This window comes from Onychomys torridus, chromosome 10 (assembly GCF_903995425.1).
Source record: "Onychomys torridus chromosome 10, mOncTor1.1, whole genome shotgun sequence".
Taxonomy (NCBI): domain Eukaryota; kingdom Metazoa; phylum Chordata; class Mammalia; order Rodentia; family Cricetidae; genus Onychomys; species Onychomys torridus.
Genome location: NC_050452.1, coordinates 41,280,652 through 41,352,740, shown reverse-complemented (window position 1 = coordinate 41,352,740; position 72,089 = coordinate 41,280,652). Strand labels below are relative to the sequence as shown.

Sequence of the window (72,089 nt, the reverse complement as noted above, 5' to 3'; positions counted from 1 at the left end):
CCATATAGCAGAGTGCTAAAGCAACCAATAAAAATGGGCAGTCCAGTGAATCAGCCTCTCAGAATGCCTCTGTTACAGTTTCATCAGAGTTCTGCATCCAGAACAACTTTAAGCCTATTGGCTGAGATGGCCAGTCTCATAGACTACTCTAGTCAGGATTGCAGATAAGCCTTGTACTTTCCCATTGCACAGAGACTGGACAGTAAATATTTTAACTGGTTTTCCAAGGACTTGGCCATTATCTCAATTTCTTAAGTTCCCTAATGATGCCCTTGTCCACAGACAATAGAAAGCAGTCTAAAGGATACAATACCCACATTCCCAAGAAGTGGAGTGAGTGTTTTTTGGTCATTGGTGTGGTATGAATGTTTGTCATTGTTCAGGAATATAGGATAAAAAGACAATTATTAATCTCAAATATTTTCATTGGTATGGAGATTGGTACACTGATACAAATTTAAAGTTGTTTTTGTTATACTATATGTATTTTTCTACTCTTGTTTGGGGGTATTATTCAGCTCATTTAAAAATTTAATATATAATTTAAAATGCAGGTTAGTAGTCACCTATAACATTCAAACTTGTAGTCATATTAGTTATGTTTTCAAGTTAAAACATATACATTTTTAGATAGACAGATGGTCTTTAAACACTTCAAAGACCTATAGACTGTCATTTAAAATATTTTGTTAACATAGGGCTTTTCATGACATCAGGATATATCTGCTTCTGGCAGCACCAATCTAATTCATAGAAGGATGATAGGCTTTGAAGAACCTCCATGTGGAGTTTTCTTCCATTGTAGCAAAGATAGCCATTTAGACAAGAAACTGTCCTTGTCTCAACTGCCCACACTATTCTGTCCAAATTGGACATACAGAATACATAGGAAAGTGACTGCTGAACTTCACCCAAACAAGGAGAGATGGTCCTTCAAAATCCCTGCTTAACAGCAAAGTATGCCTGATATTCTAGGCCTGTAGTCTTAAGATGGATGCCCCAGCTCTGCAGAGGAACCTTGGGTGAGTGTTCCAGGCAGCCAGATGCCTATCAATTCTATAGTTTTGGAAGTGGCTTGTAGTGCACTTCCTGTTTACTCAGGTAATATTTTATCTTTTCGGGGTGTTGAAGACTAGATAGTGTAGCTATACTTAGTTATGATGAAAAGCAAATTAAGTACAAAACTTTGAACTCACCAGGATAGGATAAATAATGGAGTATTTTCTTTGAATTTGCCAAATATACATTGACTGGACATTGTGAATGTATTCCTCAATTTACAACTGTTCTTGTTGTATATAGCTTCACTATGTTAAAGTCAAAACCTCTTTTTTTATTTAGGCTTAAAAGAGGAAATCTTATGGAATATTATTTTAAATGGGCAATTATGTGTTACATTTGTTTATGCTGTGGAATATTACTTGAATTGTGTAAAAGTGTGCTACTTTTGTTTATGCTGATTTGTTTAATTGTGTAAAGATGTGTTGTATTTGTTTCACCTTGCCTGCCTAAGGTGCCTGATTGGTCCAATAAAGAGCTGAACAGCCAATAGCTAGGCAGGAAAAGGATAGGCGGGGCTGGCAGGCAGAGAATAAATAGGAGGAGAAATCTAGGCTTAAGGAGAATGAGAGAAGAAGAAGAGAATGCCAGGGGTAAGAAGTCAGACAGCTGCTGATGTCTAGACATGGGAGGCAGTGAAAATAAGATATGCAAAAGAAATGTAAAAAGCCTCAAGGCAAACGGCAGATAAAAGAGAACAGGTTAATTTAAGTTAAAAGAGGTAGGCGAAATGAGCCTAAGCTATACCGGCATTCAAAAGAAGTTTCCATGTTATGATTTGGGAGCAGGTTGGTGGCCCAAAAGAAGAAGCCTGGTACAAGAGAATGGGTGGGAAATGAATTTTGTGGCATCTTAGGCTTGTTTTATATTTGAAAATCTGCTTTTCCTTTTTTGTGCTTTTCTTTGGATTTTCACTTTTTCTGACTTCTGGTAAAGTTTATTTTAGATTTAAGGTTTTTTATCTTTATTTAGATAGTTTTGGTTTGTAATTTTGCATGCTTATTTTTTCTTTCTTTCTTTTTAATTGAAAATAGATTCTTCTCTCATACAATACATCCAAGTCATATTTCCCCTCACTTTCCTCCTCCTAGTTCCTTCTAACCTCCCCTCTCCCCTAAAGTCACTCCCTGTCTGTCTCTCTTCAGAAAAGAACAGGCCTCCAAGAGACAATAACGAAACATGTAAAACAAAATACAATAAAACAAGGCAAAAGCCCTCATATCAGGGCTGGATAAGAAAAGCCAACAGGAGCAAAAAAGTCCCAAGAGCAGGCAGAAGTGTTAAAGACACACCTGCTTCCATAGTTAGGAGTCCCACTAAAACACCAAGCTAAGAGCCACAACATATACTCAAAGGACCTGGTGCCAATCCATGCAGGCTGCATGCATGCTGCTTCAGTTTCTGTGAACCCATATGAGCCCTGCTTAGTTGACACGTGGGACATGTTCTCCTGTAGTCCTTGATACTCTCTGGCTCCTACAATCTTTCTTTCCCATCATCTGTGAGATTCCTGGTCTCTGAAGGGAGGGATTCCATGGAGTCCTCCAATTTAGACTCTCTTCACATAATGTCTGGAGATATATATCTTTACCTGCTCCCATCTTATGCATGATGAACCCTGCCTAATGACTGGACAATGTACTAATGAGAATATCAGAATATCATTAGGAAATATTTCATTGATTTTTTTTTTTTGGCCTGTCATGTTTGGTTCTACCCTAGGTCTCTGGGCTATCCAGTCTCTGATTCCTGGCCATCCAAGCCAGTGTAAAGCTTGTGCTCCCATTCTTGGTTTGGGTCTTAAATTAAATCAAATATTGGTTGCCCACTCCCAGAAGTTTTGTGCCACCACTGTCCCAGCATATCTTGCAGGAAGGACAGATTGAAGGTGGAGGGTTTTGTGACTGGGTTGGTGTCCAGTTTCTCTTTGAATAGCCTGTAGGTACCTTCCCACACCAAAGAGACCAGAATGGAGGGGTAAAGGCTCTATTTTGACACCTGCTCGACCTCTCCACATTCAATGAGCTGTATTGACGTTGTCCTAGGCAATAGGACTCTGCTTTCCATTTGCAGAGAGCAAGCCTCTGTCCTATCATCAGCCTGAACTGTTTGAGGATCTCCATGGGAACCCCTCAGCCAGCAAATCAACTGAATACAACGCATTCCTATCACTGGGAGCCTTGCCTGAAAACAAGAGATGGACAGTTCAGATTTCATATTGCCCCTTACTTGCTTAGATTACCCTCATAAATTCCAGGAACTTTCACCTGCACTAGGTTTCCACTTCCAGCAGTATCTCCCCATACTCTCTTACTCTATTCCACATCCCCACACCTGATCCCTCTTGCCCATTCCCACTTGCCCCCAGTGCATCAGCAAAATCTATTTTATTCCCCTTTCACAGAAAATCTAAGTGGCCCCCTCTTTATCTTTTCTGGGTCTATGATTATAACTCAGCTATCATTTATTTTATGGCTAATAACCAGTTATAAGTGAATACATACCATGTTTGTCTTTCTGCATCTGGGTTATCTCAGTGTGATTTTTTTCTAACTTTGTCCATTTACTTGCAAATTTCATGGTGTCATTTTTAAACAGCTGATTAATACACACACACACACACACACACACACACACACACATATATATATATATATATATATATATATATATATATATTTTTTTTTTTTTTTTTTTTTTTGATTGAGCACATCTAGGTTGTTTCCATTTTAGGCTATTAAGAATAAAGCTGCTATAAACATAGTTGAGCAAGTGTTCTTGAGGTATGATTGAGCATCCTTTGGATATATGTCCGAGAGTGTTATAGCTGGGTTTTGGGGTAGGTCGATTTGCAAATCTGAGAAATCTCCATATTGATTCCCAAAGTGACTCTACAAGTTTGCACTCCCACCAGCAATGGAGGAGTGTCCCCCTTGCTCCACGTCCTTACTAGCATGAACCATCACTTGTGCTTTTGATCTTAGCCATTCTGACAGGCGTAAGATGAAATCTCAGAGTTGTTTTGATCTGTGTTTCCCTTATGGTTGAGGAGGTTGAACATTTCTTTAAGCGTTTCTCAGCCTTTTGAGATTCCTCTATTGAGAATTTTCAGTTTAGATCAGCACCACATTTTTAAATTCAATTATTTGGTTTGTTAGTGTCTAGTTTATGGAAGTTTTATATGTACATATATATATATATATTGGATATTGATCCTGTATCAGAAGTGAAGTTGGTAAAAATCTTTTCCCATTTTGTAGGCTGATGCTTTGTCCAAATGACCATGTGCTTTACCTGGTAGAAGCTTTTCCAATTTCTAATCTTAGTGTCTGTGCTAAGGGTGTTCAGTTTAGAAGGTCAACTTCTGTTCCAATGCATAAAAGGTTATTCCCCATTTTCTCTTCTATCAGGTTCAGTGTATTTGGTTTTATGTTTTAGGTATTTGGTTCACTTGGACATGAGTTTTATGTAGGATGATAAATACGGATCTATTTGCATTCATCTACGTGCAAATATCCAGCTTGAGCAGCACAATTTGTTGCAGACGTATTCTTAGTACTTACATCTGGCTTCTTTATCAAAATCTACAGAAATGTGGATTTATGTCTAGATATTCACTTTGATTCCATTAATCAGTGAATCTGTTTTTGTATTTTTTTTTATTCTTTTCATCTTGGTCTTTGTAATGATTGCTGCTATTTTCAATTAACACAATGTTGCTGACTTCTGTCTCTCTTGACCACTGCACAAATTTTTGTTTTGCAAATGTGATTGGAGACATGTTTCTGAACGTTAAGTCAAGGGTAATTGTATAAACAGACAAATAACCTACAGAGGAGCAGCACATCTATGACACATGCTACAAGGAGCTCCAAGTGAGCCTTGATTATTTAGACCTGTTCAGATCTGCAATGCACTCTTGAAACAGTTTGGCTAATTCCAAGAACATCTCAAATGTGCTATCTCAAGCCTATTAATGTTGCCCATTGGTATCACACTCAGTTTTTTTTCTATGTCATAAATATATATGTTTGTACTTTCTGTTCAATAATTCTCTCTTCTTTTTTTCTGTGTCAGCATTAATTAAGCTCAGCTATCAAGTTCTTCATTTATTAACATTTTCACATTCCTTATTTAATATCTCTCTCTCTCCATCTCTCTCTTTCTCTCTCTCTCTCTCTCTCTCTCTCTCTCTTTCTGTGTGTGTGTGTGTGTGTGTGTGTGTGTGTGTGTGTGTGTGTGTGTGTTGTGTGTTTGTGTGTATAGTGGGTACATGCCACAGCATGTATGTGGAGATTAGAGGACAATGTTATCTCCATCCATCAGGTTTGGCAGCTTCTGTTATCAGAACACAGCTAACTTAAATACATGTTGTTTCTTTTTCTTAAATCTTTCTGGCTATCCTAGTAGTTTTAAATTCCACATTTAAAAATATATATTAATTGTAGATAAAATTGTAGTTGGAGTTTTCCTGCCTGGCCCAGTCAGGAGAAATCTCTCTTAACCGCCAGTCCCACAGTTGCTCAGACCCAACCAAGAAAGCACACAGAAACTTACATTGTTTAGAAACTGTATGGCTGTGGCAGGCTTCTTGTTATCTACTTCTTCTATCTTAAATTAACCCATTTCTGTTAGTCTATACTTTGCCACATGGCTTGTGGCTTACCAGTGTCTTTACATGTTGCTTCTCATGGCGGCAGCTGGCGGTGTCTCTCCCCAGCCTTCTACTTCCCAGAATTCTCCTCTCTCTTGTCCCGCCTATACTTCCTGCCTGGCCACTGGCCAATCAGAACTTTATTTACACAGAGCGATATCCACAGCATAAAATAGAATTTATTATGACTTTTCTTTATAGATTAATGAATTAAATCTATGTCCCCATGCATTACTGGCAGGAGCTCTGCCTGAGTTGTATTTTGTGCTCTGTAATGACTTTTTAATCAGATTTTTGTCTTAGTGCTGGGAAGTTTATGAACATTCCCAGTTTCACTTTTCTCTCTTCTTCTGAGTCAGGCCAGAATTACTGAAAAGTCAATAAATGCTTTGTCCCACTAAGCTCAGGACATTTTTTTTTCTGCAATCTGGTGACTCAAGTCTCAGTTTTCTTTGATCTAGTCTCTGCTATGTTGTTACTGTTTAAATTTTGTAATTCATGTACCACTGGCAGGTGCTGATTTTATGGAATGTACATGAATTATAGCTTGTAAAAGGTCCTAGCAGTATTGGGTGGCCCATATCTGCAATCTCAGCACCCAGAAGGTTATGGCAGGAAGATGGAGAGTTTGTGTGGCCTGGGCTATTTGAAGACTTTCTGTCTCTTCAAGAATGCAAATTAAGGTGGAGATATGGAAGTAGAATTCTTCATAAAGCATTGTTAGATAATTCCTAGGAAGGGAAGAAGAGCTTTAAAATATTTTAACAAATTGAAGCTAGAAAAAAATTGTTTTGCTTTTGGGGAAAAAAAAAAACAAGTTGTAAACATAAATACTCATAAAGTGTTCTGCAATCCAGTTCAGTAAAACAGATTGATTTTTATCTGTAAATTGTTATTGACTGTGAAAAGCAGCCGGTTTCTGTTGCTGGAAATGAGAGCACAGAGCATCAGGCTGAATAAACGTGTTGCCTGGTAAGCTTGCAGGGTGCTAAATTACATTCAATTGGTGAGTAGTTTAATGATTTTTTTCTCCCCTAAGATGTGAACAATTGAATGTGTCTCAAATGGTCTGTTTTACTGAGTCAAATTTGTAGGCAGAAAGCTTACAAGCCTCACAAAAAGAGAAGAGAAGTCATAAAAGTGATGAGGCGAAGCAGATATTCAAATGGCAAAAATGATCTAATTTATCTGTGAACGTTTTGCTGAAATTAATTCTTAAATGATTGATCATATTCTGTGACAGCAACTGCACCTTCCTCTATGCATGAGTTAGAGTCATTCATTATAAGAATTATAAACATGATCAATTACTTGGCTCCTTGACAAGTCAATTCACACACACACAAACATAATTCCTCGTGTCATTCCTGAAGCATATACCCCCAAACAGAACACACACCAGAATTGCTATGCATGACTCAGATAATACATTTTAATATGAATCATGAGGAGTTCTCATTCACCCTTTGATTTTTAATGTCAATTAGCTGTGAGGACATGAAAATGTACAGATTTCAGAGCAGTAAGGTAGAAACACATAACAGCATTTACTGATCAAAGTTGACTAAATATGTAATACATCCATCATTGGGTAAGTGTTGAGAGTACACAGTCAACAATACAACACTCAACTTTGCTCTCAGGAATATTGTTCAGTTGGGATAACAGATAGATACGCCAGGAAATTGGTATCATGTGATGAATATATACATATTCACACTGAGATCGGGCCTATCACTTGGTAGGTGAATTGTCTTCACTACAATACATACACAAATCTTAAACAATATTTTGTAATAGTTATGTCTGTGGTTTTAGATAGTAAAACAAGATAATTCATGAGAACAAATGTATTAAATTTTATTTTAAAAAGATATTTGAAAAATATCAGAAGAGAGGCATTTAAAACAAATTATGGCTTTCAACGAGGCTTCTCTGTGAGTCAGTGCTATGCCATAACAATCCAGTGAATATGAATGAGATGGTGGGTTGCTCAAGGCAGAAGAAAGAGCTAGCATAATATGTGCTTGTGATTTATACTGTGATTTTCCCCCCTAGGAATAGGGCTGAGCATGAGGCCCTCATTGGAATTTTTGGAAGCATAGATGGATCCAAACCCCTCCCCCCTTTTTTAACAGAAGCAAAACTCATGAATATCAGAGCTTCACATCTGGCTTCTGCCCTCTTGGGTGTGCTTTCAAATCCACAGATCTCTACTGGCACTGGATCTCTTCAACTCTTGAGTCAGGAGAGGGACAGCAGTTTATTTGCAAATTATTTGTGTCATTCAGGTAAGGATCTGGTTCTGATTCACCCTTGTAGAGAGCAGATTACTCTCACGTGTTGCAGCTTGTGCTGTGTGTTTGTGTCACTTACTTTCCCCATCTGCCTGGTGAAGTAACTTTAGACCTACTCCAGGCACAGAAGCAAGCACTTCCTTGGATGTCACTGTGCTTCCTAAGTGTTCTCTGAGGCTCCAACCATCTATTTGTCTAGTGCTCCCTAAGCAATATTGTCTACAATGTGGAAGGCACTCATGTAATACATGCTTTACTTTATAATGCCTGTACTTGTCCTTCCACCAGGATAGGATATTAAGAAGAAATTTGAATTTTGTTTTAAATCAGCAATCTTATCTGGTAATTATAAGAGACGGGGTATCTAAAAAAGGGTGAATGAGACAGTATCAGAATATTTAGACTTTTTAGAGATGTATTTTTCACATAAGTTACATGTCTAAGGCTCTATTTTGTAAAATTTGTATTTTCTACTTGTGAAAGTGGATTAGAATGGGTATATCTAAGGAAAAAATGAGGAAATTACATTATGATAAATTCCTAGTGAATGTTAGAAATTTATAAACAAGTAGTAAGAAGAGGGGAAAAATGGAGCAAAATCAAAAACAGATCTTAAACATTTGATAATACTTTTAATCTTCTTTTCATTAGTCAGCGCACTATGTGTGGACTTCCAAACAGAAGCCATGCCTCTATTTGAACAAGCTACTATCAAATCTTTAACATTTGGTCAACTTGACTATATCGTGAATCTATTCAAAGGCAAGCCATTCCAGTGAGTGGGTTTCTTGACTAGATTTTTTAATGTGGGAAGACCCAGACTAAATATGAGTACTGCACTCTGGTGGTATCCCAGATGAAAAATGAATGGAAACCTTTCTTTTGCATGCTTTCTTTACTTTCAGTGGCAAATTCACCAACCCTCTTGCTGAAGTTGTTTCATTCATTCACTGATAGTAGGACACAGCTTTTGACGTCAAATATGAAATGAAAACCAGTGATTCTCTAGGACTCCTCCAGGTCTTCAGCAACAGATAGGACTACTGAGACATCCAACATCATGGACTAAAAATCTGCCAGGAGCATAGTCTTATTGAGCTAACTGTTACTGGATTACATAAACCTTATCATGTAATTCAAGCTAATAAATCCCTTTCTGAAATGTATTGATGCTATACGTCTGACCTCTGAAAAATCATGACTGATACACACTCCAAAATATATTAGGGATTTATAAAATAAAAAGTATGATAGAAGGAAATTTTGAGAGTGTTATGAAATAATTGTAAGTATTTTTCATAAAACTTGTTGAATGCAAGTGTGTGTGTGTGTGTGTGTGTGTGTGTGTGTGTGTGTGTGTGTGTTGAATGAATTGAATGAAACTTGGTTAGAAATGTTTATAATTTTGTAGGAACCTGTGGGTACCCAACTATGAATGGCATCTTAAGAAATTGTTCAAAATCTTTACTTTAGATATATGAAGTGAATCTCAGTGAAATAGTAAGAAATTAAAAAGAGATACATCAGAATGAATATTACTACTTTAGTGATGTGATCAAGGCAGATGCCAGCTATTTTCAGTTTCCTACTAATAATTACTTAGTATGAAAAGGCTCTCCCTGCTAACTTGTAGCCATGGCATGTTCCTTGTACTTGGGAGAAATTACAGCTCTTAAATATTTGCTATTTTCAAGACATGTATCCTCTTTCAAAGTATTTTGTCAGTTATTTTATAATTCTGTCCACTGTATTTTACTCCTGTTCACCCTCACACCTCTTCCCATGTCCAGTCTCCTCCCTCTCCCCTTTATCCCTCCAACCTTGAATTCCCTTCTTTTTCTCTTCATTGACTCTAGTTTGTGTAATCCTACTACTTCTGGATGTTGGGCCTGCTCTGCAGTGTAGACAACCTACCAGGGGTTATATCATTAAAGAAATCTGACTTCTTTCTCCCAGCACTCATCAAACGCCAATAGATCCTTCGCTAGTGGTGAGATTTTGTATTTCAATTCCATTATACAATAATGTTATTATTTCTAGATTCATATATTACATAAATAAAGTTAGAATCATGTATTTCTATTCCCATGAGAGTTGGTATTCTTATCTTACTGCCTTTGCTATGGTGAAAAGTAACTGTTTCAATTTAACTAACAGTGACTACTATATCTTTAAAAGTTGATGTATTGTTGTATATATTTAAATATTTTTTCTTGCAGTTAACTAATCAGGTAAATATTATCACAGTTACAAAAGTTAATACGTGTTATACCTGACTTAACTATAGGTGCTATTAGGCATGGCAGACAACATCTTAAACTGTGCCTTGTGCTAAACATACCTGGCCTCCTGAGTCCATGTTTCAGCTTCTCATGCTCTGTGTCCTGAAGTGGAAGGTTGTTATGGTTGGTTGTACTACACTTTGCAACCACAGTATTCTCTTGCTCTCTGTGTCACATGAAAAGATGAGACCTTCAGGAGCTTTGGCAGTGTTTTGGGTGCTATGTGAGGAATGGTACTTACTACCTTCCTTTCCTCCTATGTCACAGTGGGTTAGGAATAGTCTACCATCAAAAGCTATAAAGCATAAGGTGTATTTTCTCCATTATTATTTATATCTCTTTTTCTGATTTGGATTTGCAATGGCTTTCCTAATACTGGATTATCCTAAATTGATTTCCCAATTCTCTACCCACAGCTTCTTAAGCAACCTTTGAATATTCTTTCTTCAAATCATCCAGTCTGAGTGTGCTATCTTGTAATATAGAAAATTTCCTTTTTCCCTTAAACTTAACAGACGTCAGAATTTGAGAGAGAAATCATATTTTATTAAGAAATGATGAACTTTATTGTTACTCACTCATTAATATTCAGTTCATTGACCAAATTATTCAGAAAGCACTATAAGAGACATTGGTGATGAACTGACAAAAAAGAAAAAAAGTATGCTAGGTTCTTCTGCAGTGGGAAATGTATGTTCAGCTGAACAGGCAGATATAAAGCAACTTCCTAACTTACTAGAACATTAGTTGCTCAAATGATTTTGTTGTAATTGCTAAGTAATTGTAAACACCTATAAAATAAAGCTTGACAAGTTACTGGGAAGGAAGATAGTGGGAACCTTTGTGGCTGTTACTTTACTATTAAGCCTTCAAAATAAAGTCTATAGGACATTTACTTATTTAAGTAAAAATAAAGCATAAGAGAAGAAGAAAGTATAAAAGTAGAAGAATTTATCTCCATTTATTCTGGTGAATTGAGTGAAAGTCTAGTGTTTTCAAAGCATGAAAAGAGGGCAGTGACTAGAGGATGAGTTCACATTACAGTAGTATAGGTCTTTTGATCCAGGGTAGCCTGTTTTGACAGATAGATATGCCATGATGTGGATTTGAGATACCATCTAAAGAAAATGAAAACAACTGATGCTCAGATCATAACCGTCTATAAACCACATGCTGACAGTTACATGGGAAGATTTTTAGTGAATGGCAATGAGTAAGTTAGGGATGATTGTTTGGAATCCTGTATCTGTACACCAGAGATGAAACAAGCTTATATATCATAAAAAGAAGTGACTGGGTACATCATTGGTTTAATAATGGTCTGCACAAAATTAATGGGAAAATTCAAAAGTAAACAAGCCATAAATTTGAAATTTATGCTTCTCTGAGCAGTGCAATTAAAATCTTATTTTGTCTTGCTTAGTCCCACCATGAAGTTGAACCATTCCTTTGGCCAGAACATCCAGGATGTAGAACTCTCTACCCATTACTCTTTTAATAGCCATCTTGGTCACCAGGTGAACTGATTTGGTTTGACATCAACTGTGTCCCATATAACTTATTTCACTTTTAAAATGTCTTTAACAAATAAGAGAATTTATTTGAAAAGAAGAAAATTCTGATTTAGTAATGCAAAGAAAACGTGTTAAGATTGCTAAGTTTTACAGGTAGAAAAAATCTTGAAATTATTGAAGAAAGGAGCTAAGATCTATGCTAGCTTTTCTCATATTTCATTATTCATGCTTTGTGGTGGTATTGTGTTCCCCAAAATATTGCACACCCTAATAAACTTATCTGGGGTCAGAGACAGAACAGCCACAATATTAAACATAGAGGATAGGCAGTGGTAGCACACGCCTTTAATTCTATCATTCCAGAGGCAGACATCCCTCTGGATCTCTGGAGTTCAAGGCCACATTGGAAACAGCCAGACGTGGTGACACATGCCTTTAATCCCAAGAAGTGAGCCTTTAATTCCAGGAAGTGATGGCGAAAGCAGAAAGGTATACAAGGCGTGAGGACCAGAAACTAGAAGCATTTGGCTGGTTAAGCTTTTAGGCTTTTGAGCAGCAGTTTAGATGAGACCCATTCGGATGAGGACTCAGAGGCTTCCAGTCTGAGGAAACAGGATCAGCTGAGGAACTGGTGAGGTGAGGAAGCTGTGGCTTGTTCTGCTTCTCTGATCTTCTAGCATTCACCCCAAAACCTGGCTCAGGTTTGATTTTATTAATAAGACCTGTTAAGATTACTGCTTCAATGCTTAATAAATTAAAGGTTATGATAATTATGCACACATAGTAAAAACTTCAAACTATTACTGGGAATCTTGGGATATATACCCTGTTGATAAGTAATACCTGTTGTGATTATAATCCATATTCTATTAATTTTAAACCAGATTTTGTTTTACCTTAGTGATTATAGCCAACACTCACTGTCTTTGTTACTTTTCTATTGATGTGGTAAAATACCATGATGAAGGAAACTTGTAAGAAAAAGTGTTTAATTAGGCTTTTGATCTCAGAGGGTTAGAGTCCATGATGGCTGAATGAAGAACAGCTGAGAGGTCACATACTGAGCCAGAATCATGAGGTGCAGAGAGAGACAGAAAGTCTGAGAATGGCAAAAGTCTTGAAACTCCAAAAAGACCACATCACTTAATCTTTCTCAAATAGTTCTACCATCAGGGGACAAAGTATTCAAATGTATGAGTCCATGAGATCAATTCTCATTTGAGCTACCACAGTTATTATGAAAATATGTAGGTAAATATAGTGAACATTTTAAAGATTGTCTGCCTTCCTGCCATGTCTGATTTTAGAGGTGGTCCTACGTAGAAATTCTTAGGAGAATTGCATACATCAACTTTAGATATTGTAACAAAAATTATATGTCCTAGAATTTCCATGGCACATCACCATCACTGCAGCAAATCTCTGCTTAGCATTATATGTGTGTGTGTGTGTGTGGTTTTATATGTGAAATATCTCAAATATGCAAGTGGTAATATAAAATATCTTATTAAAATACCTAGAATTTTGTATTTGCTTATTTGCTTCTTTGATCCTCTAAGTATGTATCCTCAGTATGTTTTTAAATTTTGTTTCATATTAATCTATGCTGGGTTGTGTAACAAGTTCATTAATTGTATAGTATCTTGAGAACCTGTTATATAGATATAATATACTGATCATTTCTTCTGTAAATGGAAATAAGGATTTATCACCTTAGAAAAAACACATTCCCTTTCTGAACAATTTCTAGCTTTATGATTTTGAGTTTTTCTCTCATAGCTACTATATAGTTTTCAATTTATTGGAGTAACTTTAAAATATTCCTATGAAGTTTAATTAGACTTGGGTAATCTGTTTAATTATATACATATCTCTATAACATCAATATTTGTAATTTTATCTTAATGTTGAGGAAGATGAGTGTCCAGAACACCATGGGGAAATAGAGTTTTATGCTAATTATTGTCACAGTAATATATTAGGATTACTTGCAGGCAGTAATTAATTTTTCTCTGTTCTACTTGCACCAATTTTGATTATGTCCTCTCCAGCAATATAAAGTTAGTTGTTTGTTCAAATAACCATGTCCTCATATCACAAACAAAGAAACTGAATATGCTCTGCTAGGTTTATCTTCTTTGACTTGGGCTGATTGGGCAGGAGATTTCAGTGCCAGATTTGAGTGAATTCTGCCCCTTCAAGTAGAAGCCCGTCAAGCCCAAAATGCATTTTATCCCATTAAATACAGAGAAAGAAAAAAAAAGATAGAGACAGTTAGGACCTGGGTAGAGCAAAGGGAGAGTGGGAGGGCAAGAGAAGGAGAGGGGATAGGAGGATATATATGCTTTATATTTATATACTTATTTATGCTAATTTTCAGAAAAGGGCTTATGTCAGAATAAACACACACACATTTGACCCCACCAATATATACAGAAACTCCAGTCACCTTTACTGAATACTGAATCTTTATACTTATAGAAATTTTGTCAATAGAAAAATTGTATGAATATTCATTTGCAGGAAAAAAGTTCTTCTGTTTTGTGAGATTGGTTGAGCAATCCAGTCATGATTGTGATTAATGTATGTTCATTACACAAAGATTTTTTTAAATATGGGACAAACCAAGGATTTAATCTGTAGTTTGTCCTTACTGTATGACCAATTATATATTTTTCACCCGTGTTAACATTAAAATGGAATGAAGTATAAACATGAAAAGAAGATGACTTCTAAGAAGATGTCATGATTCATAGTCATTCTGGTTTTATTCTCAGTATAAAATGATGTGTAGCTCTGGGCCTCCTCTCATGGGATATATTCCTCTTGTATTTTGTTATTTTTATATTTCAAGAGTCCATATCTTGTTATCAATAAATAGTGTTCTGAGATTCTAATACAGGTCTTGTTATTTGCTAATGTGTTGATCTGAGTTCTTACATACATTTTGGTCTTTAGGGAGATACAAGTATTCATCTCTCTTGTGCAGTACAATTGCTTCTCTTAGAATGGGCATGAGACACCAAATTTAAGAAAACAAACAAGCATACAAAACTCCACAAGCCATGCATGGCAGTTGTATTTCTCATGTGCTCCATTAACTCTCCAGAGGACTCTCCAGGACTTTCTTCCATATATTGTCCACATTCCAGGAACAGAAATTCCAGTCTTTGGGCTTTTATCTTGCAGAGTACAGCAACAGGTCCTGGTTCTCTTCTTGTCCTGTCTCATCAGAGTCAAACTTTTTGCAGTTTTAAGGTCCCACCAGATTGTCCAATCAGAACAAACCCTTTATTCCAAACAGAGCTGTTTTCCGAAAACTGAGATCAGCACTTTGAGTGCTATGGAAGTGCCATATGAGCTCTGACCTCCTCTACCCTCCCACAGTTCAGGAACTTTAGCTGTGCCAAGCCTGTAGATATTGGTCAGCTCTCATACATCGTGTAGAGACCATCAAGGAACAAAGAAAGTTCAGGTTGGAAAAAATAACACTCCTTAGAGATAAGAGTCTCCACTTTGGAAGCAAAGTCTGGAAAAAGTAGGCATATTTTTTATATTTAAATCCTCAGAAAAGCTTTTGATTTTTGGAAAACTTAGCAAATACTTGGTGTCTGAGTCAGATTCATTACCAGTTTGCACACAGAACCTTATTTTTACTGCAGCTGACTTAGATAATCAAAGCCACTTAGGAGCTTAGGAGATATCTCTGTTAGTATAATATTAGCTATTCAAGCATAAAGATGTGAATTTGATTCTCTAAACCTATATCTGGAATTCAAGCATGGTAGCATGCACTTGTAAGTCCAGTGCTAGGAAAGCAAAGACAGGGTGATCCCTGAAGCTCACTGTCCAGCCATTCTAAAGAGAGAATCTGATAAATACCACTAGAGTTTTCCCTCTGGTTACACAACACACACACACACACACACACACACACACACACACACACACACAGAGACAGACACAGAGACAGAGAGAGACAGTCACAGAGACAGAGACAGAGAGGGGGAAGAAAGAAAGAAGAGAGAGAGAGAGAGAGAGAGAGAGAGAGAGAGAGAGAGAGCGAGCTACCTCTGATTTCAGATACTGAAATGCCTCCTCACTAATGACCTAGATGAGAGAGAGGAGGGTTATAATGTTGGGGGGTGGGAGGGAGTTTTCCCATTCCAGGAAGCCATTCTTTGTTTTATGCTGAATTTCCCTGGGCCAGAAGAGTGTTCAAAAAGCTAAGTAATGCCTTAGTTTAGCAGGTAGACAGGTAGACCAGTGTTGCTGTTGGCCACTATGCCCCTGATTTTCAACTCATGCCTAGGCTCAACTCTTTTTAGGAATTCATACTCTGAGTAGAGTGTAAGCCTTGCCTTTAATGACTTTTGAGCTTTCCAGGGGTAGAAATACCCTAACTCATCTTAATATTGTGGAAGCTGGGGATGGGAATGTGAGAAGGTATGGAACCATGAAAGGTTGTTGCTTGGTTTCAGAGATCTGGGAATTAGAAACCAGACAGGTGATTGTCAGAAAAGGGGAGTTTCACCTTTCAACTAAATAGAGGGCCTCTATAGTTGAGAACACCTAGGATAAGACAAACGTTAATTTTTGCTCTTCAGGAAGTGTTCCTGCATCCCTGATCTCCAGAGACGCCTCCATTTGCCAGTGTCCCCCTTTTCTTTCTTGAAGTGATTCTTCAAATTTTTACTTGAAAATATACATAGACTTCCTACTGAAGTCCCTTCAAGGCATCCAGTATGCCTTAGGCTATAGTCTTGGTCTTGGGGACTGTGTTAATTGCTAATCCTGTACTGTAGCTAAAATACTCTGATAAAATAAACTAAAGCAAGAAATGGTTAATTTTGGCTCAAAATTTGAGATCACAGTCCATTATCATGGGGAGGTCAGGACACCAATGGCTGTGGACATCTCTGCTTAGGTTGCATATGGAGGTGAATGCTAGTGCTCATTTTCATGTATCCCTTTCAATGACTTAAACATTTTACTTATGTCACCTGTTCCCTATTGTGTTGCCTTTTGCTTTTTGCTGTTTTTAGTCAGGGCTTTCTATTGGACTGTGAAATGGACAGACTGGTCTTTTCTTCCCCATCTATTCTTCTGTCACCATGAATTTGCAAGTAACCTAAAATGGACAGCAGGAGGGAAAATGTGAGAGGTACAAAAAGTGAAACAAACATAAAGAAGAACAAATACATTATAAAAAAATATTCTGTCTTTAGTCTCATGGGCCCTCCATGCCAATCCTATTTCTATTCTCAATATTCAATGGAGGACATCATTACCCAAGTTAGGAATTCTTAATGCTTTAATTATTAGTCATTAGAAAATAATGAAGACACAGGATCCTTTTAAATTTGTTGCATTTTCAGGTTGAATGTAGCAGAGCTAAACATCCACACATAATTTAAAAAGCATGTTTGAGTCACTTCTTTATTCATACATAAATTTGAATATTCAGAGAATATTCATTTTGTGATTGGTCAACATTTTCTATTCACCAGTAAAAGTCCCCCCTCAATGATCTTGCTCACATTCTATGGAAAGGTCCTCCTGGGCTTGCCAGTGATTAAACATGCAGCCATGGTTTAGAGAGAATGATTGAGTGCATAAGGTTGTGTAATTAGAAGATATGAGTGAGATGAGGCTAAGGCAGAACATGGAGTCACCTCAATCTTCCTAAAATATACCAGCACCAAATGCACAGTCAGCTCACCTTTATGTGGATATAACATCTTTCTCATGGGGTCCTTAGAGGAAATTGTCCAGACATCTACGGACTTACTTGAAGTAAAAATGTAAATAATTGGGTACAGCAGTTAATCAAATGCAGTTGTGTAGGAATCAAATGTAAAACAGGCATAGCAAGATAATGCTGTCCATTAATAAGGTTTACATCTTACTTTATTTTGTCCTAATAACTGGGTATCAAATACAGGGCCTTACAAATATTCTAACACTGAGCTACATTCCCAGCCCCTCAAGGTATTTTTATTCTTATTGTCGCTTTTATATTTTAGTTGTTTTTTTTCTTTCAGTCAGAGACTTCCATCTGCGATTCCAGAAGAAATTGAATTTCTATGGAGTGAAATAATGAGAGCAATAGGATCAATGTCATGTTTATAAATCTCAAATGTCCTTTAAAGGCATTACTTTATCTAGTTATTTTTTGAAGACAGAACATTTGAATTTGCAGATGCTCTCTATGATTCATCACAGTCAAAGGAGTAGGTAAGGTAGTGTTTATGAAATGAAAATGAAATACAAGAAGAAGCAAGCTCCCTTGTTCTTAACAAATGAGACAGAAATTACTCTGGAAGGAAGGAAGAAGGAAGTGCTAGTTTGACTGGCTTTGGTGAAGTTTGCAAATATCATCTAGAATTGCATTTCCAAAATTCAGGTTACTGGAAACCACAGCTTCCCAACACAATACAGGATAGTGTTTACTTATTCCTATCAACATGTGACAGTCTGAGTTCTGTGGCTTACTACAACCATCCTACTCTATGATTAACATCTTCAGAGTATTGCAGCCCATGCAATTTACCGAAGGAAAGTGGGAAAGTTCAAGTATAGCTTATTATTTATTTTAATGCACAGTGCTTTTGTATTATCATTTACCAAACCTGTAAATCAACAGATAGTGACTGTCAACTGTGGTGTACCCTAATAAAGCTTACCTGGAGATCAGAGGGCAGAGTCAGCTGCTAAATTAGACACAGAGGTCAGGAAGTGATGAAACATCCTTAATCTTAGCCCTCAGGAGGCAGAGATCCTCTGGATCTTTGTGAGTTCACACTGGGAACAGAGCCAGGCGTGGTGGCATACACCTTTAATCCCAGCACTTGAGATCTCATGTCTTTGTTTAGAAAGGTCACATCCTGTTAATCCCAGGAAGTAATACAATAGGACACAGAAAGGCATATAAGACATGAGTAAACAGGAAGTCTCTCTCTTGAGGCTGAGGATTTCATAGAGGTAAGAATGTGGCTTGCTTGTTCTGTTCCTCTGATCTTTCAGCTTTCACCCTAATATCTGGCTTTTTTTAAATTAATAAAACTATTTAAGATTAATGTTACAGTAAACATTGATTCTAACTGTTCAAAGAATAGACAAGCAGAATGGCTGTTATTGGGCTGGGTAGAAAAGTGATGAGAAATCCAGCTTTCCAAGAAGAGATCTACAGGAGGGAAGTGTGATTTCTCTGCTTAATGAAATTAGAGTCATATTTAGTTCATCTATGAACATACTAGGCTTATTGTAAAGAAGCATAAACCACAGAAGTTAACATTTCTTTTAAACCATTGTGTGTGAGCTGGGGAGGCTGCTCCTTGGGTAGATTCCCTGATAAGCTACTGCCATGACCTTCATTTGGATCCCCAGAAATTCTGTAAGCCTGATATATAATGCCATTGTAAGAACACTCCTATGTGAAGATGGAAGGTAAAGATAAGAGTATATCCCATGTGTCTTGGGCATGCATGTACAGTCACTCATACACAGAAGCATGAACACACATGAAACACACACACACACATACACATACATACACACAGACATACACACACCATACACACACTCAGTTATTGCCAAATAATTTTCTCTAGTCATTCAATGCTTTTAACAACTTATCAAACAAGCAATAATTCTAAGATAATTTATACTTTTAGACTATATTATTACACTATTAATTTGATGATATTACTACTAATATGTAAATGAAATAATTCTATTTAAACATCTCAATAAATAGGTGGTACTAAAAACGTGTACATTTTAGTAATAAAATGTTCATCACTGTATGCACTGGACAGTTTCAAATACCTTCTTTCTGTAAAGCAACTTCAGTTTTAGCTTAAGTAAAAAATAGCTATTATCCATAAATTACTCTGATGTAAATAAGATTCCTATTATGCAAATAGAATGTAAACTGGCTATAGCAATGGGCCATTATGTAAAGAATAATTATTTTTACTGGTATTAGAAAGTTATTCTGTAATCACCTAAAATTACACATTATTTAGTAAATTGGATTGTTATATTTTTCTCTGTTACTACATTATTGTTCTCCTTTAAGTGAGGAATTTATATTTTATTCTGGGGTATTGATGTTTAATTGAGTAAACAATTTTATAGAATTTTACAGAATATAGAAACTTCAGCATTACTTACACTTTTCTAGATGTATTGGTTCTTACTGTCTTTTAGAAAGCTAAACGCAAATATCTTAGTGCTGCTGCTTTGTGAGCATTGCTCTTTATGTTACTCTCCTGTACATCAAATATTTTTACCTTTCATAATTAGCCATGTCTAATATCTCAGCCATTGAGAATCACTCTAGATGGACCCCACTCAGGGAAAAGGCAGGAAAACTTATGTGATTCCTTGTAAATGTCAGGAGCAGATCTATAAATATGATTTATTGGCATGGAAAAATCCTAATGATATTCCTATTTTATAACTTTTACTTGGGAATGGGTGCATGATATATTCAGATAATCTAAGAAAGTAGAACCACTGTGTGGCTGTGATTGTTATGTAGCAAATGTGTTTTTATATCACAATATTAAACATGTAGTCCTCATACTTTAAGTGTTCAATAATCAGATAATTTTGAGTAGTTTCTGTGCTTTTGTAAGATCTCCTTGAAGTCACATTAGCCTGTATAATTTGTCTGAATTGTGTTTCTCCGGTTTCTACTATTTTTGGCTTTTTAAGCCCATGCAAGTAATAAACTGAACTTGACAGGGAGCTGTGTTTAGTTCTATTTCCTGCATTTCTTGTCTGAGAAGAGATAGCACAAATAAAATACATTTTTCAGTCCTATTTACTATTAGGAATTCATCTTAAATTGATCCCACCCCTAGCTACCAAAAATTATGCCCTAATGTTTCCCTCAGTGCTGTGTGTTAACCACTCACCTTCCTCTGCTGACACTTCCAACCACAACCCCCAAACACTTGTGGTTCTAGGCTTTATAGAGTAAAGAAGCTGTAATTGACAGTCTTCATTAAAATACCAACTATATTTAGAATCACTAAGTAAACACATTTCTGGGTCAGTCTATGATGATGTTTGCAGAGAGACTTAACAGAGGAGAGAAGACCAACCTAAAATCATGGTGATACCATCCCATGGGCTGGAGATACACACAGAGCAGTAGTGGAAAAGGTTCAGAGCATCAGCCTTCCCTGTTGTCTGCCTTCTAGTGAGAAGTGAGTACCACTGGGATGCCCATCACCTTTGTTCTACCAAGATGGACCCTATTTTCCCATAATAAGGGCTGAGATAAACGTTTTGATCATTGTTACTTCTTGTCAAGTATTTATTCATAGAAACAGAAAATGTAATTAATGCTGTAGGGTTTAAACTTTCCTTGAATTTAAGTTTCAGTCCTCTGAGAGGGGCCAACAGGTGTCTCTCCCAACAGAGGGCCATTTGTCAACAGATTACATTCAGGGATGAGGGAGAGAGCATGAACAAGGTCTGAGTCAGCCCTGCAATGTCTCAACTGCAACTCCCTTGAAACTTACCCAAATATGTCCGAAGATAAAATCTCAGCCAGTTATAAGTAACACCAGTGTAACTGCTGCTTGCTTGACCAGTTATGTTTGAGATGACCTGACTGTTCCTGGAATTCCCCTAGCTGTGCTTAAAAGGAGCCTGCATACTCCTGTCAGAGGCATCGGCTTTTTGTACAGGTGAGCAACCCCAAATACATGCTGGAATACTAATAAACGCTCTTTACTCTTATATACTCTTCGAGTCTGGGGTTTTCATTCAGTGTTTCCTCTGGACTCTACAATGCAGCAACCAAAACCCATACTCACCATAGATTGTGTGACAAAATGCTGTGGATATCGCTCTGTGTAAATAAAGATCTGATTGGCCAGTGGCCAGGCAGGAAGTATAGGCGGGACAAGAGAGTAGAGAATTCTGGTAAGTAGAAGACTGGGGAGAGACACCGCCAGCCGCCGCCATGAGAAGCAACATGTAAAGACACCGGTAAGCCACGAGCCATGTGGCAAAGTATAGACTAACAGAAATGGGTTAATTTAAGATAGAAGAAGCAGATAACAAGCAGCCTGCCACAGCCATACAGTTTCTAAACAATGTAAGTTTCTGTGTGCTTTCTTGGTTGGGTCTGAGCGACTGTGGGACTGGCGGGTAAGAGAGATTTGTTCTGACTGGGTCAGGCAGGAAAACTCTAACTACAACAAAACTTTTCCTAGATAGACACAATACATGTCTACTCATTCCAGATAAGGAGACCACAACAAGCCAAAGTCCAATATCATCAAATACTAACTTGGCAAGCTAATGTATTTTATTGGGGTTACTTAGAGGAATATGGATGAGGGGTGAATTATATACAGTAGCAGAAATGACTCAATGACAGCTGCATCATCAAAATTCATCCCAGCACTGGACACAGCTCACAAAAGCTGGAAGTCTGGAGCACAATGCACAGCTTGTTGGCTGGAGGACCTCCTTTTGAAGGGACTTTGGTCAAAACATCTTCGAGGTACTGGCTAGGTCTCTGCTCTTTCCCCCTTCCATTCAGCTGGTGTGGTTTCAGAGTCTTCTTTGCAGCTTGGTTTGTCTGAGAGTGACTCTCGGCAGTTTTTATTGTTTACCCTGGCATAGAGGAGCCTGAGTGAATCTGGCCAGTTTCAGGAATTTTATGAAGTAACTTTGAGGTTTTTTTAACCTTCTGGTTTAAGGAGCTCTCCTGCAGGATGGACTGTTTTAATCCCAGAGGAAACTGATACATACACAAGACTATATTGACCGAAAACTCTAAAATAGTTGCTCTAACTTGAAAATATAGGTAAGGATTCTGAAGGGGCACTAGCCCCCACTCAATCATGTGGCTCTGGCAGGCTTTATCCTTCTCCCCATTCCTTCTGCCTTGTTAAAATCCAATATATTACTTTCCTAAAGCTGGCCACATACATTTATTTATCCAATAGCTTGGCCACTTGTGACTCCTGAGGCTGACTACCAAAGTACAGCAATTACAGAGGAAGTTCAAATGGCTGAAAGACATTTAAGGAATTGCTCAACATCCCTAATTATCCAGTAAATGCAAATCAAAATGACTCTGAGATACCACCTTACACCTGTCAGAGTGGCTGAGATCAAAAACACAGAAGACAGCTTATGCTGGAGAGGATATGGAACAAGGGGAACTCTCCTCCACTGCTGGTGGGAATGCAAGCTTGTACAGCCACTTTGGAAATCAATATGACACTTCCTTAGAAAATTGGGAGTCCATCTTCCCCAAAACCCAGCTGTAGCACTCTTGGGCATATACCCAAGGAATGTTCAATCATACCACAAGGGCATTTGCTCAGCTATGTTCATATCAGCATTGTTTGTAAGAGCCACAAATTGGAAACAACCTAGATGCCCTTCAACTGAAGAATGGATGAAGAAAATATGGTACATATACAGAATGGAGTACTACTCAGCAGAGAAAAACAATGACATCATGAGGTTTGCAGGCAAATGGATGGATCTAGAAAAAATCATCCTGAGTGAGGTAACCCAGACTCAGAAGGACAAACATGGTATGTACTCACTCATAGGAGGATACTAGATATAAAACAAAGATGACTAGACTGCTACTCACAACTCCAGGGAGGCTACCTAGAAAACAGGACCCTAGGAAAGACACAGGGATCCCCCAACAACAGAGAAATGGATGAGATCTAAGTGAACAACCTGGACGACAGTGGGAGTAATGAAGGGCAAGGTTTGAGGGAAAGAAAGCTTATAGGAGCACGAGATCCCAGCTGGATCAAGAACAGAAATGGAGAACAAGGAATACACAGACCATGATAAATGAAGACCACATGAGAACAGGAATAGGCAGAGTGCTGGAGAGGTCCCCAGAAATCCACAATGATACATCCTCTGTATACTGCTGGCAATGGTCGAGAGAAAGCCTGATCTGACCTAGTCTGGTGATCAGATGGCCAAACACCCTACCAGTCGAGCTGGAACTCTCATCCAATAACTGATGGAAGTGGATGCAGAGATCCTCAGCCAGGCCCCAGGTGGAGCTCCAGGTGTCCAATTGTCGAGAAAGAGGAGGGTCTGCAAGAGCATGAATTGTTGAATCCAAGATTGCAAAAAGCACAAGGACAAATAGCCAAGCATATGAATTATGGACCAAAGGCTGTGGAGCCCCCAGCTGGATCAGGCCCTCTGGATAAGTGAGCCAATTGAATAGCTTGAACTGTTTGGGAGGCATCCAGGCTGTGGGACTGGGACCTGTCCTTAGTGCATGAGCTGGCTGTTTGGAACCTTGGGCTTACACAGGGACACTTTGCTCAGCCTGGAAGGAGGGGACTGGACCTGCCTGTACTGAATCCACCAGGTTTAAATGAATCCCCAGGGGAGTCTTTGCCCTGGAGGAGATGGGAATGGAGGGGAGGGGATGGGGGCAATGTGGGGGTGGGGACAGGAGGGGGGAGGACAGGGGAACCCGTGGCTGATGTATAAAATTAAAACACAAATATAATGATAAAAAAAAGTAAATTTAAAAAAAAAAAAAAGCTCCCTTTGGTTCACCTAATTAACATGCCCAAATGAAATTAAACATCACATCCTAACACGGGGTTTAATCTTTTACCTTTATAAACTGCTATTTGCCATGTCTGTCTCATCTCTATCCAGGGGCAGTCCTTTGTCCCTTCAGGACAAACAGCCTTTTTCCTTCTTCTTGCCCCCTTACCATTTCCTTATCCCCTATCTCTTTACCACACCACTTAGCAAAATCTAACTTCTCCTTCCTGTCTTAAAAATTACACCTGCAAGGTAATTCTCTGCCTGAGTCCGATGGCAGCCACTTTATCTTTTCTTCCCTGCTTAATAAAAGTTCTCTCTGTGAAAACAGGTATTCTGGGTGTGGTTTGTGACTAATCTGGGTTCTGGAATGAGGCCCCCACTGTGCAAGTGTCTCCTTCAGATTCTGGAGTGATTAAACCATTTATAAATCAATATGTAAGCTATATCCAAGGATCTCTCCCTCTTGGATTCATACTCTATGTAATCCATTCTACAATACACCAGGTTTGCTGTATATGACCAATAGCATATGTAGAAATTATTATATGTCAGCTATAAACTTACGTTATTTGAAGTTCCTGGCTCGTACCCTGGCTCTTCTTTGCTCACTGTTTCTCTTCTATTTACAGTGAGGTCAACTAGATGTCATATTAGGTAAATAGTATGTAGGGTTAAAAAAAATCAGGCTTCTGGTCAATAGTCATTGTTGGCCAATAAACCAATAATAAACTAAATTCTGCTCTTGAGAGTTTATTTCATTTTCTCCTTACAGGATATAAGATCACACTGAGTGTTTCATGAATCTCTGTAAATACTATACAATTGAGCTATATCTTAGGTCCCCAACTTCTATATTTTTTCACACAGAAACATCATGTTGTTTTAAGCCACTATATTTTAGAGTAATTTGTTCTCCAGCTAAAGGGAACTAACACAGATCTCAAATAATGTTTTCAGACTTTGGTTATGTATCTCTCTATACTTGGCTTTGATTTTATAAGTTTATATCAACTGCAAATAGATATAAATGATGTAGTCAATTTTATCTCTGTCGTGTGGATTCTACACCTAGAGCTTACAAACAATAACTCAACTTTCAAATAAGACTGTTAAACTATTTTTTGTAGCTAAAGCTTTTTGGAAAACTATCACTTCAATTTTCTCAATCATTGCTCTGATGTTCCAATCCAACACTTGAATAATGATTCACAATGCTTAAAAATATACTACTTAGTGCTATATAGAGAAATTTCACCACTTCTGTTGATATGGTAGATGATATACATCTTGGTTTGTATTCTTACAAATTACAAGTGAGTATGGAAAGAAAAAATAAAAACTCATAAGTTAAGAGAAAAACCATTAATAGAAAATTCTCATTTACATGTCTTGTACCATTTTCTTTTGTAATAATTATATGGCTGTGGAGAAACTTTACTTTAATTATCCAAAATTTGGTTTTGTGACCATTCTTGCTGTGAGCAGAATGAGATCCACTTAAGAGATGAAATTGTTTCCAAGCACATGAATGCTTTCACTTGAATATGTATAACCAGTGACCTTGGGATGGTGGACAGGAGGATAAATAAGATGGTCACATTAGAATATTATAGAAACACACTACAGACAATTAATCATCACTGAATTGATATAGCCAGGCAATGAAGATTTCAGAAATACTCCCCTCCGCACCCCCCAAAATTTACAGTGGTTCTTGGAGGGATGCCTCTCCTAGTAGAAAAAAGTCTCCCTTTGCTATTTTTTCCTTCACTTCTGAGGATGAGTCATGGGTCTTTCACCCTTTCTTTCAAAGTTGTATGTGAGTTACATATATCATTGGGCTCATACCCTATGAACAATACTCAAATAAATACACTATGTTTTAGTCTGTTAAATTTCATTTATGATTCAAATATACTATACTTTAATACCTTAATCAATACAATGATTTAATGATTTTCATATTCTAGTATATTCTGTAGCACTCACTATTTTGTGTAATTTTTAGACACAGGTGGGTTTTCTGTTGTTATATTGTATGTCTGAATACCTGGGAAAGTACTAATTGGGACACATCAGGGAAAGTTGTGTTTTCACACCCAGCATTTGTCCCAAACACTCTGGCATTTAGATTAAGGATATGATAAGTACTCATTATTTCTAAAGAAAAATGAAAATACCATACATATAATGTAGATCAAAGCACAAAACATTAACTATGTAATTATCTTCCTTTAAAAAAAATGCTTCATTTTTAAATTCTCTCTCTCTCTCTCTCTCTCTCTCTCTCTCTCTCTCTGTGTGTGTGTGTGTGTGTGTGTGTGTGTGTGTGTGTGTGTGTGTGTTTACCCCAAGAAGCCTGAAGTTCAGAGGCTCCTGACATGGGTGCTGGGAACTGAACTTGGCCCCTCTGTAAAATCAATAAATATTCCTAAGTGCTGATCCATCCGTCTTGACCCTAGATATTTATCTTAATTTTATCAATTTCTGCCTGTAATGCATTAGATAAGTTAAGCAAACTTCTAAATTCAATATTTCTTCTTTAAGATTTACTTATTTATTTATTTTATATGTATGTGTATATCTTCCTAAGTTTATATGCCCTACATGCATGAAGGAGCCTGTAGAGGCCAGAAGATGGTGCTGTATCCTCTGAAACTAGAGTTACAAGAGTTTGTGAGGCATTACATAGATGGTAGGAACAGAACCAGTCCTGTGGAAGGCCAATAAATGTTCTTAACCCCTAAGCCATCTCTCTAGTCCTAATATTTCTCCTAAGAATGAACTTCACAAGAGTTACTTTGTAGAAGTATCTAGATCACATACATCAAAGTTTTAGAGTAATAAACAACAAGCATCAAGGCCCTTTAGTCTTCTAGTCTGGATAGTGTTTAGTGCTTATATATTTTAGCCATTGCTTAGGTTAACAAGAATGTTACACTTATTTGTACAAATAATATACATGTAAGTAGAATTAACTAAGAAGAGAGTTTAAGACATGATCCATTCATTCATCTTATAAGTAACTGATTTCAACATTTAGTGTGAACATTAAGTGATTTATTTATGATTTCCTAGGCTTGGAGTTCTTTTCAGCTTTCCAGACAGAGATTATGAATATGGTTATACACAGTGAAGGTTGTGAGTATGGGTATACACTGAAGTCTTCAAGACACTTCTCACTGCCTGGGGCAACTGACTGGTGAGAAATGAAGCTAGTGGTAGAGTTTCATTCCCTATGCAGACGCTGGTGCTGGCATTATTAGGTCTGCACTGTTACTGTTTCGATGTAGGCCAGGGAAGTCAACATTCCTTATCCTTTGGCAACAGTGTGTGTTACAGTTCCTGAACAGGCTCAGGTATTGGGATTCATCTCCCTTTAACAGTGACCATTATTCTAGCTTTTGGGTCTGAGGCATCTGAGACCCTTGACTCTATAGTCTTGATAGCTTTCAAGAACCATTCCAAGAAGCAGAGCTTGATGGTTACATTCTCTGGCCCTTTACAGCCCTCTATCTTTCCTCAACCTCCGTTCCCCATTCTCTATTTATGGAGTCCCTTGTTCTTGCCTAGTCTTTTCTCTGGACTAGCTCATCTGTCTGGTCAATCATGGAGCAACTGGCTTCCTTGCCACATTGCCCCCCTGGCTGATTGGCTGTTTATGTATTCCTGGCTTGCAGCTGCTACAAGTTTCCTAAGCCTCCTGAGTTGTGGAAGTTGTGAGCTTCATGCACTTTGTATACCCCTGTCTGCCTCCAAGAAGCAATGTTTCAGTTCAGAGGAATCAGCTGCATAACAGGCTGAGCTCCTTTTTCCAGCTGTCCTCTGGGACACTAGTCTCAGGAAAAGTTTTCTCAGTGTCATTTCTTGCTTCCTTTCAGTAGTGCAGAATAAGCTGGTAAGAGGAGTCATAGCATATTGCCGTTCCCTGGTTATAAGAACAGTAAATAGTTGCTGGGGAGAAGAATCTTTGTGAGGTAGTGGGTTCTTAGTGGTGATGGGAACTCCAGAAATGCAGCTTTTGTGAATCATCATTTATTGTAAGATGATTTTGTAGTGATCCAGCTGCTTTTGGGATATCCATGAGCCTGTAAGCAACTGATATCCTCACTGATTCACCATGATGGATTTGGATGCTACTATTTCTTTGGTCTGTCAGTGTTTTCTTTATCTGAGTAAATAGAAATAGATTTCCCAGGCAAAAGATGTCAAGAGTGTCCCCCACGAGACTCACAAAGTAAGCAGAACAGCCTGCTTATATAGCCTGGGTAGGGGTGTTTTTGCCAATTAAAGCAAACCTTGAATGCTGGAAATCAGTGTTTACAACAATTACAGCACTGTCTTTACACTATTGGTTCCTTCATTAGGTCATTAGAGAACATGCTTTCCTCTTGACTAAACAGGATGTGTTACAATGTCATCTAGATTTCATTGAGGCTTGTAATAGCAAAATGTCTGCTGCATACTATGAATAGGCTTGAGTTTGTGCCATTAAGATTCTGAAAAAGTCTGCTGCCACATTCCTGCAGTTAATTGCTGTATTGTGGAGTGTTCTAACAGCCAGTGCTTACTGCTGGCTTTTAGACTGACAGTGGTTTTAGTCAGGGTGATGAGGGCAACAAGAGAGTCTAACAGTTGCCAATTCAGGAGCCACATCCACCCACACCCCAGCATGTTTACTTATGTATGGGACAATGAACAACAGGGTCCCCTTGAATTTGAAGGACTTGTCCATGACACTAGAGATGGCTTTAACCCATTTTAATAATGTTTATCACCTGCCCAAGGCCCCAGTGAGAACTCCTCACCTATCTCAGTTTGTCCCTTTTAAGACTGATTATTTTGTGTTTTATTAATATTTAAACATCACACTTGACAGTACATGGTCCTCTACAAATGTAGTCTGTGTCAAAATGGCAGACTTTCTCTGGCATTTGCATTGTTTTATAGTAGCGTTGCTTTCTCCTTCTCTAAAAAGGTGTCCTGTTCATAAGTGGAGACTCCAAAGCAGACATGTGACATAAGATGCAGAAGTTAAACTTTCTAGGTTGTCATAATAGAATGCATCTTGATTTTTGGACTGTCTTCCTTTATTTTCTTATTTATAGGCTCCTTCTTTGTTTTTGGCTTTAATCTGCCTTGCCTGGATTGTACTTATGAACTTTTACCTGCTGTGGCCCTTTGCTGAGATCTCTTCTCTGGTAACTCTCTGCACACCCAGGAGTTTCTACATAGGAATTGCTTGGGTTCCATCAGAAAACCCTCCTTCCTTGTTCTCTGACCCCAGCAATCAGTTACACACATCTCTATTAGAGTACTTTACAGAGTTTTATAACTGATATCTGATAACATGTACTATCTATAATGCTTGCGGTCCACATAAAAAATGATTCTATCTTAAGTAGAAAGGCTAACTTTTCCAGAACAGCATGGCCTAGGAAGAGAAATGGTACCCAAGCTGTAGAAAGTTCTGAAAATTGTGTCCACTCTCCAATAAAGGGCTATGGGAACAATTTATACCCAAGGTTCTTTCCATTTGCTTCTATATCTTCACCTCGTTGTGTCCAGTAATCATAGAACACTCTATATTACGCCTTCTGAAAACTTAGCTAAGCTATCCCTTACTCCCTCTGTTGTTCCTTAAGGGAAAACCCATCATCTACCAGATCTTCAGGTCTTACGGAAATGCCAACATTGCTCTTTATACTCTGAGATGTTTCTAATACTGCTAAGTATTGTGCCATGTGTAATGAATCAAGCATTGTTTGATTCACATGTGTGTTTAGATCTTGGGCCTTGAACATCTGACTTACCTCAAAGCAAGTGAACATTTCCCCTTTGAGTAACACTCACCCACACTTCCTTCCTCTGAGCAATGATCCTACTAATGGATGATCAGCTGGATTCTTTGTAATTCTGAAGTAGTACATCAATTCAATTGCATGTAGTGAATTAAACTCAATCAATAGGTTATTTTTTTACTTTTTGAGATTATAATATAATTAATAAATTTCTTCCTTCTCTTTCCTCTTTCCAACGCCCCCCCCCATGTACTCTCTTTTGGGTTTATGACTCTGTTTTCATAAATTAATATTTCATGCTTTCAAAGTCATCCTTTAAAAACAGTGGGAATACAATTTTCACAAATCATTGAAAAAATAAACATTAACAACTGGTCATTTATTTTCTGGAGCTAATATGTTATAGCTTTGTGATTTAGTCTTAGGGATAATATTGGTTGCCATCACTCACCAATAGAACATAGAAGAAAAATTATCTGTGCTGTCTTTGTCCCCCTAAGGACCACAAGTCATCAGTCACCAGATCCTGTTACCACTATTTGGTACTATAAATTTGATCTTGCACTAACTTTAGAGCAGCTTCTATAAATTCAACTATAACTAATGGTAATTAAATTGTTAAGTCCTCTTCCTTGCCTTTAGGTTGATTATTAAAATCTGAATGTCACAATGAGATCTTAAAATATTAACTTTAACTCAGATGTATAAAAACCAATTTTTTTTTCTTCTGAAGACTAACCAAAGAAATACATTCAGTGTGAATAGAAATAATGTAATAAATCCAGAGGCCAGTACTATTAATAAAATATATATGACCATAATCAGGGCTTTAGTCAGGCCAGTAAATGGACTATAGAAAGAAAGCAGCAAGGTAAAGATTTGGTGGGGGATTCATTCAGGAAAAAAGACTTGTTCTAGAGTTCAACTCTTCTTATCCTGAACAATCCATCAAAAGTAACAAATAATTGCTCAGAATGATAAAGTACTTATGTATGTTCAACATGGAGCAATTAATAGATATTAGGCTTTGGGGCATCATGATTCCTTCCTACTTCTATGATAAAATGCTGAGTGACACACTCTTATGGCAATCTTATGCAGGTAATAATAGTCCAGTAAGGTCATGAGTATAACAATCATGCCATATCTAAGAGTTTTGTTTTGTTTTGTTTTTTGTCTTTTTCAATCATACTTAACCAGCCTCCAACATCACTTATTCCTGTCACACAGACAGTTAATGACTCTTTTCTAACCAGTACCTGCAATCTCTGAAGAAGGCTGAGAGCATCACTAATCTACAGAAATAAACACGACTGTTTAGAAGGCAGTTTGACAACGTGCCCATTTGGCGAACTAATAGTAGTCAGCTTCCCTCTAGAGCTTGTGACCTACTAAGCCATTGGGTTTTTTTTGTTGTTGTTCTTTTTTTTTTTTTTTTTTTTACTAGATTTACTGTACCAGGCAAGAATTTCTTCCTGTGAAGTGAGACTCAAATTCAATGAAAAGCTGGTTGGTTATCTCTGTCAAAATCATACTACTATTGCATCAGTGAGGACATCTTACCTGGCAAATCAACACTGTAGCACATGGGAAGGGAATCACAGTTGGGTAAGACTATTTATTGATTTTTTTTTTCACCCATCTGTCCATTTAGCACCTTGCAACACTGAAAACTGGCCAGCAGAGGGGATGCTTCCAGCTCAGTTCCGAATTGACTTATTGCAGGGAGAGGGCGGGCGGGGGGGGGGGGGGGGGTTCTGTATCTAATGTATGTGTTGTCATTAAGTGTAATCATTCATTCCAGTGAAAAAGAAAAAAAAGAAAATAAATTCTGAATCTAAATAATGGGAGAGAATTTCAAGGCACAAAAGATGTACAGAAGTTACAGTTTGCTATTCTAAAATTTTCTTGCTGGAAAGTTAATATCATGAGTTAATTTTTAATTTGCATGGTATGATTGTCAGTTTTAATTATCAACTTGACACCATCAAGAATTACCTTGGAAGAGGGTCTTAATTAGAGATTATCTGGATCAACCTTGCCTGTGGGTGTGTCTGCAGGGGATTGTCTTGAATTCATGACTAAGGTTTGAAGACCAGTTCATTAAGGGCAGCAGCATTCCCAGGCATTGGGATCCAGACTATGTAAATGTGGAAAAAAGGTTGAGTTCAAGTATGTATGCATCCATCAACTAATCTCTGCTCTCAGGGCATACCCGAGATGAGCTGCTTCACGTTCCCGATTCACTTTCCCCACTATGACACACTGGAACCTGGGAGGCAAGTACACCCTTTCACCTACAGTTGCTGTGGTTACGATGTTTCACTGCAGCAACAACTGTGAATCTAGGGTAAATTTCCTAGCATCACTGCAGCCTTAAAATTATGTCTAGGTGTGTTTATATTTTGAAAATATATCTCTCTGTGATCCTAAAGATGTCTTTCCACATTGTTAGAAACATTAATTTAAATCTATGTGCTTTACCACTTGATATGAAATGCAAAATGGACTGACAAATCTCTTTTGGCTTAAATTAAAAGTCACCATTCTTACTACAAAACCGTACTTGTAAGAGGTTTTATTCTAAGTATAAATTAAAATGTATTACAAATGTAGGAGTTGACAAATGCTCAATAATCAGAAAATCTGAAGATATGAATTAATTTTATATAACTTGTAGTTATGGGAGCACAACATGTTAATTTCATAGATATTTCTGACTTTAATTTGAACTTTACATTTATACTTCAATTACAATCTATGTGTATCTGCATGTATGCCCACACACAGACATGTGGGTGCCCAAGCTTCCTCCAGAAATAGGTATTAGCTCCCTTGGAGCTAGAGTTGTAGATTATTGTAAGCTGTGAGCTGTGGGTGCTGGGAAATGCACTTCCAGCTTCTGAAAGAGCAGCAAGTGCTCTTAACCACTGTGTCATCTCTCCAGCCCTGAACCAAATGTATAGTAATATTTTAAATGACTGATAATTTTATAACGTTTAAATTTAACTTTAATTACTATACCCTCCAAAGTGATCATCAGAGCTTAAATGAAATTACTCTAAATGTATAAAATTATACTTTAAGAAGGAACAAATATTTTCATCCTTTCTCTATAAATGAGTATAATACAATGGAAACAGGGTGAAACTGGGATTTGAATAAATATCTTATCTTCATTTAATGATCATTTGCACTGAAATAAGTTAATTATATATCATTTTTAATCATAACTATTATAAATGAGTATAATACAATGGAAACAGGGTGAAACTGGGATTTGAATAAATATCTTATCTTCGTTTAATGATCATTTGCACTGAAATAAGTTAATTATATATCATTTTAATCATAAATTATGTCATTAGGGTTAGTAATTATGTTTGTTGAAACTAGAAATATAAATCACTGCGTGTACAATTTTAAGAAAATAATTTTAAAATTATGAGAAAACCAAATTAGGTATGTAGAACTTCCAAAACTATTCCTAAGCAAATATATGCACAGGAGCCCACTTTGAAGAGTCTTGATATTCCTATCCTACCAGGACATTATCTTGCCAGTTTGAGGACCAAAGCAAAAGTGAACACAGCTTTTTTGTTTTCTAGGTTTTGAAGCATTGAACTTTTCTTAAATTCCACTTGGTGGTCTGTGCACTATTACATTGTGTCTGTGTCTTTGCATGTGATTCCTCTGTTTCTTTTCCTTCTTTTACACAATGCAGGAGATGGATGTGTTTCCTGTGACTACATTATCAGTCCTATTATTGGTGTCTTGTTGCTGTCTAAGTCCTGCTCTGACCCTTCTTGCTGATGCAATTTGCTAATCATCTGCTTCTTCTTTTCTATTCATTCCGTTGCTTCTCAGTTTCTGGCACAAAACTTGGTAATCTGGGGGTGCTGGCACACACACACATCAGCTGCATCCACCTTTCTACTGTGTTTCCATTTTTAAAATTTTGAAGAGTCATGCTTGTTTTCATGGGGGGTGGGCTTTCGCTCCTTCTCTCAAAGGTTTTCCAGATAAGACAGTTTCCCAGGAAGTCTTACTGGGAAATATAGCCATTGAAAATTCTCTTTTTCATTTTAATTTTTTACAAGAAAAAATTTCAAGAATGCAGCAATAGCACAGAATCATATAGCAAGTTCCATATACCTCCCAGTCCAGTCTCAATTTTAGCAGATGAACAATTATGTTTTATCCAAATGCACTTGACAGTCTTTGTTTACTTCTAATTAATTTAAGTAAAATCCTAACTACTGTTTCATTTCATCTCCAAACTTTATGATGAGAGATCAGAACATGGGAACTTTTACTTAAATTAATTTTATCATTTACAGCCATATCTTGAATCGCTTAAATCCATCTGAGATTGTGTAGCCTCATATATAGTGAATTTTTTTGGAAAAGAATTCAATTTGTTGGAGCCAAAAGAAGCATCTGTTGTTTATTTTTAATATTAAAGACTTGTGTTGTTCTATTTCTATGAATTTTATGAAAATTTATTTTGTTGAACTTATACAGAAAACAGTCAATAAAATTTTCTATCAGTATTCATACTTTATGAGGTGAGTACTAAATACCTAAGATGAATTTAAGTCAACAATATATGTATAAATTTTAAATTATAGATTTTAAATATATATATAATTTTTAAAATCAAGCATTATCTCATTTATCTTCTTCACTTTCCTCCCTTTAATCCCTTTCATGTACCTGATTGTCCCTTTCAAAATCATAGCCTTGATTTTTTAATAGTTATTGTTACATATAGATGTGTAAAATATTATGTGTGTGTGTGTGTGTGTGTGTGTGTGTGTGTGTGTCTGTGTGTGTGTCTGTGTCTGTGTATCCAAGTCTGTAAATACAATCTGCCAGGCTATTTAGTATTACTTGTATACATGATTTCAGGGATGACCACTCATTATTATAGACACTGTATACTTAAGATATCATAAACTTCCAAGAGGACCTGAGCTAGCTTTACATTGAAAGCTTCCTCCATGAGGACTAGCTTCTATAATTCTGGAAAGCACTACACAAGCTTCCAGTGGAGAAAACAACAAATTATTCTACCCAGCTGTAATGTCTGAACCACAATGACCAGCATGATGTGATAACCCTAAGGTTACTACTGTAGCTCTCATTTCTGGATAGTAACTAACAGCTCTTTAATTGGACATGAAGCCTGTTCTAAAGAAGGAAATCATGCCTGGTGCTGGAAACCTAGCGAACTGCCTGGGGCTAGTAAGGTCATGGATCCTAAAAAAATCTAATTTTATGTAGGTGTTCTACTGACTGGGATAATTTAGTCTGGGAGAATTTAATAAATGTATCTTATCCATTCACTGTTTCTCCATACCACCTCTCCCCATATTACCCACCACATGTCCTCACGTCTTGTCCCAAATTCATGATACCTTTGTTTTTGGATGTCTTTTTGGTTTTTTGTTTTGTTTTTAATAACTCACTAAGTTCAATTAATGCTTCCTATAGTTTAAAGGATGTGGGGCCATCTTTTGCCAATTTATTTGTCTTTTAAATTCATTTTTTATTGTTTTAGAATTTGATACATTCATATATTGTGCTTTGATCTAACCCACGTGTCATCTTTCTCTTCCAGTTCTTCCCCATCCCTCATCACTATTCTCTTCTAATTTCATTTCTTCTTTCTTTCTTTCTTCTCTCTCTCTCTCTCTCTCTCTCTCTCTTTCTTTTTTTTTTTTTTTTTTTTTGAGACAGGGTTTCTCTGTGTAGCTTTGTGCCTTTCCTGGAACTCACTCTGTAGCCCAGGCTGGCCTTGAACTCACAGATATCCACCTAGCTCTCCCTCCTGAGTGCTGGGACTAAAGGTGTGCACCACCACCGCCCGGCTCTTTTTTCTCTTTTTTATGAAAGCTAGCCAGTAAAGATGAAGCATTTTGGTCAGTCCAAATTTAATTTCTCCATATTCTACAGCTCAAGTATGTGTTGTCCTAAGCAGTAGGATTTTGCCATCAAGTTCTAGAGAGTAACCAAGGACAATAGCAATAATCTATAATATTTGGGGGTCTATGGAATCCCACTGCCCAACAGTTCCTAAAGAGGTAATCTATTTACTTTAATAGTAAGAGACACCTTCACAAGGAAACAGGAGCCTAGAGAATGGTAAAAAAAATAAAAATAAAAATAATGCCAGCTATATACATGGCAAAAATTTATATATAGAATAAATATAGAACTCAGGAAAAAAAAAAACACTCAACAACAAGAAAACAAAGAATCCAATTAAATACTAAAGCATGAAACTGAACAGGCAGAAATCCAATGGCTGAAAAGTATTTTTAAAAATGTCTAATACCCTTACCCATCAGGGAAAAAATGACTCTTAAAAACTCATTATCCAGATATTGAAAAGATTCATTACTTTAGAATCATATGGAAGGACATGTAATGCATCTCATTCTGTAAATGAGGAAACTGTGGCTGAGAGAAATACTTGGCTTCGCTCATCAGTAGGAAAACCAGATATTAAGTCTCATGTCTGTGTAGCATGAATCTTAACAGGTCTTATTAAGAAAATCAAACCTGAGCCAGGTATTGGGGTGAACACTGGAAGATCAGCCTCACCTCAACAGTTCCTCAGCTGATCTTGTTTTCCTCAGACTGGAAGCTCTGTGTCCTCATCCAAATCTGTCTTTGCTGAACTGCTGCTCAGAAGGCTGAAGCTTAAAAGCTTCTAGTTTCTGGTCTTCAAGACTTATATATCTTTCTGCTTTCTGCCATCACTCCCTGGGATTAAAGGTTCATTTCTTGGGATTAAAGGTGTGAGTCACCACGCCCAGCTGTTTCCAATGTGGCCTTGAACTCACAGAGATCCAGAGGGACGTCTGCCTCTGGAATGCTAGGATTAAAGGTGTGAGTGCCACCATTTTCTAGCCTCTGTATCTATTGGCTGTTCTGTTATTTGACCCCAGATAAGTTTATTAGGGTACACAATATTTTGGTGAACACAATACCACCACATTTCCCTTTTTTGTCTAAAATTTAAAAAGCTTATAATTAATACAAGAAAAACTATATCCAATAAGTATATACAATATATACAGTCAAGAATTACATTAGTGATATCTATTCCATTAACATTTGACAGATTCAGATGAAAAATTCCATTAATATATAACAATATTCAATCCAGTAACATTTGATAAACTCAGACAAAAAAATTTTCATTACTTATCCTACTTAAAACAAGTAGTTTCATTTTAAAAGTAGATTCAATCATTGACCTTTTTAATCTTATCATATACATATTCTCTTTTTTCTTTTCATAATATTTTTATATCTTCCCTTTTTTCTTTTTAGAGCAGATTCAATGGTCTATCCATTTATCCTGTTATTTCATTATCTTTTTTCTCAGAGTAGATTCAATTATCTACCTCATAGCTAAATTCTCTTTTTTCTTTTTCTTTTTTTTTTTAAACAAAAACTCTGAATCTAATCTCCTTGTTCAGCTTTTTTCCTGACCATTAATAATTAACAACTTGTAACCAACCATTGTAAATAATAACAATATCTATAACTCATTAAACAACCAAAAACCTCCCATCCCACCTCTTGAGATTGTGGGCGTCATTTTCTTAAAAATACTTCCTGCTTTCTGGGGGGTGAAGACATCTTTAGGGGATCCTGAAAAGAATTATTTGGGGTTAATTGTCAAGTCCTGTATCATTTGTTCAGTTTCTGCATAATGGGAAAGTGCAGAACTTGTCACAAGTCCTTGTTTGAATAGTCTGTCAGGTTGGATCATCTCAACTAGCCATCATGAAATTGTCCTAAGCAGTTTGTAGTCCAAAATCTATCTTTCTGTGATGTTAATCAGCTTAATGGCTTTACAAAAGTCCATGTGGAATCATTGTGGGCTCCTGTCATCTTTTTTGAAGATTTCATGCTGTTTGGTGTAGTCATGGTTCCTGGTTCCCTGCAGATTTGTGTGTGTGTGTGTGTGTGTGTGTGTGTGTGTGTGTGTGTGTGTGTGTGTGTGTGCCTCCTCTGTGGTTTGGAGTAATCCCAGTCTGATAAATGTCTGTCTCTCGGAACCATGAATGTTCTTCCCTAGAAGAGAATATCTTCACAGCAATTTCTCCCCACCATTTGTCTTGCCAAACTTTTCCAAACTGACCTTTGTCATAACACAATGGTCCTGGCAATTTTTTTCTGAACAAGCAGCAGTAAACCCTTTGTCCCAGGCAGCAGCATCGCTGCAGTCACCAACACGATGAGAAGGAGCCTGTACTGGGAGCAGCAGTTGCTACCTCCATGGTCCCACCATTGTTTGTGACTTGCCCCTGGCTGTAGCTTCTCCTTAGCAAGCCTCCCAGGCTGGCCTCAGACTAGGGATCCTCCTGCCATTGCCTCTTTCAGTAAATCCTACAGATGTGCGCCACCACTACAGGCCAAGAGTAACTCCAGCCTGAGCTGGGGCCCACAACGCCACAGGCAAGTAGCTTTTTCATAAATCCGTACCACAAACATTGGGCGCCAGATATAGCATGAATCTTAAAGGTACTTATTAATAAAAATCAAACCTGGAGCCAGGTATTGGGGTGAATGCTGGAAGATCAGAGAAGCAGAACAATGCCACAGCTACCTCACCTTGCCAGTTCCTCAGCAAGTCTCTTAGGCTGTGCTGAATATTTGTCAGACTCTTCACAGTGCCAGAGCCAGGTTCAGATCTCACCAGCCTCTTGCCGCTGGAGCTGTCCAACATCCAGTCAGTGGGCCCTTTGCTCGCTCTGGCCCATACTCCCAGGAGTCCTCTCTCAATGAGCACTCCCTGGAGAACTCGTATTTTGCACTCTGGTCTCTGGAAGCCGGGCGGATGGTGCGAACTTTCTCCCCTTCCATAAGGATCTTCTGGGACTCATCCACGTTTCCTTCAGCTCCCAGCTTCTCTGCTTTAGCAAGGAGCTTTCCTAATTCTTCATTCAACTCTTGTACTTTTTCTGCCTTTGCAGAAACTTCTGCACTGATCTCCTCCTGTGTTTTTGCAAACCACTTCTTGGCAAGTTCAGTTCTCCAATCACACTCTGCAATGAAGGACTGACTCTAAGTGATCCATGGCATCTAATTTAAAAACAAAAACAAAAACGGGTCTCTTTCTTTCTCTTTCTTTACTTGCAATCTCATAATCTCCTTGGAGGCCCAAGTCATGGATTTTGGTACATTCTCCTAAACCCATGCACGTCCCAGCAAGGATGTCATGGGGGCAGCAATCCAGAAGGTGACTCTTGCAGACACGGTCATCTGTAAACTTGACCCTCTGTCTGGTTTCATCTCCGTCCCCAGCAGTGCCCATGAGTTGGTCCAGCAGGGCCCGCATCTGCGCTTGGGCAGACATGGTGGCCAGTGGGGACCGGTGAGAAGCTCCTCACAACTCAAAGACAGCAAGGGCAACAGCGGCAACGAAAGGTGGTCTGTTGGCCTGATGTAGCATGAATCTTAACAGATCTTATTAAGAAAATCAAACCTGAGCCAGGTATTGGGGTGAATGCTGAAAGATCAGAGAAGCAGAACAAGCCACAGCTTCCTCACCTCAACAGTTCCTCAGCTGATCCTGTTTCCTCAGACTGGAAGCCTTTGTGTCCTCATCCAAAGGAGTCTCAGCTGAACTGCTGCTCAAAAGCCTGAAGCTTAACCAGCTAAAAGCTTCTAGTTCCTGGTCTTCACGCCTTGTATACCTTTCTGCTATCTGCCATCACTCCCTGGGATTAAAGGCTCACTTCTTGGGATTAAAGGCTTGTGTCACCACACCCCGCTGTTTCCAATGTAGCCTTGAACTCACAGAGATCCAGAGGGACGTCTGCCTCTGGAATGCTAGGATTAAAGGTGTGAGTGTCACCATTTTCTAGCTTCTGTATCTAGTGGCTATTCTGTTCTTTGACCCCAGATAAGTTTATTAGGGTGCACAATATTTTAGGGAACACAATACCACCACATGTCTGTAGTGTTTCTAGCCATTAGGAGTGTGCCTGCCTGTGTAATGGTAGCTGGAGCATTAAGCCCAACATTTCTTTACCATCTATGATAGAAAATGCCACCATTAGAAATCAGTAATTAATACAATTTCAAAATTCATTAATCTGCCTGAGTAAAAACAAAACAAAATTATTTGCTTCATCACATTTAGTATTAATTTTCTTTTTTGATTGAAATATCCCATCTTTTGAGAATTTAATACATGAGCATTCTTTTTTCATTATTTCCATTGCTTCCTTTCTCCATTGTAACTCTTCCCATGTTCCCAAATCATGTCCTCCACTCCCTCTCAAATCTCTGTCTCTGTCTCTCTCTGTCTTTGTCTCTCTCTGTCTCTATCTCTGTCTCTGTCTCTCTCTCTCTCTCTCTCTCTCTCACACACACACACACACACACACACACACACACACACACACACACTGGGTAAGAGAGAGAGACTGAGAGAAATAGAGGCACAAACACAGAAAGAGAGATAGAGAAACAGATTTAATGTTGCTCTGAAGTTAATGGGTTTAGGACTGACAATTTGGGATTAGATTATTATATTAGAGGGCTCTTCCCTAAATATTAGATTCTCCCTTTCTCAGCAGCTACTGATTGCCTGTAGGTCATCTAGGGGTAAGGATAGAAATATATTTCTTTAAGTTTTACCAAAGTGGGTTGTCACCCTAGACTCTGAAATGTCTACTTTAAATGAGCTAATGACAATGGGGTTAAATACATCCTTTTTTTTTTTTTTTGCTCCCATGGGGTGTTTGCACTGAGTTAAAACTGCTAGTGTTCTATAGAGGACTTCAAAACCCTCTAAATTATAATTCTACAGTAGTTGATAGTTATGAATGCATCTCCTATTTCACCATACACATATTCAACCAAATTTAAGAAAACTATTTACATGGAAAAGGGGCATTGAATGACATTTTAAATATATAGTTCAATAAATTTGGTGAAATGGGCTATGTTTTCAAAGATAGTACAAGAGTATAATGTACAAATGTACAAATTATAATAAAAATATGAATAAAACTGCCTTAAGGAGGGATGATGTAAATAGTGTATCAATTCAAAGGCCCCATAACCCCTTGAGAAGAGTAGGGCAGACATAGAAATGAGGAGAGATATCTCTAGCTAAACTTTGAGAATGACCATCACTACAGAAGATTCTTCCTTTTTTTCTCCCACTATTCCCAGAGTTCTCATATCTGTCTTTTTGATTCTATTAGCCCTGCAGAAATTTTATAATCTGAAGCAGAGCCTTTACAATCATGCTAAACAACCCTGATCCAGATGGTACTTTTAATTCAGTTATATTTTTCTTGGTGATGAGTGAAAAACTCTTCAGCCAGATTCACAAATAACAGCAAGCAATCCTATCACTTTTCTACTACAATTGATGATGAATAGTTACAGAATCAATTCCTAATTTAAATATTTTTGTGTGTGCAGGGAGTTTCAAATATCCTCATGAAGTACAGTGTCTGTGGTTCAGGAATCCACAAGGATGACCACAGCAATAGTGGAGAGGGTTAATAAACTTGCTTACCCCTGTAATCAGATTGGTGAATACCCTAACTGTCATCATAGAGCGTTCATCCAGTAACTGATGGGAGCAGATGCAGAGATCTACAGCTAAGCACTAGGCTGAGCTCCTGGAGTCCAGTCCAAGAGAGAGAAGAGGGATTCTATGAGTGAAGGGCATCAAGATCATGATGGGGAAACCCACAGAGACAACCAAAATAAACTAGTGGGAACTCATGAATTTTAGACCAACAGCTGTGGAGCCTCCATGGGACTGAACTAGGACCTCTGCATAAGCGAGACATTTGTGGAGCTTGATCTGCTCAAGGGGCACTCTGGCAGTAGGATCAGGATCCATCCCTGGTGCATGAGCTGGCTTTTTGGAGTCCACTACCTATGGAGAGACACCTTGCATAGCCTAGATACACAGGGAGGGGCCTGGACCTGCATCAAATTAATGTACCAGGCTCTGCAGACTCGCCATGGAGGCCTTACCTTGTCTGAGGAGGGAATGGTGGTGAGCTGGGGGGAGAAGGCTAGGGGGCAGGAGGAAGGATGAGAGGGGAATCTGTGGTTGGTATGTAAGATGAATAAAAAATTCTTAATTAAAAAAACAAAAACTGTGGCAAGAATGATCCTAACACTGACTTTACTTCTAAAAGTTAATTATTAGATTTATAGTCAAAATCATTTAAATATAGATTTGAGATAAAGAAAGCATATAATAGCAATATCTTTTCTTATTGGCAAATGACTCCAAGTTGGTATTTGGAGACTATCTCAGTTCTTTTATTGTGGAATTCTTTAACAGTAGGAAGCTGATCTTAGTACCATTTTGTCTTTGCTTTCCCATTGTCAGGTGCTTTTTAAGCCACTGAGCAAAAATATTGGACATTTCTAACACAGACATACATATGTATACATTGCAGTCCTGAGTATAATTTGTTTGCATGTTATTCAAAGAATTCTTATTATGTAGCACAAATCTTAATACAAACCAATTACAGTATAGTTGGTCTTACTAATGAAATTAAAATATAAAGGAAATAGTTATATATTAATTCCTAAACAATAATTAAGTATTATTTTCTTTGCATAATTAAATTTGTTATTTAATCTAATAGGAATATTGTGTGTGGTTTGATGGGAGAACCAGTGATGAGTGTGAAGATTATTACATTTTTTAATTCATGAGATATTTTTTAATTAAAAGTATAATTAAATTGATATTTTCTAGAATTCTTCTTACTTCCTCCAGTCTTTCCCATGTATTCATCCTTGCTCTTGCTCAAATTCATGTATTCATTTTCTTTAGTTTTTTATTGATTTTTAATTGAAGAATTCTTCCAAAGAATTTCAGAATTCTTGATATTAGATTGTCTTTATCTTTCAAATAGAAACAAATATTTTCCTCATAATCAATTCATGTTCAGGTGTATTTTTAGTTTAATTCTGTTAAAGTGTTGATTAGTTGAAAAATTAATGAAGAAGTAGCTTCAATTTTACTTCATGGAAAATTCAGAAGGCAGAATGCAAATTCCCTTATTATGTATTTATTTCAAAAATTATGTTCTTGCCTTGTCGCTTAGAGACATATCAAATTGGACAGTTTATAATAAAGAATTCACTTTATGTGACCTAAGTTTAAAAAACATAGTCTTCTGCTCCAGAAGGGAAATGAAATTTTATTGAGATAATAAAAAAATTAAAAATTAAAGACTCTTCCTAAAAATTATAATTGTGCCTATTACTCAGCTTTTCACATGAGAATACCTGAAAAAATTCAGTTTCCATATAGATAAAATGAAGACTCTGAAACTGGATATAATGAGATACCATTGATTTAATAAACATTTTACTTGGGTAATGGTTACAAGATTTGAGAACAATTTTCCTCCAACTTAAACATAATTGTTATTTTATTAAACTTCAATCAAATATGAGAAATCCAGAAATGCTTTAAATTAATTCCTTGAATTACTCTTACTCAGAGAATCTAGCATATATACGAGAAGTAGAAAATTCAAACACCAATTTCAGGTTAGCAAATGATTAGAAAGAGGCAACTAGAAACACTGAAAGGAGCTGGACATCTTCCAAATTGAGTACCTACGATCTTTTCTTGAACTCCTTATCTATACTGGATACATAACTGTCTAGTACATCCATGTAACATGAGTTCCCCATTTCAGAGCACCTGCCAAATTATAGCATCATCTTCACATACTACCCAATAATGTTTTCAGTCACTCTTTCAGTTTATCTTCTTCCCTGCCCTTCTTGCCCTTCCAGGCCTCCATGGTAGTTCTACCATCTAAAGCCATAGATATAAATTAGCCTTCATTTGTAACATTGAACACAAAGCTTGTATTTTATTAACAGTTCCTCAGGATCTTCATGACGTCCCACCTGAAGTTCTGGTTTGTGTTCAGGTTCATCAAGTGCTTAGACAAAAATCCATAATGAGTGCTGTAAGGGAAGTCTAATTTTTTCCTTTCTTTCTTTTCTTTTTTTTTCTTTCTTTGTTTTTGGCTTAGAAGGTTTACTAATCTTAAGAACAAAAAAATTAAGCTAGTCATTGACAAAGATGTCAACATTTATCATAGACTAAATGTTGGGGATTTAGCTCGGTGGTAGAGTGTTTGCCTAGCAAGCGCAAGGCCCTGGGTTCCATCCTCAGCTCAAAAAAACAAAAAAACAAACAAAAAAACAAAAACAAAAACAAAAAAACCTCACTACTCTGATTTATTGTATCATTTCTAATATTTAAGCAAGCATGCCAACCTAAAATCTAACCAAAGAACTGACCTAGAATTCAAAGAAAGGAAGTGCCAGTTACATGTAGTGATTAAGAGAATCATTGGGACAATAACATTGTTCATAATGGTTTGACATGAAGTTACATATTTGATATCCTTTAAAAAGTCTCCTCTTCCAGCTAAATATTGAAGGTGAATTTTAAGGCACTACATACATTTCCTATTTAAAAGGGTCTCATTTGTGGATATTTGAAATAGTCAGGTTTAAGCTGTCTATTGTTTTCTGAGACTCCATGCAAAATATTTTAGATTGGCTTTAAGTGCCAACTGCCCTTTCTTCTGCGTACTTATAAACTCCACTACACATATAACATGATTGGTTTATGACATAGCTGTAGCCTGTTGTGAGATCTTCTCAGGACAGGGAACCCTATTCCATTTCTCTTTGTTTTCCACTGTGTTGTAGAAGACCTGATAGGGCCTAGGAACTGGATTTGAAGATTTTCTGTTTTTATTGTCTCAAGGATCATGTCTTTTTTTCTTTAATTCTTTAATCTTGATAAGCTTTCTAACCCTTTTGGTTCTATTCCTGTATGATATCACCTAACAAGAAGGTGATATGGATAAAATATGACAGAGAGTAGAATCTGTAAGAAACTAAGTTAGATAAACTATTACCACAGTAATATTTAGATTCATATATATGTGTGTGTTTATATATTATGCAGTGGGTTCTTGATAAGGTTGTAATTATGTATGGCACAAAAGAGAGGACTTCCATTGTTCTGACAAAACATACTTTAAAACAACAAAATGCCTCAGTATATCTGAAAGTCTGTGAGTTAAAGAAACCATTCTAGAAACTTCTGTAGGCACAAAAATATGATTATTTTCTTAGAGTTGGATCTTAAAAAAACTTCTTTAAATAGAAAGTTGTAAACAAGCAGTAAAAGCCATGAACTTCTAGAAAAGATAATTTATTGATGGGTACACAGCTAAAACCAGTTATTTCCCTTCTTCCAGAATCTGTCAATAGTGAAGAGGTCAGAAGTAAAGACTTGGGTCCACAAGCTATATATTTTACAGCAATAAGAATAAAATCAAAACCAAATGATTTCCTTTGATCTTTATAGTCACTAAATTTAAGTTATTCTATTAATAGTTAAAATAAAATATTACTTATTTTAATAGGTAGGTAATACTAGTAAATTAATAGTTCCCCATTTGTTACCATTTAAATAGTTTATTGTATGAATATTTTATGTAAAGATTCCCTATCAGTGGGTGATGGACAGGACTTCATTCACAAGTGTTGTCAGATCAATAAATAATTACATAACAATAGAGAAGGATGTGAATTGACATTTGCAAATAACTTTTTGGTAATTATTTTACTTTAATGAATGCTTCAAACTTTGAAAAAGCAAGAGTACATTTAACTACGAATAATCAATTTTTGAGGAAAATATAGTATTATAAAAGTTATTCATTTATTTGTGGCCTAGAATTTTTGGAACCTAGTAGTAATACTAGTAGAAATAATTATATGAAATTTTTACATACCAAACTAATGTCAGTTTCCAGATTTACTAAGCAAGAATATTTATGGCAATACATGGGTAGTTTGAATGAAAATAGGAAATCAGAGCTTAAGAAGCAATTAACATGTTAGTCAAAAACACGAAATAGCTTGTTTGTAATTCTATAAAGTGTGAGTTACATTTGACAAAGCTTCTAGATAATTAAAAATGTATGTTGATTAATATTATTTTTATTAATATCACTTCCTTTATTTTACATACTCACCACAATTTCCCCTCCCTCCTCTCCTCCCATTCCCTCTCCTGACTCCCATCTACCCCCTACCCAATCTACCCACTCCTCCTCAGTCTCCATTCAAAAAGGAGCAGACGATAGCATTGCATATCAAGTAGAGGTAGGACCAAGCTCATCTCCTTGTATAAAGTCTAGGCAAGGTAATCCAGCATTCACAGGTTCACAAAAGCCAGCTAAGCATAGGGACAGGTCCTGATCTCACTGGTAGGAGCCTTACAAACATACCAAGCTACACAACTATCACATCAAGCCAAAGGGCCTAGGTTGGTCCCATGCAGTCTCTCTAATTGTTGGTCCAGAGTCCATCTGTCCCACTAGGTCAGGTCAGCTGTTCTGTGGGTTCCCCCATCACGACCTTAACCCTCTGGCTTGAACAATCTCACCTCCCTTTCTTCAGCAAGACTCCCAGAGCTCAGCCTAGTGCTTGACTGTGGATCTCTGCATCTGCTTCTATCAGTTACTAGACAAAGGCTCTATGATGACAATTAGGCTCGTCACCAATCTGACTTGAGTAGATGGCCAGTTCAGGAAACCTCTCCACTATTGCTAGGAGGTCTTAGCTGGGGTCATCCTTGTGGATTCCTAGGAGCTTCCCTGGCACCAGGTTTCTCCCTAGCCCTCCAGCCCGCCCCCAAACCACATCCTGCACCGAGCCAGCCCAATCTGCTCCCCATGTTCCCATGCCCCCATTTCCCCCAACCCTGTCCCCAGTTTACCCAGTAGATAGATCTTTTCTATTCCTGCCTCCCAGTGAGATCCATGTGTCCCTCTTTGGACGCTATTTGTTATCTAGCTTCTCTTGGGCTGTGGATTCTAGGTTGATTAGCTTGTAATTTACTCCTAATATCCACTTAAGAATGAGTACATACCATGTCTGTCTTTCTGGTCTGGGTTACCTCACTCAGAATTATATTTTCTAGTTCCATCCATTTGCCTGCAAATTTCATTAGGCTATTATTATTTACAGCTTAGTAATACTCCATTGTGTAAATATGTCACATTTTTCTTGTCCATCCTTCGGTTAAGGGGCTTCCAGATTGTTTTCAGGTTCTGGCTATTATGGATAATGCTGCTATGAACATAGTTTAGCAAGTGTCCATATGGTATGATTGAGCATCTTTTGGGTATATGCCCAAGAGTAGTAGTATAGCTGGATCTTGAGGTAGATTGATTCCCATTTTTCTGAGAAATTGCCATATTGATTTCCTACATGATTTTAGCAGTTTCTACTCCCACGAGCAGTAGAGGAATATTCCCCTTACTCCACATCCTCTCCAACATAAGCTGTCATTGGTGTTTTTCATCTTAGTCATCCTGACAATTGTAAGATAGTATCTCAGAGTTGTTTTGATTTACATTTCCCTGATGACTGTGGATGTTGAACAATTCTTTAAGTACATTTTGGCCATTTGAGATTCTTCTGTTCTAAATTCTCTGTTTAGCTCTATAGCCCATTTTTATTTGGATTATTTGGTATTTTGATGTCTAGTTTTTCAAGTTCTTTATATTTTGGCCATCTGCCCTCTGTCAGATGTGGGGTTGGTGAAGATCTTTTCCCATTCTGTAGGCTGTTGTTTTGTTTTATTTACCATGTCCTTTGCCTTACAGAAGCTTTTCAGTATGAAGAGGTCCCATTTATTAGACGTCAATCTCATTGTATGTGCTACTGGTGTTATATTCAGGAAGTAGTTTCCTATGCCAATGTGTTCAATGCTAGTTTCCACTTTATCTTCTATCAGGTTCAGTGTGACTGGATTTATGTTGAGGTCTTTGATCCACTTGGACTTGAGTTTTGTTCATGGTGATAGATATGGATCTATTTGCATTCTTTAACATATCAAGGTCCAGTCATGCCAGCACCATTTGTCGAAGATACTTTCTTTTTTCCATTGTACAGTTTTGGCTTCTTTGTCAAAAATCAGGTTTTCATAGATGTGTGGATTTATGTAAGTGTCTTTGATTTGATTCCATTGATCCACATGTCTATTTTTATGCCAATACCAAGCTGTTTTTATGACTATAATTCTATAGTATGGTTTGAAGTCAGGGATGGTGATATCTCCAGAAATTTCTTTATTGTACAGGATTATTTTATCTATCCTGGACTTGTTGTTTTATCATATGAAGTTAAATAGTTACTTTCATATATTCAAATGAAATTTAAATGATTTTGCCTATTAATTAGTCCAATCAAAAACCATACTTAAGTCTTTGTAAAACTACCCATCACAAATGATTTTGATACAGTGATACAACTTAAAAATGGAGAACACAATAAATCTATTGAATAACTTTTGGTCAGCAAAGAGAGAATTAAACTATTTTCTTTCTCCTTGTGATGATGCAGAGTCTTGCAAGTCCTTGTGTACCCTTTTACGTAAAAAAAATCCTGTGGTTACCTTTTTATCTTTTGTTTTGGGCCATCCAAACTTCATTTATGAGAAAGTTGACAACATAAAGATCTGTGAGCTACTTGGCCTGATTAGGACTTTGCAAAACATTAACAACTCCCCCCACCCCGCAATAAAAAGCTTGAGCAGAGGCTACTAGAAGGGGAAAATACTAAATTTTGACTATATTCTGCTTCCAATTTGGTAATTAAATGGCTAAAAAAATAAAGAAAATAATACATGCTTTTTTGATCATTATAAATTATCTAAAAATAAAGAGCGTGCCTGAACATCACTGATGTCAATTCAGAAACTTTTCTGCAATAATTGCCTAGAATGTATATCCTATCTCCTCTTGTGTTCACAGATTGGAATGGAACACATGGCAAAGAATACTTTAGGGCATGTATGTTAGCCTGACCTTTTGCTAAATAGCAATGAGCCAGGAAGCACCACTTCTGACTCACAATACAGGCATCACAGAGTTTCATCCTCAGCTGAGAAGTTATCCACAAATGATAGATTCTGGGAAAGAGAAAGATAATACTCCTTAATGAAGTGGCATTGGGGATATGGCCAGCCTCATGTTTGGGACTAGCTGGCCAACAGAAATTGGACTCTGTGACTTGTTTGCTTGTTTGTTTAATTCTAAGTGAGGAAGACATAAAATTAATCATACTGGGAGGTGAGAGAAGATCTGGAAGTAGTTGAGGGAAAGGAAATAATATAATGAACTATATTTTATAAAATTCTCAAAGAAAGAATGAAAACATTGTCTTGAAAAGGTAAAGAGAAGAGTAAGGAAATTTTGTGAGATGTCACACACTACTGTCTAATAGCAAATAAAAGAATAACCTAAACTAGGTTAGGGCCATAACCTAGAGTTTCTATGATGATTTTTATTTTTTAGTCAAAAATAGATTCTTCTGTCATACAGTACATCTAGACCACAGTTTCTCTTCCTCCATTCTTCCCAGGTCCTACAAACTCTTGAGACCTTCCTTCTCCTCCAGATCCACTTCCCCTTTGTTTCTCTTTAGAAACATAGAGCAGGTCTCCAAGAGACAACAACAAAACTGCACAAAACAAGATACAAGAAAACAAGACAAGAGCCCTCATATTGAAGCTGTATAGGACAACCCAATAAGAGTGAAAAATTCCCTAGAGCAGGCAAAAATGTCAGAGGCACACTTGCTACCACTGTTAGGCATTCCACAACAGAATTCTGGGAAGTGGAAGGCTGAGGCAGAGAGATGCTGCCAGCTACCACCATGAAAAGTGAGATGTAAGGTACTGGTAAGCCAGGTGGCAACTTATAGACTAATAGAAATGGGTTAATTTAAGATAGAAGAAGTAGATAACAAGAAGCCTGCTGCAGCCATACAGTTTGTAAGCAATATAAGTCTGTGTGTTTACTTGGTTGGGTCTAAGCAGCTGCGGGACTGGAGGGTGAGAGAGATTTGTCCTGACTGTGGGCCAGGCAGGCCCAGGAAAACTCTAGCTACATTGATGTCATTTATTGAGAAAAATATCAATAGAGTTTTCCATGTTATTGTGTTTGAGGTACCAGAGACACATTCTAAAAGATATTATGCACAGTCAGTTGATATGGAAAATGTAAATTTGATGAGTATTGGGTTGATATTCTAAATCAGAAAAGAAATTGACCATAAAAACTGTGATCTGAAGAGGGTGACCAAGCCTATGGAATGATAAGGTGGAAAAACTAAGGAGAAATAACTAAAATGAGTTAATATTTATTAATTTAAAGATTGTTAGATACAGAAATTAGGAATATATCATCTAGACCAATACCAGCTGACTTTAAATTGTGCTTTCACATAGTAGAATTGGAAAATGATTTAATTCCTTTGAATTATCGAATCTTAATTTTTGAGTGGAGAGTTATATACGTATTAAGGATTTTTTCATCATCTGCTTAAACAATGCCTTGCACATAGCAATATTTCAAAAATGTTAGTGATTGCTAGAAATTATATTGTATATTTTCACTCATGTAATAATTAGTTTGTTTCAAGTGTCACCTTTACTAGTCACTTGACTGAACACTGAACACGGAGTGTTGACCAAAAAAAGATGTACTCGTATCCATGTATCTATATTTTATATAAAAACTATCCTATTGATGCATTTTAGTTTTAGCTAACATTAAGAAAGCAAATAGAAAACTGTGTAGTAAAGAATTAAAGTGACACTTACCTCAAATTACTTTACAATTACATTACAAGGATACTTCCAATGAAAAGCACATAGTTTTGGATTATGTTAGAGCTTATCTGATGATCCCTTTTAATACCCGTGCACAGAGTAACCACACAGCAAACTTTCAGGAAGGCCTAACTTAAAGACCTTAGTCAACAAACCAAATCCCCAAAATCCCTTCTTTCTTTATTGTCTTTATCTGCTCGATCATGCCCTTACTTTAGTAGAGTGTCTGATACTGTGATCTAGCTCAGACAGTAGAAATTCTTATGGATTTACTGAGTTATTTTTAAGTATAGGGATGATTGCCTTTATTTTTATTATGGACCTAAGTATGGACTATACAAGGTATTTGCTATGGTCTCTTGAATATTAATTCTTCTTTATCTCCATAGCTTCTGATATAAAACAAATACTTTTTCTTCAATCATTTAAAAACATCTAGTAAATTTATATGTAATAGTGTATCACAGATTTCAAATGGACTTTCCTAATTTGATCAGACATGAAGTGCCACTTACTTTAAATCTCAGATTTATAGTTATATTGAGTATTTATTTTATTCCACTCTGATTAATGAGGCCACAAATACTAATTAACAATGATGAAAAATCATGCTCCATAATTCTAAACAAATTCTCAAAAATTAATCATAGAATGGGTGGTCTATATCTAGCTTCTCATAAGCAGAGGGCTTTGTAGGAAATAGTAGTCAAGGTAAGTGATAAGTGTGAGCCACATCACAAGTTGGAAGAATAAGCTCTAGGCAAATGGGTAAGAAAACACAGTGAATATAGTCATAGAGAACTATAGAGGGCTAGGATGGTAGGCTATGGTGATTAATGGAAATTGTGAATGCAGAAGGCTCAGAAGTCATTGGGGCTTGATAGTCTAATAGAAGCGCTCAAATTGCATGCTCTCACTTACTGTTGTAAAGAGCATCTTAGCTTCCATACAGAGGCCACAGAATAACTGGCAACGTAACAAAAAAGTAAAGTATGTAAGAAGAGTTGTACTCAAATTTTGTCTTAGAAAATGGACACCCACTCCCCTACCCTGTTTCCTCATGAATTAAAAGAAAAAATTTACTTTAGTATTTACAAAGACATTGAAATATTTTTTAGAGAGTAAGGAAAAGATTTGTTTTTGCAATTGTTGTTTGTCATCCTCCTTATATGCCACTGAGGTGGGTTTTAAGAAAACACACACAGTTAAAGAGGATGGAAGAGCTCATACCTTGGTGATTTTCAAATGAATCTTGGATAGGATTAGGAACTGAAAACTTAATGTTTTCTCTAGCCTGAACAGCAAAAATGAATGCCTTTTAGTTTTTCATAGAACTGGTTTTTCCACAATTTTGAAGAGTAGTAGTTTTATTTTATATTTATTTTTGATACATAACATACAAGCATGCTTTTTATATCATTGAAGCATAATTTTTGCTTATTAGGTGGCCAGAATATGCCAGACACCATTGGAAGGGATTTATGATTATTGTACTAGATCATGAAATCTAAAAGATGGGGAGATTAATCTGCTCCATGCATTCTGCTTCACTATGTGTTCAAGCCCTTGTGTCAGTTGATATTTAATTTATTTGTTGGCTTTGTAAAGCAAGTCCTTACAAAATCCCTAAGCACAAGGCAAAGTTTGCTTCACTTGACTTATATGAACCTTGACCTTAACTATTTCTAGTGCCTTGATGAAGCATCCAGCAGCCAGTGAGAGTTCACAGCATGGTCAGCTCCCTGATCCCTGAAATCCATATCCACAGGTTTTGCTGTCTGCGATTAGCTCATTATGAATAGAATAAGTATTTAAAGTAAATGTATGTTCACAATGCTCATTCCACATTTTGAGCTTGGTTGATATAATTACCAATCATTAAATCTTGACATATATATTTGCATCGATTCATGAAGCTCTCTCTGCCAGTACTTCCAGAATATGTCAATGTTAGGATTATTTACAATAAAATAGAAGAAAGGGATAATTCTTTGTAGATGTTATGTTTTCCTAAAATTCTTTTACCCAAATAAAGTGTTTATATTTTCATTGCTGAGAAATTTTTTGAAAACCAAGACTTTTTTATCAAAAGTGATATTTTTATTTTGGCTTAACTGTGAGAGAGATCCAAACCATGCTTCATAGCATGTCAAAACCTAAAACTTTAGTTTTCTCAATAATGAAGTCCATCTTAAAGCAATATGCTAGACACAAGAAAAGACTGTCATTTTGACAAATAGTTAAACCCAAAAGAAACACAGTTGGGGTATCTTCTAAGTACTTACCTCATTTATAAACATACACACCAATTCTTAGCAGGTTTATTTATTTGTCCTAACTTCTCCCAATACACACACACACACACACACACACACACACTTAAATATTCATTCCCTCTGCTTACAGAGAGAATGTAAAAAATTTAATTGATATTTTTTTGTTTTTCTTTTTTTCTTATTATATTTGTGTTTTAATTTTACACATCAGCCATGGGTTCCCCTGTCATGCCCCCTCCCGTTCCCACCCCCACCATCCCGCCATTCCCTCCTCTTCATTCCCATCTCCTCCAGGGCCAAGACTCCCCTGGGGATTTATTTAAACCTGGTGGATTCAGTACAGGCAGGTCCAGTCCCCTCCTTCCAGGCTTAGCAAAGTGTCCCTGTGTAAGCCCAAGGTTCCAAACAGCCAACTCATACACTAAGGACAGGTCCTGGTCCCACAGCCTGGATGCCTCCCAAACAGTTCAAGCTATTCAATTGTCTCACTTATCCAGAGGCCCTGATCCAGCTGGGGGCTCCACAGCCTTTGGTTCTTAATTCATGTGCTTCCATTGGAAAGACACAGGGATCACCCGATGACAGAGAAATGGACGAGATTTACATGAACAACCTGGACAACAGTGGGAGTAATGAAGGGCAAGGTTTGAGGGAAAGAAAGCTTAGGGGAGCAGGAGATCCCAGCTGGATCAAGAACAGACAGGGAGAATGAGGAATAACAGACCATGATAAATGAAGACCACATGAGAACAGGAATAGGCAGAGTGCTGGAGAGGTCCCCAAAAATCCACAATGATACATCCTCTGTAGACTGCTGGCAATGGTCGAGATAACACCTGATCTGACCTAGACTGGTGATCAGATGGCCAAACACCCTAAGAGTTGTGCTGGAACTCTCATCCAATAACTGATAGAAGTGGATTCAGAGATCCTCAGCCAGGCCCCAGGTGGAGCTCCAGGTGTCCAATTGTCAAGAAAGATGAGGGATTGTAAGAGTGTGAATTGTTGAGACCAAGATTGGAAAAAGCACAGGAACTTAATTGATTTTTGCAGTGTTTGTTTTTGAGTATGTAACTTTGCTTATGATATTCAGTTCTGTTTCATTTTTTTCTACAGTTACCAACCAAGCCTAGTGCTTGGTAAAATAGTTCTGATCTTGAACAAAGAAAGATTTAGGGTATGGAAAGATGATGATATGTGCACATATTGATTATAAACTCATTTGTCTGGAAACCTCCAGAGCATCTGATTTCAACAGATCAAAGTATTAAGTTTTGTGATTTTTAAACTGAAAAAACAGTAGACACATTAAGAAGTATAGTTTGTAGTTTTCTTCAAGCGTACAGATCAAGTGTTCCAAGAATAGTATTCTTTTCTGTTTCTTGTATTTTAAGTGGCAATTCACACAGAAAGATTTCATTGAAGACCTTATATTTTATTATCAGTATATTTTGTTATTAGGGCTTTGAAATCTTATAAAAATAATTGCATGTAAGCTTTTAACTATTTTAATTTCATATTTTATTATAATTATTATAGATGTTACCCAATACACAATGATTACACTAATAATGTTTTAAGACAATACAAAAGTATGGTTGTGTGGCATAATTTCCTTCCCTCATTTTGGCCCAGAGATAAAATGTATCACCTTTGTAATTACTTATGTAACTTTCAGTGGGCATTGAGAACAAAGCTCAATCTGAAGTCTGGCTTCATGCTTTGTTTTGTTTATTCTTCAAGGGAGACTTTCTACTTTCCAGCTTTTTTAAAGTCATGACTCATTTCCAATTCCATAAGAAAGATTAGACTTTTAGAGAGCCTCAAATAAATAGAATTAGAGAATTGGATCCTTTGTTTACCACATTTACTCACAATCATCCATAACTATAACATAATGATAATATTTAGTAAAATAAGCAAAGCTGAGAATCAGATTATCATAGATAATGGAATACTTCAAAGCAAATGCCCCCCTGACAGTGGCTAACTATAGGTCACAAATGTGTTCTACATTTCAAAAATTGTTCTTTGAACTTGGTATTTTTTCACATTTTTAACAGATAGTCCATCTCTAAGTTATGTAATAAGTAAAATTCTAAAATAAGCTTCCAAATTTTTGGATCCAGTGTGCCCACAATTGCTCTCAGTTATCGATCAAATATTAGCCTAGTTGTTGTTATAAAGAGATTTTATGGGTAAGTTAGGGTCCTGTTTCTGTTAACTATAAAGGACAGAGATTGTTGTGATGGGACAGACCTGATCATAGGAGCCCTTTATATGTTGCATTAAGATTCAGAGTAAGAGAAGTCAAACACTCAAAACCTTGGTGATGACTCAACTTAGATGATGATAAACTACATATCAAGAAGAGTAGGCATCTATATGGGAGCTAAAAATAGATTATGTCAACCAATCAGTCGGTAAATACAACTATGAGGAAAATATTTTGCTAACAACCTGTATAAATTTTGGACCATACATTATGTTGAGTTTTAACATACAATTTTCCAAATCTAAGTTCTCTGACTTTGTGAGTCCTTCAGTACAGAATGTAGCTATGCTGCTCTAGATTTCTGACCTATGGAACTTTGAGTCAATAAATGAGTGTTAATGGGCCTGGTAATGTTCGAGGGTCTGTTACAAGTATAAAATTTAATATGTCCTATAACTCTCAGTCTATACCCTTCCTCTTTTGTTGTAAAATTTGTAAAATGATCCTCTGCAGAAAAAAATCTTATACTTGTGCATGACTTCCCTTGTCTTATTTACATCTCACAATAGGCCTATCTCTTTAGGTTCATCAACTTCATCAGAAGATCTAATATAAATGCCTAGGATATCTGCATACAGGGAATTCAGGGGCTTATCAAGGAGAAAGATATAAACTCTCTTCACTTCCAAACTCAACAAAGGATGAGTTAGAGAAATTGTTCTGGAGACTGCCTGAAACTTGCCTTTCCATCCCCAATCTGAGGTACTCTTAAATGTGACCTTAGACCTACATTCATTTACAGATCATGTGAATTTGAACTTCCTACACTTAATAATTACTTTCAATATACTGTGCATTTACTCTGATTATCCTGGGCAAAGCCAATACTGTTGTGGAATAATTCTCTTTCAGTACATAACCACTTTGTAGCTGTGTCAAGAGAAGTGTTTATAAATCTTAATTTTCAAGATTTCTCTGTCATGCGTACATAACCAACAAATTAGGGAAGATGCAAACATGGACGTGATGTTTTAAGGGTCATATTTGAAACTGACACAATTCAGTTCTCCCAAATAATTGTTGAAATTTTAGCCTTGTGGCCATACTTCAAAGAACAAGGAACATAATAATGTACCAATGAATAAATAAATGAGGATAAATGAGCTTTTCCATTTGTATCTACTCATCTCCTCCAAACATTAGGGACTCAGAACATTGCTTAAACTTACTTTTAACATTCACTTTTCCTATAATTTGTCCAAATTTTAGTGTTGGTGTAACTTTATATTATAATATGTGTTTTCAAGCTGCCTTAAGTATTCTTAAAATACAGTAGTATGTATATATCAATCATGAAATATAAAAACTCTGTAATCTGTATGAAAATACAGTAAATTATTCCTATGAGGCACAATGTATAGATTATAAATTAAGGAACTAATCTATTAATTTCACTATAGTATTATAATTTAAGAAAGTTAAATTAGCCACGTAGAAATGGAAAGCATCTTTCTAGAGTTAAAATTTAAGAGAGATGTGGCCTTAAGGGAACTTTAACAAGTACATTGTTATCTTGATAATAATGAGTAAAGTTGTGATTTTCACACAGTCCTCATTATTAACATTTCCTCTCACACATCAAAGACACAGCTCAAAACTCACTTCAGTGGAAATTATATTAATAAAGGTCAACGAAATGAGACTCGGGTTTTTCATTCCCTAGGTTCATCTTAGGGTGGAAACACTTAATGCCGTAGAAAAGGGTACCTTTTTGCCATTGTGTCACCAAGCCAATCCTCACAGATGAACCTAAACTTCAAACTTCTGTTTTCTTTCATGAATATGGAAGTGCATGTTCTTACTCAAAGACAGAATTATGCATGATATCAATAAAACAAGAGCAAGCCACTTGACTTCACGTATGTAGAAGATCATTCCACAGTCCCTTATTGATTATTAATAAAGAAGAAATGTTGCCCAGGGCACCAATATTTCCAAACCAGAGAGAGCTCTATAGTACTTTGCATTATAAATGGGTTGTGTCTAAGTGGCTTTTCCTGTTGCTAACATAAATTACCCTGGCATTAAGCTACTCAAGGAAGGAAGTTTTTACTTTGGTTTACAGTCTAGAGTGATAGGAACGACATGGAGACTGGAGCAAGAGCCAGTTGTCACATTGCATATTTAAAAAGCAAACAGAGAGGGATGAATGCATATATTTCATCTTAGCCAGGAAGCAAAGGTGAATGAATGTAGATGGCCCCTAGTCTTCTCTCCACTAACACAGTCTAGGATCCCAGTCAGGGAATTGTGCCACCTACAGTAGATGAGTCTTTTCACATATCCAAAGAAATCCCCCACAGGTTTACCCAGCAGCCATCTTCTAGTTAATTCTAGAATGTCGAGGTAATCATAGATGCTCTAGGCAGATCCAGCCTTCATCCTTTGCCCCATTGTTTGTGTTAGTCTTCAATACATGAAGGAGTGCTCTACCTGGGAAGCCAAGGAATCAGGCAGGCAACCTTCACTTGCCTTCCTTTCCTCAATTTTCTTTACTCTTACTTTATCTATTTTTTATTATCTCATTTAAAATAACTTTGAATTTAAATATCTTGTGGACCTATTTCCCCTCTTCCTCCCCTAACTACTTTCTTATCTTCTCTCCTTTCCTACTCAGCCAACTTTAATTTTTTTCCTTAAAAAAATAACAAACAAAAAACCAGTAAAATAATAACCCCTCCATAGACCAAGGAAACAAAGTAAACTGTGCTCCCCTCCCCCCCAAAAAAGAACCTGTAACCAAATAAAATCACCCAAACACATAAAAGAATTGTGGAGTTCATTATACATTGGTAAACCACTCCTGAACATGAGGCCTGTCCTGGAATGGTTGATATACTAAGTGTCACTCTATTGGAGAATACTGATTTTCTCTGTCTCAGGAGGTGTAAGTGACTGTTCCGTTGTTAAACTTTACCCTAGTGGATAGGTTTTCATTCATTCATTCATTCATTCATTCATTCACTGTTAAAACATCAAAATAAAATATAATGCGATAAAACAAAAACTATCACTTCAGAGTTGGACAAGACAAACAAAAAGAAGGAAAACAGCCCAAGAGAAGGCACACTAATCAGAGACCCACTCATTTGCACACTCAGGAGTCCCATAAAAACACTAAACTTGAAGCCATAATGTATGCACAGAGTACTTAGTGCAGACCCATGCAGGCCCTGTGCATTACACATATTCATATGAACTTTGTGAGTTCCTATGAATCTTGCTTGTGTTGATTTAAAGGGAATTGTTTTTTTTTTTTTTTTTGGTATCCTACATCCACTGTGGCACTTATACACTTTGCTTTCTCTCCATTGAGTTCCATGATGTCTGGTGGAAGAAGTTTTACTGACACATCCTATTGAAGTCTTTGTGTTCTGGGGTCTCTCACTCTGTGTAGTATCTGTCTGTGGGTCTCAGTATTTGTTCCCATCTGTTGCAGGAGGAAGTTTCTCTGATGTTAGCTGATCAATGACTATAGGAGAACATCATTAGGGGTCATTTAATTGTTACATTTTGTTTTCTTTTTTTAGATGAGTATTATTTGGCTTTCCCTAGGTGCCTAGGCTGTCTAGTCTCAGGTTCTTAGTCAGACAGGCTGTGCTGGGTATAGCTTAAATCCTTAAGGGCCTTAAGTCAAATCCATAATTGATTGGTTACTACCACAAACTTTGTGCTACCAATGCCCTAGAATATCTTACAGATAAAGAATTTGTGATTGGCTGGGTGTATACATGACTCTTTAGATAGCATATAGAGTATGTACCAAAGACACTGGAACATAGGGTGAAGACTCTATGTAGACCTTCATGTTCAGTTTAGGTGTTCTTTGGCAATGAGAACTTGCTGTCAGTTTGTAGAGAGCAACCTAGAGCCTCAGCAACAGCCTGGATTTTGGGGTGATTTCCATGAGGGCTTGTTGTCCAACAATTAAATCTGAAAACTTAAAAAAAAATTAAAACAGAAGTGAAATGTAATGATGAAAACAGTTCAATACATGAAAGTAGAAATATAATCACTTGCAGGTGTAATTCTAAATAGTCTTATTAAATAAGAAACACAGAGCCAAATAAAGAGTTAAAAGCCCAGAGATTGAGCAGTAGCCAAGACATAAGACTACCTTATCTTACCACTCACTGCCATCCTTCCCCTGAGAGAGAGAGACCTCCTTCCTGTGTCCTGTCTTTTTATTGACTTTCTGTTCTGCCTTCTCATTGGTTCTAAACCCAACCACATGGCTTCCTCGTCACTGACTGTCTATACAGACCTCCAGGTCTCTATAGTTCGTATTGAGATTAAAGGTTCAGGTCACCGCTTGGCTCTTTCCTTGAACACACAGAGATTCTGCCTGCCATGTGATCAGATTAAGGATGTGTGCCACCCCTCCAGACTTCTGCTAAATGGCTTGATCTTAGTAGCTCTGATCTTCAGGCAACTTTATTAACATACAAATAAAATCACATTTCAGCACAAATAAAATATCACCATAATCACTAAAGAAAACCAAAACTGAAGTAAAACTGGAAATAAAATATTTAGAAAGTCAAACAAATCTTCACATATAAGCCTTATCCACAGAGTACAAAAGAATCTCAGGTATTGAAAACAAGATAGAAGAAATTGACACCATAGTCAGAAAAAGTTTAAATATAAAAAATCCAAGCAAAACCATCCAGAGAATCTGGAACACTATGAAAAGAGCAAATCTAAGATTAGTGGGAATAGAGAAAGGGGAAGACACACACCTCAAAGGCTCAGAAAATACTTTCAACAAAATATTAGAAGAAAATATCACTAACCTACTGAAGGATGTACCTATCAAGGTATAAGAAGCATACAGGACATCAACTAGACCTGATCAGAAAATAAATTAGCCATGGTACATAATAGACAAAACACTAAACATACAGAAAAATACAGAATATTAAAAGCTGAAAGGGAATAAGGCTGAATAACATATAAAAGCGGCAAACCTATTAGAATAAGACAGAACTTCTCAATGGAAACCTTAAAATCCAGAATGTCCTGGATAAATGTTCCATAAATTCTAAGAAACCACAGATGGCACCCTATACTACTATATGAAGCAAAACTTTCAATCACAACATACAAAGAAAGCAAACATTCCACAATAAAACCAAATGTAAGTAATAGCTATCCATAAATCTAGCTCTGCAGAAGGTCATAGGAGGAAAACTTTAACTTGAAGGGGTTAACCACAACTATAAAAACACAAGGAATAAATAATTCCAGAGAATCAAATCAATATGTTATTGGTGGTGGGGAGTCCCACACTATCACACACACACACACACACACACACACACACACACACACACACACACACACAAATGACAGAAATCAACAAACATTGATCATTGATAACTGTCAACATCAGTGGTCTCCATTATCCAATACAAGGATACAAGTGTAGATGTAACTGTCTTGTTAAATAAGAAACACAGAACCAATTGCAGAGTTAAAAGCCACGAGGTCAGAGCAAGAGCGGAAAACCTTATCCTTCACTGCTTCTGCTGTTTTTCCTCTCCGCCAGAGACCTACTTCTGTGTGTCCTGTCTATTTATAGACTTTCTGTTCTGTTTTCTCATTGGTTGTAAACCCAGCCACATGACCTCCTTGTCACTGCCTGTCTGTACAGACCTCCAGGTCTTCTATGGTTGGTATTGAGATTACAGGTGTGTGTTTGCCATGCTGGCTGCGTCCTTGAACACACAGAGATCTAACTAGCTCTGCCTCCCAAGTGCTGGGATTAAAGGCGTGCACCACTACCACCCAGTTTCTGCTCTGGCTTGCTCTGACCTCAAGGCAACTTTATTAACATACAAATAAAATCACATTTCAATACAAGTAAAATATCACTATATACAAGCTAACAGATTGCACTTGAAAATAAGAACCATCCTTCTGCTTCATGCAAAAAAACACATTGTAGCATTAAGAATCAGAATGGCCAAGAACAAGAAAACAAATGACAGGTAATGGTGGTAAGGAGGGGGACTAAGGGGAGCACTCAACCATTGTTGATGGAGTCGCAAACTTGTACAGGTACTCTAGAAATCAGTGTGATAGTTCTTCAGGAATCTGAGGCTAGATTTGTCTCAAGATCCAGTTATCCCACTATTGGGCATATAACCAAAAGAATCTGCATGCTACTACAGACACATTTGTTCATGTTTGTTGCTGCTTTATTCATAGCAGCCAGACGCTGGAAACTGCTTACTTAGATGTCCATCAACTGATGAATGGCTGAAGAAAACATGGTATATTTCACAATGGAGTATTGCTCAGCTGTTAAAAAGAAATCAATAAATCTACAGACAAATGAAATGAGCTGGAAAAAAAAAACATTCTGAATGAGGTAAAACACTCAATTATATAAACATATATATATATATATATATGTAAATATTACCTGTTAAATCTTCCATAATCAGGCTACAAATCTTATAAACACAGAAGTTATAAAATGAAGGATTTGGGATGTGATCTCCCTAGGAAATGCAAATAAGATAGATATTTATGGATGAATGTTGGGGGTTGACTGGAACCAATGATCAAATGTGGAAGGTGAAGGAGGAGTGTGGTATGTATAGAAGGGACAGATAAAACTAGTAACTATTATAGTAGTCATAGGGAAATCAACTACAATAGAAGCTTATAAAAATATATACATGTATTAAAGAAATCTAAATGGAATTACCAAAAAAAAAAAAAAAAATGGGGAAGACAACGGCGCAACCAGACATCTCTTGCCACCAAATGAAACCTCCAATGCTATGAATAGGTTAACATCTAATTGAGTTGTTGACCAAAGGGGCCCATGGGACTCCCAAACAACCCAGGCTATTGCCAATGCTGCTGCTTGCTTTCCACAACTGACTACAAGGCCTCCTTGCTAAAGACAATACCTATACCCCTCATTAAACTTAGAGAAGTTGAGCTGGAGCCTGACGAGAGCCTCCAGTTCTGTTGGTTAGTGTTAATGGTGCTGGATGGTACTCTGCATGCAATCAAAGGAGTAAGGTAAATACCAGTCCAGCTACAAATGCTTCAATCTACAGTGGTGACCTGCCTGTCAGATACACTGGGCTAAGAGTAGCACCAAAGTTGGGTCAGTGACCAACCTCTATCTTAGTGGATGTAAGGCCCACTCCATGAGAGCGACTGTATGCCTGACACAGCTCCTGTGGCCACCGAGACAAGATAGGCAATAGACCCAGGGGAAACCAAATGCTAGCATGTCAAAAATGACAAAATTGTCACAGGTGGCAGTAACCCTTAATAAATATGCCGTAATTGTTATCTGAACTATTTATTAATTCTTGACCCACTACTTTATACTTACATACATCAAATAGACAAAGCAAGTCAATTTGTAAGTAGACTACATTCAACCTTATTGCACATTACACTCAAACCTATAACACTACACCATTAGCATGATACAGCTTTGCTCATGGCAGCAGATGAACAGAGGAAACTTTATAAAGACTTACATTTGTTTTACAAAGTAGAAGAAAAGAGAAGTAAAAGCTTTCTGCTCACAAGCCCCCTCCCTGAAAAAGCAAACTTTAGACCTGCAAGACAAATCATCTCAATAAAATAAGGCAACTGGAATGATAGAAGAACACATCTATATTAATAATAAAGTAAATATGGCCAATTGTCTCTGTCATACTAGTTTTTCTGGTTTAAACACAATCATTTCTTAAGTGTCTAAATTACAACTTTTAAATTTTGATAGTAAAAATCATTAGTGGTAATCACTTAATGTATATCACAAAAAGTATCATCTTTCTATGTATAAATGCTTCTTAAAGTTTATAAACATTTGAAAAGTTAAAGTAATATTTTTTTCTCTGTGGGCAAATCTCTTGACAGGAAACAGTATTCATAATAAAATGTGTTAGTTTTTAGCACTCATCCTTAAATGGACCATGATATTATATTGCTCAAGAACACTGTTTTTGTTTTTCTAAGATTAAAGTGAATATCAAGTTCAGAGAAAATATACTCTTATAGTTTGAAAAAGGAGGTAATCTATATATTTCAATTTAATTGAATTTCTTGTACTTATTTTACTACTGTACAGGTGTAGGTTCATTTCATAATTTGACCAAGTGGTGGATGGTTGAGAATGAGTTCTGCAGTTTAGATTGTCTGAGTTTGAATACAGTCTCCTTTTCTGAAGAGCACACATTGAACCTTGTGATTTGCATAGTCCCAGTGTCCTAGTTATTTAAGGTTTGTGATATAGTGCTACATACTGAGTAGCCTAGACCAACAGGGGTTACCACAGTTGTGGAGTCTATAACTAATCTAGTTACCTGTGACACCATAGACACTTTGAGTCTGGCTCAGATTACACTTTGCTTCTTTCTTCTGGTGATGAGTACTTACTTATCCTTGACATTCCTTAGTATAGTCATTCACTTCTGCTGCAGTGTTCGAATGTCTTTATTGTGTCTGTTTCCTGTGGTGATTTAGTTTCTTACAAAGATACCAAGCATACTGGATTAGAACACATCTTAATGACATCTCCTGAACTGGATATCCATAAAATTCCATCTCCAAATTAGGTAAAATTCATGGATTCCAGGGGTTAAAAATTCAATATATCAATTCAATCCATCACATAACATGCATATAACTAATAAAAAGCTAAGACAGAATATTAGAGCAAATGGTATAGACTAAGTTGTTCCTCTTAACCACTTATATGGCTAAGAAAGTAGAAAAAAATACCTGGAAATTTGAATATTCTAAAAGTGATGATTATGTTGCACCACAAATAAGCCCTTACTAAATAAACTCCATTGCACGTTCTGCTTGTTCCATTAAACCTTTTAACATACTCTCACCTAGTTTCCACTGCCTGTGCAATGGAAAATGAGAGCTAGAAATAAAAACATAAAAGCTATACTGTAAACATTTGGATATCTGAAATTAGCTGGAGATTAAATTAAAATTATGCACAGCTAAAATTAAATTCAGTTAAACTTTAGCAAATATGTTACCCAGAATCAAAATACATACAAAACACTACTGTCTTCTTATTAGAATGTCTAAACATCAAAACACCAACAACAAATGCTGGAAAGGATGTGGAGCAAAAGGAATTGCAATTGTACAATCTGGTGTACAGCTCTAATACAGCTAGACTAAAGTTTATCAGATACTTAAACATCTGACCACATTCTTACCACTGGATCTAGCAGTTCTACCCTTTAATACACAAAAAGTTGAAATACACACGCACACACACACACACACACATTCAAACAGAAAACTATTCATGACTCTTTGCAGAAGTTGTATTTGTAACTGTGCTAACTTGGAAGCAATAAAGATGAACTTTGGTAACTAATTGGAAAAACAAACTGTGTTGTGCTTAGATAGAGTAAGTTTTTAAATCATAAAAAGACACAAGTCCTTGAGTTGTAAACAAGTGGAGGAATGAATCTTAAATGCATAGTACCAGGTAAAAGAAATAAATTTGTAAAAATAGTGTACTGTATGATTCCAACTATATGATGGTCTGGAAAATATAAAACTGAGAAATTGGAAAGGAGTTCATTGATTGCCAGGGATTAGGACATAATGGATTAATAGGTGGAGTCCAGGGCAGTTTCCAGGCAGTGAAACTATTCTGTAATGATACTATAATGGTGCACAAGGTCATTATACATTTATCAAAACCCATAGAATGTACAACAGCAAATGAACTTTAGATTCTGAGCAATGGTGATGTGCCAATGTGGGGTCATCATGTGTAATAAATGTGCCTCTCTGGCACAAGAAGCTGATGGGGGCGGAAAGCTATGCCAGGCAGACAGACTGTGGATGTAGGAACTCTGTACTTTTCATTACAGTTTGCTGTTGAGTCTTAGAAATACATAACTCACAGCATGGAGCTTTGGCATTCTAAGAACTTTTGAATTAAGAGAGATAAATGGCTTCAGAGCTGCTTCAGTGTCGAAGACGTTCTATTCTTGTTTCTCCCCTCAAGTGTAGACAGAGTCCATATGGTCCTTCTTTGCAAGTCATTCATGTAATGTATGGCTCTTCTGCTTACACATGTCAGTAAACAGTTTGTTTTCTGAGCTCTTAATCTGCTGATTGGCACTTAGCTCAGCAGATTCAATTCAGACCAGTAGAAGGAAAGTTTAAAGTACGCTCAACTCTTAGAAGGTAATACAATTAGTAATAGAATCTTATGCTATTAGTGTTCTCTTCTAATTTTAATGATTATATATATATATATATATATATATATATATATATATATATGCAGTAAAGTATGTATATACAATGTAAGTGATGGATTTTACAGTAGTATTTTTAAACAACGACAAATTAAGGAGATTGCAAGCATAAATATACAGAAAAAGAATAATCCCTTCTTACACATGATTTCCTCCACAGTGATTATCTATCCAGTGATTCAATGGTCACCTTAATTTTTTCTCATAAAACTATACAATTCTAAACAAAAGCCTTTAATTCAACTGCCTAGGGCCAGATGTGCTTGACACAATCACATTTTAATCCTTTGTCATCTTGGCACTCTTACGTGTTATAAGAATCAGATAGCTGGAAAGTACCTTCTGAAATTATTTCCAGACAGATACACACTGGTGTCTAATCATGAGAGGGTTTGAGTGAGCAATGTGGGAAAGACAAAAAGCTGCAACTACTCTTCAGAAAACATCAACCAGTGCCTGGACTCTGGCAGGTGTAAGGGTTTCAGTTCTTTGAGGGACTTTTCCTGGGGTCAAATCCCTCCAGGATTTAGCCAGCAGCACCATAGCAAAATATCCCCAGTTTCCTGAATTTTTAAGCAAGTACCAATTTAAATGGCATAGCAATTTCTCCATGGTTCAAGGAATTTTGCTAGCAACAATTTTGTTTGTAGATCTCCTCCCTTTTGAAATCTTGAACTGTTTGTCGTACCATATGTTACAAAATATGCATATTGAAACAGTTGGTGGAGGGCAACTAATGATATTTCCTTTTTCTATGATATTGTTTGTTTCAAATCAATGAGTCCATTCCGGGTTCCCATGCTAAACTCAGGCTTCATTTCAAATAACGGCAGCTTTTGAAACCTGAACTAAAGCAGTTCTTTGAAACTCACCTTGTTTTTCCTTGTTTCAAGGTTGGAATTCAGAAAGCATGAGATTCATTTAACTTGGCTTTTTTTGAACAATCCAAAGTCCTTAAAATGCTTGGTCATGTTTAGCACTGTGCTACACACGTAGCAGTGAACAATTAATTAATAGATATATTTCCCCCATCCAGTTGACTAAATAGCAATGACCCTTGGTCCATCCAATTTCCCACAAACTTCCTGCAGGAAGCTGTGAGTGCAGATACCCGGGCTGTATGAGCACCTCTGAATGGGGCACAGAGGTCACAAGGCATTAGCTTTGCAGAATCTTGGCATGCTCTCTGTCATTGAATCAGAGCAGCACTGCTGGAGTTATTGATCCAGAGAAAGTAATGGCTATTGGTGGTTTTGGAACTTACCCGAAGTTTACTTTACTGTGGTGCATTGAGAATAGAAATCCCCCAAACAGCTTTTTAGAATAGCCTGCTCTAAAAGAAAGGGGAAAGATGAATCATAAAAACCTCTTCCTTGTAAAAGTTACAGTTTCTCTTATTGATCTTCCTGCGTATTTTCAGCAAGAAGTTGAAATGGGAGCCGCAAAGATGGAGTACGTCCTAGTCTAAGCTGTCTCAAGACAGACATTTGCGTAAAAATGAAAAAAAAAAGTCAAACCTCACTAGACAACTAAGAAACAACAAATAAATCAGCTACATTAAAAATAGGGGTTGTTCAAAGCTCTGATCGACCTCATTGAAGTATTAACAGCTCATCAGTTCCAGGTGTTATCTATGTACACAGTCAAATAAGAACTTTTTAATAAAATTTTTAAAACCTGACAGATTTAGTTCAAAGATTCAAAAGTGACTTAAAGAAATCTAACTTACTGTAAATATGACCTGTATTCCACTTAATAATAAAGTCAAAATTGTATTAAGGTTTCAAAAGAGCCAATATAATTAATTAAAGTCTAATTGGAATTGTATTTCATAGGTAAATCTACTTATTAAACTATTTAATGTTTGTGAAAAATAACAGTTGCCAAGATTCACTAAACCCCACAGCTTGCAAGGTAGCATACATTAATTAAATTATCACTGAGACAGTGAGCTTCACATAAAGTCTTGTTGTAGCCAAAATCTAAGTTATGAAGTACTAAATTGTTCAGGCAGGATCACAAAACTCTATCACTACCAATTAAATTTGTGACACTTATTCACTTTCTATTTGCAATTAGTGAAGGGGAAATTATTTGCATACTTATAAATTCTTTTATATTGCTCGCTCACTAACTACATAGTATTTTAGCAAACCTTGCTATTACCATAGTATTTAGCAAACAAGTATTAAGTCCAATTGTACGTATCTGTATCAAATAATTTCTGATATGAAGTTATGTGAATTTTTAATCCTGCATTCTGGTCTTTGAAACTCTGACAAACCTTTCTAGAAATACTTAATGGTCTGGAAAAATAAAATGATTATCCAAATTCATCTCACACAGCTTTACCTCATTTATGTCTAAATGACTCAACATCATCTTGGCCAATCCAAAGACCTTGAGAAAAGTGCAATGTCACATATTCACCTCTTCAGTATCGTATATCATCTACTGAAAATTGAATAATCACAGCTGGAATGCCCTTTTTCTTTAGGCACCCTCCTTTTCTTCTCTCCTGGGGCAGCTTTCAGAGTCTGTCTCTGAAATACAGACTTGTCACAGAGCTAGAATCATGACATATGTATCCTTTTTACTGTGGTGATACACATTTCAGATTCTGACATACTCTGTGGTTTCACTGATCATTTTCTATATTCAGTATCTGGATTTACCACAGGCTATCTGTGTTTGCACGTAATGGGGGGAATGAGTGGTCGATACCTATGACACATTCTCACAAGCAATAGCGTTGTCAGCATTTTGAATGTCATCATTTGAATGAGCATGCAGTGGCAAGCCACTGGTGTGATTAACATTTTCCCAACAACATAAGGTACAGAGCAACATTGCTTATCGACTGTTAGTGCATGGTCTTTGGTGAGCTGTTTTGGGAACAATTATTTCCTAGTTTTGAAGTGGTTGTTCATTTCCTTCTCTCTCTCTCTCTCTCTCTCTCTCTCTCTCTCTCTCTCTCTCTCCCTTCCTCCCTCCTTCCCTCCTTCCCTCCCTCCCTCCCTCCCTCCCTCTCTTTTTTTTTTAGATTTTTTAATGTTTTCTTTTGTATGTTTTGGGCTAGTTATATATTTTGCAGACGTTTTCTGTCACTGTAAATAAGAGTAGTGTATTTTTATGTGAGTGTTTTCACTTTATCTGTCAATTATTTCTTTAACTGATTGTACTTTTTGCCTTTGTATCCAAAGTAATTGACAATCTCCAGGTGATACATATCTTTCTTTTCTATATTATCATCTAAGGTAACCTTATAGTTTTCTGTTTTACATTATGGTACAAAATTCATTTTGAATATGCTTTTGGAAGAGAGTAAGAAATTTTTTTAGAATAATTTTCTTTGAATGTGAAGAGACAATTGTTCCCAAACCATTTAATAAAAAGATTAACTTTGTGATTCTTTTTAATTTTTATATATTGAGATGTCTTTTCTATTTTGACAAAAATAAAATATATATATATACAATATTTATATATCATGTATCATATATAAGTATAATAATCAATAAATGATAAATATTACACTTGCAAATCTAACACACATGTATTTATATAGGGGTATTGGTGGGAGGATGATTCTGATATAATTTTTCTAGTCCATTGATCTGTAGCCAATACAAAATAGTCTTAATCTCTGTAATTGTAACGGTAGATCTTAAACTGGGTAATGCCTTTCCTACAAACTTATTTTCGTTCTGTATGCTGCTGACTCTTCTGAGTCATTTGCCTATCCATATATACTTTAAAATCATTTTGACAATATCTCTATGGTAATTTTATGGGACTGACTGGTATTAAATTCAATATATTGTTGAATTTAAAAACAATCGCCATCTTGTATAATGCTGACTCTTTTACTCACTAATATGAAATATCTCTTATTTATGTAACTGTTCTTTTATTCATTCTAGCAGAGGTTTTCAACTTTCCCTTATATTGGTTTGGAAGGTAGACTTCTCCATATTAAGAGAACCTATAGAAAGAGTATGTGTGTGTTATGAAGGGTATTTATTGATCGGATTTCATGATTCATACTAAGTAGTTGAACAATGACAGTCTGAACACCTGTGGTACTGAGAACCCGATATATGCTGTCTCAGAAGTTCCAGTGGTGATAAAGACTTAGAGGATTCCCAGAGTGCCACTGCATTTCAATCCACGTTGGAATGCCACAGTAGCTGGAGTCTAATATCAGTGAAGAATGGCAGCAGCAGTAGCTGGAGGATAAACATCACAGATTCTTCTTAGGACCTGTTTATAGCTGGACCACCACCAGCAAGTGTCTCCAAACCTGAGGAGGGGCACCAGCTCCCTGCCTCAGTTAACCCTTCCAATAAATACCTTTATGGATATATGACTCCTAGTTGTTTCCAAACCCAATCAATTTGGCAGCCTAGGTCAATAATCACAGTAGGTTTTGGATATATTCTGATAGAATCATACCTATGTCATTTGTGACATTTTTTTTTTTTATCTTACTTGTTCATTTCTGGCATTAGACCAAAATTTAGTTGTGTGCATTGACCTTATTCTCTCCTCTCTTGATATAAATGTTATTATTTTCAGAGGGGATACTTGTTGATATTTTCAGTTCCTTTAGTTCCTTTATGTAGAGCAGTGCTTCTCAAGGTGTGGGTTGTGACCCCCTGAGAATCCCATATAGGATATCCTGCATATCAATATTCATATTACAATTCAAAGCAGTAGCAAAAAATACAGTTATGAAGTAGCAATGAAACAATATTACAGTTGGGAGTCATCACAACATGAGGGACTGTATTAAAATGTTGCAACACTAAGAAGGTTGATAACTACTGATGTAGATGAACAAAAACAGTTGCATTTCTTTAGGATTCTACTCAAAATACCTTTGAATTAACCTGTCATGTGTTTTTCCACTATATAGACCTACATAATGTTGGAAGAATGGTAAGGCAGATCGCTAATTTGTTCTAGTTGTTACTGGAAAATTCTCTTATTTCTAACCAAGGAGAGATATTTTAGCTATATATTTTTAATATTTTTAAAATATTATATAAATATATTTTTAATATATTTTAATGATTTTTTAAAAATCAAATCAAGGAAGAAAGCCATTTCCCATTCTCACCTTAATAATTACCTATGTTTTATATCACAATTTTATAAATAAATAAATTTTATATATATGACTTAGGTCCATTATCTGCTGTTATGTTTAAAGGTGGTTATTACTTAATGCTTAAGGTTAATCTGTCAATAATGATTCAGAAGATGATGAGTTAAAGCTAATTATTTGAGGTGACTTGGGATGGCTGAAGACACCACAGGCACACAGAGATGCCAGCCAGATGAGAGCATCATTACAATGAGCAAATATATGGTGGAGAAATGGGAGATAAAGAGAAACAGGATGGTTCATGTTCTGTAGTGAGAGGCAGAACTGAAGAAGCAAAAATGGTGAGGAACAGGCTGATATGGGTGGTCTGCATTGTTGATAGTGGAGAAAGAATGGTCCCTTCAGTTTAAAGAGCATCATCCATACAGAGACCAATAACTGTAGAATGGATTAATCACATGATTCATTGAAACATGAAATCAACAGAAGCATCATGCTATACATGTCAGATGAAGCCCCAGAGAAAGCCATAAGAAACAACAAATTAGCCCAAGTCACTGCATTATCATTTCAAGCTTAGATATTTATGTATTAGTTCAAATTCATAGTCTTAAGGTTTAAAGAAAGTATTAGCTTAGTTCAAACCAGGAAGTCTTCAAATAAGATCTTAACATAATGTGGATTTCTACATCTGCTTCCACCAGTTACTGGATGAAGGCCCTATGATGACAGTTAATCTGATTACAGGGGTGGGCCAGTTCAAGCACCCTTTCCACTATGCTAATAGTATAAGCTGTGGTCATCCTGGGGGATTTCTGGGAACTTTCCTAGCTCCTGATTTTGCCCTATCTCCATGATGTCTCCTTCTATCATGGTTTCTCCTTCATTGCTCTCCCACTCCATCCCTGTTCCAGGTCTGCCACTCCATTCCCTTATGTTCTCATTCCCCATCTCCTACCCTCCATTGCCCCCCCCCACCCACTCCCAGTTTATTCTTGGCAATCTTATTTATTTCCCCTTCCCAGGGTGATCCATGTGTCCTTCTTAGGGTCCTCCTTGTTAGCTAGCTTTTCTGGAGCCGTGGGTTGTGGGCTGATTATTCTTTGCTTTTCATCTAGTATCTACTTATGAGTGAGTACATAGCAGGCTGAGCTCTAGGAGGCCAGTCGAAGAGAGTGAAGAGGGATTCTATGAGCAAGCGGCATCA

The 72,089-nt window shown here is 36.8% G+C and overlaps 1 pseudogene; it reads right to left on the bottom strand.

Moving 5' to 3' along the window:
• Positions 1 to 38,904: 38,904 nt before the first annotated feature.
• Positions 38,905 to 39,568, bottom strand: LOC118591876 (annotated as a pseudogene).
• Positions 39,569 to 72,089: the final 32,521 nt, after the last annotated feature.